Source organism: Salvelinus namaycush, chromosome 38 (genome assembly GCF_016432855.1).
Source record: "Salvelinus namaycush isolate Seneca chromosome 38, SaNama_1.0, whole genome shotgun sequence".
Classification (NCBI taxonomy): Eukaryota; Metazoa; Chordata; class Actinopteri; order Salmoniformes; family Salmonidae; genus Salvelinus; species Salvelinus namaycush.
Genome location: NC_052344.1, coordinates 23,231,544 through 23,303,632, shown reverse-complemented (window position 1 = coordinate 23,303,632; position 72,089 = coordinate 23,231,544). Strand labels below are relative to the sequence as shown.

Below are 72,089 nucleotides of genomic sequence, written 5' to 3'. Positions count from 1 at the left end.
TCCTCCCAATTCCAAGAATCCTGTGTAATGGGCCGCTGCTGCTGCTGTCGCTGCTGCCCGTTACTACGCTGCTTGGTCCGAGTTTGGTGGGTGGTTCTGTAACGGCAGCCTTCCTCCTCTTCGTCTGAAGAGGAGGTGTAGCAGGGATCGGATCAAGACGCAGCGTAGTTTGTGCTCAACATGATTTAATCCAGACGAATAACGTGAACACTTACAAAATACAAAAATAACAAACGTGGCAAACCGAAACAGTCCTCTCTGGTGAAACGAACACAAAGACAGGAAACAACCACCCACAAACCCCAACACAAAACAAGCCACCTAAATATGATTCCCAATCAGAGACAACACAAAACACCTGCCTCTGATTGAGAACCATATTAGGCCAAACATAGAAACAGACAAACTAGACACACAACATAGAATGCCCACCCAGCTCACGTCCTGACCAACACTAAAACAAGAAAAACACACAAGAACTATGGTCAGAACGTGACAATCTCTTTGTTTCTTGGGACCTAGAATTAGCATCTCTGTTTTGTCCGAGTTTAAAGTTTGGACCATGATATTATCCTGATGAAACTGAAATGCATGGGTCTAAATTATGTAGCAGTGAATTGGTTTAGGTCTTATCTGACCAACAGAACACAATTATGTATTGCTGGTGATGTTCTGTCAGAGGCCAAAGAAATATCCTGTGGAGTACCGCAAGGATCAATTTTAGGGCCTCTCTTATATACGTTAATGATATGCCAGGTACAGTAAAGTGCAAACTCTTGCTTTATGCTGATGATTCAGTCATACTGGTATCAGGGAAGGATACAGTTTACTTAGAGGAGAACCTGAGCAAGGAATTGCATTTTGCTAGAGATTGGTTGTCTGAGAACAAATTGTCACCACATTTGGGAAAAACTGAATCGATTTTGTTTGGAACAAAACATAGAATGCTTAGGGCTGACAAGATAACGGTAAACAGTGCAGGCAAGGAGATTGAATCTAAAACAAGTGTATCTTATCTTGGTGTGTCCCTAGATCAATTCCTTTCTGGAGACCTAATTGCTGCTAAAATTCTTTCTATAATGGCAAACAAAGTGAAATGTTTATATCGTAACACTAGATATTTTACCATTAAAGTTAAGCTGCTTGTCTCAACCTTGATTGTGCAATGTTGATTATGCTGCTCTGCTTGGTAGAGTGGGCTATCAAAAAAGCTGAAAAAGATAATGCAGGTCATGCAAGATAATGTAATCAGGTATATGCTGAATGTCCCCCCTAGGACCCACATAGGGGTACAGGAGTTCTGGGAGGTGGGCTTGTTGCCTTTGGAGTCCAGAGTTGACCAACTTAAACTTAATCATATGTTTGACATCTTTAAATGATCGTGCCCAAGGTTACATGAAAAACCACATTGATATGGTCTATAACCAACACAGTCACAATACCAGAGCTAGTGTTATGTCTTGTAAAATCCCAAGAGTAAACAGTACTGCAAGGAGCACATATTTCCATATTGGCATTTTTCTATGGAAAAGCCTTCCCTTGGAGATCAAGCAAATAAATAGCTTTAAAATGCAAAGTTGTTCATTTGGACAAGGTTGTCTAAGTAACGCTTAGAACATATGCACCACACAGAACGCACTGCAACTGCCTCTGCAACGCAATGCTGCAAGGCAAACGCAGCGTTCCATTGGAAATGAATGTACTTCTGGTGTATCGAAACGCAAAGACGCAGTCGGTGTGTTCGAAGCGTAAGGGAAATCACTCCACTGCCCCTTGTGCCCCCTACTGCTGGTCAGGTGTATTTATTTGAATGATCGTTATGATGTGAAATTAATAGATTGTTTTAACGTGAAATTAATATGGTTGATTTTTAAGGTTAGGGAGAAATGCAGTGAATAATGCCACTTTTTAGGATGTCAATATAAATAAATGTATATATGGTTGTTTGTAATTTTGTCTTGTCTTTTAATCATTATATGTGTTATTGTTTTTACCATCGAGGACCAAGCATTTTAATGAATACTTTCAAGTGAAATCCTCTAGGTCCACATTGTGCATTTTGTTGTATATGTCTGTTGCCAAAATCAAAAAATAATAATTAAAAAACAGGATGCATGTTTTGGAATATTTTTATTCTGTACAGGCTTCCTTCTTTTCAATTGGGTTAGTATTGTGGAGTAACTACAAAGTTGTTGATCCATCAGTTTTCTCCAATCACAGCCATTAAACTCTAACTTTTTAAAAGTAACCACTGGCCTCATCGTGAAATTCCTGATCGGTTTCCTTCCTCTCCGGCAACTGAATTAGGAAGGTCGCCTGTATCTTTATAGTGACTGGGTGTATTGATACACTATCCAAAGTGTAATTAATAACTTCATCATGCTTAAAGGAATATTCAATGTCTGCTATCAAATGGTGCTCTTCTTTTCAAGACATTGGAAAACCTCCCTGGTCTTTGTGGATCTGTGTTTGAAATTCACCTCTTAACTGAGGGACCTTACAGATAATTGTATGTGTGGGGTACAGAGCTGAGAGTCATTCAAAATCAAGTTAAACACAATTATTTCACACAGAGTCCATGCGACTTATCGTGACTTTTTAAGCACATTTTTACTCCTTAATTTATTTAGACTTGCCATAAAGGGATTGCATATTTATTGACTGTTTTTAATTTTTAATTAAATCTTAAACATTTTGAAAAACATCATTCCATTTTGACGTTATGGGGTATTATGTGTATGCCAGTGACAAAAAACACACAGTTTTGTACATTTTAAATTCCGTTTGTAACACAACATGTTGGGGGGTGTGAATACTTTATGAAGGCACACAATCATAAAAAATAAAACACATTCTTTAGTAAATAGGTCCTCAATCAGCAGTCTGAATTGTCCTCGAGAAGGGCTCTCCATCCCTGTTCCTGGAGAGTTACCATCCTGTAAGTTTTCATTTCAGACGGATTACTAGGACGCGTACTCAGAGCAAGTGTTTTCACTGGCATTTTCAACCTCTTCCTAACCCAGTATATAATACCGACATGTTTCAAGCAGACCTATGGCAAAGTCCCTGTCCCCAAGTATGCCAAAGTAACCTGCCCAAATGAGATCCGATCGGTAGCACTCACGTCTGTAGCCATGAAGTGCTTTGAAAGGCTGGTCGTGGCTAACATCAACACCATCATCACAGATGATGATGATGATCATCAACCACATCAACACCATCATCCCCTTCCACACCGGGACAAACGGAACACCTACTTGAGAATGCTGTTTATCACTAAGCTAAGGACTCGAGAACTGAAAACCTCCCTCTGCAATTGGATCATGGACTTCATGGCCGCCCCCAGGTGGTAAGGGTAGGCAACAACACATCTGCCACAGTGACCCTCAACACAGGGCCCCCTCAGGGGTGCGTGCTTAGTCCCCTCCTGTACTCCCTGTTCACCCATGACTGCGTGGCCATGCACGACTCCAACACCATCATTAAGTTTGCCGACACAACGGTGATAGGCTTGATCACCGCCAACAATGAGAGCCTATAGAGAGGAGATCAGAGACCTGGCAGTGTGGTGCCAGGACAGCAACCTCTCCCTCAATGTGAACAAGACAAAGGAGATGATCATGAACTACAGGAAAAGGAGGGCCAAGCACACCCTCATTCATATCAGCGGGGCTGTAGTGGAGCAGGTCGAGAGCTTCAAGTTCCATGGTGTCCACATCACTAAGAAATGATTATGGTCCAAACGCACCAAGACAGTCATGAAGAGGGCACGACAATGCTCACCCCTGAGGAGACTGAAAAGATTTGTCATGGGTCCTCAGATCCTCAAAAAGTTCTACAGCTGAACAATCGAGAGCATCCTGACTGGTTGCATCATTGCTTGGTATGGCAACTGCTCAGCATCCAACCGCAAAGCGTTACATAGATGGTGCCGACAGAGATGGTCGCCTCGCCTGGCTTCAAGTCCTTAGAAAACTATGCAGTAATTTTTATTTATTTATCACAAGCATTTCACTACACTCGCATTAACATCTGGTTACCATGTGTATGTGACCAATAAAAGTTGATTTGATTTGAGGGTAGTGCGTATTGCCCAGTACATCACTGGGGCCGAGCTTCCGGGACCTCTATACCAGGCGGTGTCAGAGGAAGGGCCTACAAATTGTCAATGTCTCCAGCCACCGAAGTCATACTGTTCTCTCTGCTACCGCACGGCAAGGGATACCAGAGCGCCAAGTCTAGGATCAAAAGACTTCTTTACAGCTTCTACCCCCAAGCCATAAGACTGCTGAACAGTTAATCAAATGGCCACCCAGACTATTTGGATTGACCCCCTTACTAGATGTAAAAAAAAATTGCACTGACTCGATGTACACTCATTGGACTCTAACCGCACACCCACACATACTACACTGACACACACACACACACATGCATATTGATGCCACACACACATACATTCACATTCCTTCACACTCCTCACTTATGCTGCTGCTTCTCTCTGTCTATCTATGCATAGTTACTTTACCCCTACCTATATGTACATATTACCTACATTTCCTACACTAAACTGTACTCTTATACAATGACTTGGTACCGGTACACCTTGTGTATAGCCTCGTTATTGTTATTTTATTGTCACTACTTTTCCTTTCGTTTATTTAGCTAATCTTTTCTTACTTACTTTAAAAAAAAAACTCTGCATTGTTGGTTAAGGGCTCGTAAGTGATAGGTTTGGATTTCTGAGCTTGAACTATTATTAAGCAGTAGTTATATTATTAATCATCAGGTATAAGAGACACGAGGGGTGCCATAAGTACGCTTGGGAGGGGCTGAGTGCAGGGGAAATGGTCACATGTGGCAGTACTGTGGCAGTAAGTGGAGGAACCGTTAGCTTCCTGCCTAGCAATAAACATGCAATGTTTAGCGATAAAGAGGAGACTCCACCCAAAGTTTACTATAATAAATTAGAACCTAACATAAGTAAGCGTTTCACGGTAAGATCTACACCTGTTGTAATCGGGGCTTGTGACAAATACAATTTGATTTGACCTACCTGACATCAAAGAGGGTCAACCTACTTTCTAGTTCAGATAGAACATCATCAACAGTGGGATAATAGCATAGACAACACTATCGTCCACATACAGGTGAAGTTTAAAAACTTGTTTGTTTACAAAACGATACAGTTAATGTATGCAACAGTTGTTTATTAGACATTCTAATATATACAGTGCCTTCAGAAAGTATTCATACTCCTTGACTTATTCCACATTTTGTTGTTACAGCCTGAATTCAAAATAGATTCAATTAAATAAATCTTGCTGTTTAATGCTTTTCAAGTCTTTCCCGAACAGTGGCACATGATCTAATGCGAAAAGAACTCTGATGGGTCTGACCTGTCCAGCTAAGCCACACACCTTCTGATGGAGGATTCCACAATGGGACAGCTGAACATTCTAGACATACATGCCCCTGGAGACTGGCGTTGCACCCTGGTGGGAGGATACCTTCTATGTGGAGAGCAATAGGACTTTAACGCCCATGAACAAGAAGTAAATGCAGGCAAAACTGAAGGCGACCATCTTGTTGAGTGTCTCCACTGTGTCCTGGCAAAGCCTTTGGGTGGTAACACTTACATGGGTTCAATGCTGTCATTGTTTAAGGTCTAATCACATCTTTCTCTGCTTCCTCTACAGCAGTGGTTCCCAAACTTTTTATAGTCCCGTACCCCTTCAAACATTCAACCTCAAGCTGCGTACCCCCTCTAGCACCAGGGTCAGCGCACTCTCAAATGTTGTTTTTTGCCATCATTATAAGCCTGCCACACACACACTATACAATACATTTATTAAACATACGAATGAGTGTGAGTTTTTGTCACAACCCGGCTCGTGGGAAGTGACAAAGAGCTCTTATAGGACCAGGGCACAAATAATAATATAATAATAATCAATAATTTTGCTCTTTATTTAATTAACCATCTTACATATTCAAAATTTTCGATGAACCAATACGGTTTTATAACTCACCACAGGTTAATGAGAAGGGTGTGCTTGAAAGGATGCACATAACTCTGCAATGTTGGGTTGTATTGGAGAGAGTCTGTCTTAAATCATTTTTCACACACAGTCTGTGCCTGTATTTAGTTTTCATGCTAGTGAGGGCTTAGAATCCACTCTCACATACAGTTGAAGTCGGAAGTTTGCATACACCTTAACGAAAAACATTTGAACTCAGTTTTTCACAAATCCTGACATTTAATCCTAGTAAAAATTCCCTGTCTTATGTCAGTTAGGATCACCAATTTATTGTAAGAATGTGAAATGTCAGAATAATGGTAGAGAGAATGATTTATTTCAGCTTTTATTTTTTTCATCACATTCCCAGTAGGTCGGAAGTTTACATACACTCAATTAGTATTTGGAGTTTGCAGTTGCAAACCGTAGTCTGGCTTTTTTATGACGGTTTTGGAGCAGTGGATTTTTTCTTGCTGAGCGGCCTTTCAGGTTTTGTCGATATAGGACTCGTTTTACTGTGGATATAGATACTTTTGTACCTGTTTCCTCCAGCATCTTCACAAGGTCCTTTGCTGTTGTTCTGGGATTGATTTGCACTTTTCGCACCAAAGTACGTTCATCTCTAGGAGACAGAATGCGTCTCCTTAATGAGCGGTATGACAGCTTCGTGGTTCCATGGTGTTTATACTTGCGTACTATTGTTTGTACAGATGAACGCGGTACCTTCAGGCATTTGGAAATTGCTCCCAAGGATGAACCAGACTTGTGGAGGTCTTCAATTTGTTTTCTGAGTTCTTGGCTGATTTCTTTTGATTTTCCCATGATGTCAAGCAAAGAGGCACTGAGTTTGAAGGTAGGCCTTGAAATACATCCACAGGTACACCTCCAATTGACTCAAATGATGTCAATTAGCCTATCAGAAGCTTCTAAAGCCATGACATAATTTTTTGGAACTTTCCAAGCTGTTTAATTTTTTTATTAAATTTTTTATTTCACCTTTATGTAACCAGGTAGGCTAGTTGAGAACAAGTTCTCATTTGCAACTGCGACCTGGCCAAGATAAAGCATAGCAATTCGACACATACAACAACACAGAGTTATACATGGAATAAACAAAACATACAGTCAAAATTACAGTAGAACAAAAGAAAACCAAACGTCTATATACAGTGAGTGCAAATGAGGTAAGTTAGGGCAATAAATAGGCCATGGTGGCGAAGTAATTACAATATAGCAAATAAACACTGGAATGGTAGATGTGCAGAAGATGAATGTGCAAGTAGAGATACTGGGGTGCAAAGGAGCAAGATAAATAAATAAATACAGTATGGGGATGAGGTAGGTAGATAGATGGGCTGTTTACAGATGGGCTATGTACAGGTGTAGTTATCTGTGAGCTGCTCTGACAGCTAGTGAGGGCACAGTCAACTTAGTATATGTTAACTTCTGACCCACTGGAATTGTGATGGAGTGAATTATAAGTGAAATAATCTGTCTGTAACAATTGCTGGAAATTTACTTGTGTCGTGCACAAAGTAGATGTCCTAACCGACTTGCCAAAACTATAGTTTGTTAACAAGAAATTTGTGGAGTGGTTGAAAAACGAGTTTTAATGACTCCAACCTAAGTGTATGTAAACTTCCGACTTCAACTGTAGGTATGTGGTTGCAAAGGGCATCAGTGTCTTAACAGCGCGATTTGCCAAGGCAGGATACTCTGAGCGCAGTCCAATCCAGAAATCTGTCAGTGGCTTCTGATTAAATTCAATTTTCACAGAACCACTTGCTGCAATTTCGATGAGGCTCTCTTATTCAGATATCGGTAAGTGGACTATAGGCACTGCATGAAAGGGATAACGAATCCAGTTGTTTGTGTCATCCGTTTCGGGAAAGTACCTGCGTAATTGCGCAACCAACTCACTCAGGTGCTTCGCTATATCACATTTGACATTGTCCGTAAGCTTGAGTTCATTTGCACAAAAAAAAATCATACAATGATGGAAAGACCTGTGTGTTGCCATTGTAATGCAGACATAGAAGAGCTCCAACTTCTTAATCATAGCTTAAATTTTGTCCGGCACATTGAATATAGTTGCAGAGAGTCCCTGTAATCCTAGATTCAGATCATTCAGGCGAGAAAAAACATCACCCAGATAGTCCAGTCGTGTGGGAAACTCTTTATCATGCAAGCGGTCAGACAAGTGAAAATTATGGTCAGTGAAGAAAACTTTAGCTCGTCTTTCATTTTTTTTTTAAACGTGTCAATACTTTGCCCCTTGATTACCAGCGGACTTCTGTATGTTATAAAAGCGTTACATGGTCGCTGCCCATATCATTGCATAGAGCAGAAAATACACGAGAGTTCAGGGGCCTTGCTTTAACAAAGTTAACCATTTTCACTGTAGTGTCCAAAAGGTCTTTCAAGCTGTCAGGCAATCCCTTGGCAGCAAGAGACTCTCGGTGGATGCTGCACTGTACCCAAGTGGCGTCGGGAGCAACTGCTTGCACGTGCGTTACCACTCCACTATGTCTCCCTGTCATGGCTTTTGCGCCATCAGTACAGATACCAACATGAGCAGCAGCTACGTTTGGCTACATACGGACCGTTAGTGGAATTCCCGCGAGAGAGAAATGTTTAATGTGATTGGATGTTAATTATTAGACTAGGCTACCGGTATTTGACATTGTGTTGTTATATCGCTGAACACTAGATGGTTTAATTTTATTTTTGCCAGTGAAACGAGGCTACTCAGTAAAGAATGTAGTGAGGGCCAGCCAACGAGAGCATACAGGTCGCAGTGGTGGGTAGTATATGGGGCTTTGGTGACAAAACTGATGGCATTGTGATAGACTGCATCCAGTTTGCTGATTAGAGTGTTGGAGGCTATTTTGTAAATGACATCGCCGAAGTCAAGAATCGGTAGGATAGTCAGTTTTACGAGGGTATGTTTGGCAGCAGGAGTGAAGGAGAATTTGTTGCGAAATAGGAAGCCGATTCTAGATTTAATTTTGGATTGGAGATGCTTAATGTGAGACTGGAAGGAGCGTTTACAGTCTAACCAGATACCTAGGTATTTGTAGTTGTCCACATATTCTAAGTCAGAACGGTCCAGAGTAGTGATGCTAGTCGGGCGGGCAGGTGCGAACAACAATCAGTTGAAGAGCATGCACTTAGTTTTACTAGCATTTAAAAGCAACTGGAGGCCACGGAAGGAGTGTTGTATGGCATTGAAGCTCATTTGGAGGTTTGTTAACACAGTGTCCAAAGAAGGGCCAGATGTATACAGAATGGTGATGTCTGAGTAGAGGTGGATCAGAGAATCACCAGCAGCAAGAGCGACATCATTGATATATACAGAGAGTCGGCCCGGGAATTGAACCCTGTGGCACCCCCATAGAGACTGCCAGAGGTCCGGACAACAGGCCCTCCGATTTGACACACAGAAATCTATCTGAGAATTAATTGGTGAACCAGGCGAGGCAGTCATTTGAGAAGCCAAGGCTATTGAGTCTGCCGATAAGAATGCAGTGATTGACAGTCCAAGGCCTTGGCCAGGTTGATAATGATGGCGGTTATGATATCGTTTAGGATGTTGAGCTTGGCTGAGGTGCACTCATGACCAGCTCGGAAACCAGATTGCATAGTGGAGAAGGTACGGTGGGATTCAAAATGGTCGGTGATCTGTTTATTAACTTGGCTTTCGAAGATTTTAAAAAGGCAGGGCAGGATGGAAATAGGTTTATAACAGTTTGGGGGTAGAGTGTCTCCCCCTTAGAAGAGGGGGATGACTGTGGCAGCTTTCCAATCTTTGGGGATCTCAGACAACACGAAAGAGAGGTTGAACAGGCTAGTAATAGGGTTGCAACAATTTTGGTGGATAATTTTAGGAGAGGGTCCAGATTGTCTAGCTCAGCTGATTTGTAGGGATCCAGATTTTGCAGCTCTTCAGAACATCAGCCATCTGGATTTGGGTGAAGGAGAAGCAGGGGTGGGGGGGTTGGGCAAGTTGCTGCAGGCGGTGCTGAGATGTTGGCCGGGGTAGGGGTAGCCAGGTGGAAAGTATGGCCAGCCGTGGAAAAATGCTTATCGAAATTATCGATTATTGTAGATTTATCGGTGGTGACAGTGTTTCCTAGCCTCAGTGCAGTGGGCAGCTGGGAGGAGGTGCTCTTATTGGACTTTACAGTGTCGCAAAACCTTTTGGAATTAGTGCTACAGGATGCACATTTCTGTTTGAAAAAGCTAGTCTTAGCTATTCGATGCTAATGCAGAACGCCACAGGATGTTTTTGTGCTGGTCAAGGGCAGTCAAGTCTGGGGTGAACCAAGGGCTATATCTGTTCTTAGTTCTACATTTGTTGAATGGGGTATGCTTATTTAAGATGGAGAGGAAAGCACTTTTAAAGAGCAACCCAGCATCCTTTTTTTAAAATTTGGCCTTTATTTAACTAGGCAAGTCAGTTAAGAACAAATTCTTATTTTCAATGACGGCCAAGGAATAGTGGGTTAACTGCCTTGTTCAGGAGCAGAACGACAGATTTTGTACCTTGTCAGCTCGGGGATTCGATCTTGCAACCTTACGGTTACTAGTCCAACATTCTGACCACTAGGCTACGCTGCTGACGGGATAAGGTCAATATCCTTCCAGGATATCCGGGCCAAGTCGATTAGAAAGGCCTGCTCGCAATAGTGTTTTAGGGAGCGTTTGACAGTGATGAGGGGTGGTCGTTTGACCGCGGACCCATTACGGATGCAGGCAATGAGGCAGTGATCGCTGAGATCCTGGTTGAAGACAGCAAAGGTGTATTTAGAGGGGAAGTTGGTCAGGATGATAGAATTGTAGAACGGCCGGGGTGTTAATCCTTTTCTCAATAGGGGGGCGCTATTTTCACTTTGTAAAAAATCGTGCCCAAATTAAACTGCCTCGTACTCAATTCTTGCTCATACAATATGCATATTATTATTACTATTGGATAGAAAACACTCTCTAGTTTCTAAAACCATTTGAATTATATCTGTGAGTAAAACAGAACTCATTTTGCAGCAAACTTCCTGTTAGGAAGTGAAAAATCTGAAATCGAGGCTCTGTTCCAGGGCCTTCCTATTAATTTGCCTGAAATCTATGGATCTACATGCACTGCATACGCCTTCCACTAGATGTCAACAGGCAGTGAGAGGTGGAATGGGGTGTCTAACTTGATCTGAGGCCGAACAAGAGCTTTTGGAATGACGTGACCAGAATTTTCATTGTCTTGGAAGGCGCGAGAAGGGACCCCAGATTGCGTTCTGAAAAGCTTTCGGTATAGACGTTAGATATCTCCGGCTCTGATTTTATTTGATATATGTGTTAAAAACATCATAAAGGAGTTATTTTAAACCGAGTTATATCAGTTTATTGAACGTTTATTGCGATTTTCGGCATTTTCTTTTCTTTGCGTTATGTGAAGTTGGGCACGTTTGCGCCACATGGCTAGCTTTGGTTGCTAATTCGACAGGAGAAGAGGACATTCTACAACCAAACAACGATTATTCTGGACAAAGGACAACTTGTACAACATTCTGATGGAAGCTCATCAAAAGTAGGAACCATTTATGATGTTATTTCGTATTTCTGTTGAAAATGTTTAGTCATATTTTCCGCCCTGATTTTGGGCGCTGTCTCGCTATAACGTAAGCTGTATGTCGTACTAAAGTTATTTAAAAAAATCTAACACAGTGGTTGCATTAAGAACTAGTGTATCTTTCATTTGCTGTACAACATGTATTTTTTAGTAAAGTTTATGATGAGTTATTTGATTAGATTAGGTGACTCTCCAAGATTTCTCCGGACAATTTTGTGCATTTTGACTACGTATTCACATTGTAAAACCACGATTTGTACCGCTAAATATGCACATTTTCGAACAAAACATATATGTATTGTGTAATATGATGTTATAGGACTGTCATCTGATGAAGTTGGTCAAGGTTAGTGAATAAATGTATATCTTTTGCTGTTTTTTTCGCTATCGCTACCTTTGCGGTGAATGAATGCGGTTGTGTGGTTGGCTATTGTAGTAAGCTAATATAATGCTATATTGTGTTTTCGCTGTAAAACACTTAAAAAATCTGAAATATTGGCTGGATTCACAAGATGTTTGTCTTTCATTTGCTGTACACCATGTATTTTTCATAAATGTTTTATGATGAGTATTTAGGTATTTCACGTTGCTCTCTGTAGTTATTCTAGCTGCTTTGGTGATATTTGTGATTGTAGCTGCAATGTAAAACTATGATTTATACCTGAAATATGCACATTTTTTGAACAAAACATATGCTATACAATAAATCTGTTATAAGACTGTCATCTGATGAAGTTGTTTCTTGGTTAGTGACTAATTATATCTTTATTTGGTCGAATTTGTGATAGCTACCTATGCGGTAAAAAAATTGTGAAAATATGCGGTTGAGTCTTTTGCTATTGTGGTTAGCTAATAGAAATACATATTGTGTTTTCGCTGTAAAACATTTTAAAAATCGGAAATGATGGCTGGATTCACAAGATGTGTATCTTTCATTTGGTGTCTTGGACTTGTGATTTCATGATATTTATATGCTAGTATTTACTTGTGGCGCTATGCTAGGCTATGCTAGTCAGCTTTTTTACTGATGAGGATGCTCCCGGATCCGGGATTGTGACCAAGTAGAAGTTTTAAGCATATCCCAGTTCAGGTCATCTAACAGTATAAACTCTGAAGATAGATGGAGGGCAATCAATTCACATATGGTGTCCAGTGCACAGCTGGGGGCTGAGGTCGGTCTATAACAAGCGGCAACGGTGAGAGACTTGTTTCTGGAAAGGCAGATTTTTTAAAGTAGAAGCTCGAATTGTTTGGGCACGTAGAGGTGGATAGTATGACAGAACTCTGCAGGCTATCTCTGCAGTAGATTGCAACTCCGCCCACTTTGGCAGTTCTATCTTGTCGTAAAATGTTGTAGTTGGGGATGAAAATTTCAGGATTTTTGGTGGCCTTCCTAAGCCAGGATTCAGATACGGCTAGGGCATCAGGGTTGGCGGAGTGTGCTAAAGCAGTGAATAAAACAAACTTAGGGAGGAGGCTTCTAATGTTAACATGCATGAGTAACAATGAGAGAGGTTTTGTCTCTAGAGGCACCAGTTAAGCCAGGTGAGGTCACCACATGTGTGGAGAGTGGAACAAAAGAGCTATTGTTGTGTATTGATATTCTAGTTTTGTCCCTATAGGGCACCTGTAACCCCACCTTGCTTACCTACGTTGAAATGCTTGGAATGTTCTTCATGTGAAACGCATTAAACAATGCCCACATTAATTTCTACTCCCGTCTCATGTCCTGTCCTTATATTAGTTGTATAAGTAATACTACGTGCTATACAACAAAACTGTCGACGAGGAAGAAACGTTCTCACATTTGTGCTCATTATCTTCGGCAGAAAGTCTGAGTTAAATTGGTAATTTTGTTTTGCTGTAGAAAGATGCAAACAAAACGTGGAGCTAGCCAGTCGAGTGATGCTAGCTAGCTTTTGATGTCACAGCAACGAGAGCCTCGAGGGATAGGAAGAGTTTTGCTGCGGGAGAAAGGGAAGTCATTGTGAGTTAAAAGAAGAAAAAAAAGGGTCTGGGAGTAAGGGACCGTCTGAAAAGTGTGAGAAATATAGGAACGTTTGATGAATCTGTGGAACAGTGGAGTTCTTACACAGAATATTTTGAGTACTTTGTGTTGGCAAATGGAATTAACTTCTTTGGGCTGCAAGCCCGAAGCCGGGCACAGTATGACAACAGCCACTTCAAGTGCAGGGTGCGAAATTCAAAAGATATTTTTTAGAAATATTTAACTTTCACACATTAACAAGTCCAATACAGCAAATCAAAGATAAACATCTTGTGAATCCAGCCAACATGTCCGATTTTTAAAATGTTTTACAGTGAAAACACCACGTATATTTATGTTAGCTCACCACCAAATACAAAAAAGGACAGACATTTTTCACAGCACAGGTAGCATGTACAAAACCAACCTAACTAACCAAGAACCAACCAAACTAACCAAGAAACAACTTCATCAGATGACAGTCTTATAACATGTTATACAATAAATCTATGTTTTGTTCGAAAAATGTGCATATTTGAGGTATAAATCAGTTTTACATTGCAGCTACCATCACAGCTACCGTCAGAAATAGCACCGAAGCAGAGTAATTACAGACACCAACGTGAAATACCTAAATACTCATCATAAAACATTTCTGAAAAATACATGGTGTACAGCAAATGAAAGACAAGCATCTTGTGAATCCAGCCAATATTTCCGATTTCTTAAGTGTTTTACAGCGAAAACACAATATAGCATTATATTAGCTTACCACAATAGCCAGAAACACAAGCCATTTACCAGCAGCAAAAGTTAGCGATCGTAACAAACCAGCAAAAGATATATAATTTTTGACTAACCTTGATAAGCTTCATCAGATGACAGTCCTATAACATCAGGTTATACATACACTTATGTTTTGTTCGAAAATGTGCATATTTAGAGCTGAAATCAGTGGTTATACATTGTGCTAACGTAGCATCTTTTTCCCACAACGTCCGGATATTTTTCTGACACTCACATATTCTGACCAAATAACTATTCATAAACATTACTAAAAAATACATGTTGTATAGGAAATGATAGATACACTAGTTCTTAATGCAATTGCCGTGTTAGAATTCTAAAAATAACTTCATTACGACATGCAGTTTACGTTATGACGAGAGCGTTCCCAAAATCTGGGCGCAAACTACTAGTTCACATGTTCGACAGATATATGAAATAGCATCATAAAATGGGTCCTACTTTTGATGATCTTCCATCAGAATGTTGTACAAGGGGTCCTTTGTCCAGAACAATCGTTGTTTGGATTTAGAATGTCCTCTTCTCCAGTCAATTAGCACGGAAAGCTAGCAAAGTGGCGCGAAGCTCTCCTTCCTGAACAAACGCAGACAAAGCAACACGCCTAACGTCCCGAAAAAATTTCAATAATCTAATAAAACTATATTCCCGAACGTCCCGAAAAAACATACTTTACGATGATATTGTCACATGTATCAAATAAAATCAAAGCCGGAGATATTAGTCGTCTATAACGACAGCTTTACAGAAGGCAATACCAGGTCCCTTCTCGCGCGTTCCAGAAAACAGGAAATTGGGGTCACGTCATGCCAAGAGCTTTTATTCGACCTCAGATCATGTTATACACTCCATTTCTTCTCTCACTGCCTGTTGACATCTAGTGGAAGGCGTATGAAGTGCATGTATACTAATAAATATCAAGCACATTTATAGGGAGGCCCTAGAACAGAGCATCGATTTCAGATTTTCCACTTCCTGTCAGGAAGTTTGCTGCAAAATGAGTTCTGTTTTACTCACAGATATAATTCAAACGGTTTTAGAAACTAGAGAGTGTTTTCTATCCAATAGTAATAATAATATGCATATTGTACGAGCAAGAATTGAGTACGAGGCCGTTTGAAATGGGCACCTTTTATCCAGGCTACTCAATACTGCCCCTGCAGCCCAAACAGGTTAAAGCAGAAGTCGTTGTGCCAACATTTTTGACTGTTATAGGAGGAAAAACATTAAATCTACTGCGCAGCCTAGTAACGCCTGAAAAACCTGGTGATAAATCATATGATGTAATTGTAGCTACCGTAATTTCCGGACTATAAGCCGCTACTTTTTCCCACGCTTTGAACCTCGCGGCTTATACAATGATGCGGCTAATTTATGGATTTTTCCCGCTTTCACAAGATTCATGCCGCCAAAAAACTGAGCACCGTCACATAATGTGACGTAAATCGAGCGCGCTCAAACTTCCCATCATTCTGATTACGGTAGTCATTTTGTCACCCTCATCATGGCAAAGCCCCCTAGAAATGCATATGATGCACCTTTCAAGTTGAAGGCGATCGATCTGGCTGTTGGAAAAGGAAATAGAGCTGCTGCACGGGAGCTTGGCCTTAATGAGTCGATGACGTTGGAAACAGCAGCGTGAGGAACTGACTCACGCTGCAAAAAGACAACAAAAGCTTTCAGAGGGAAGAAAAGCAGATGGCCCGAACTAGAAAATGAGCTTGAAGACTGATTCCTGGGGGCACAACAAAGTATTTGCAGCCACTCGACATCAGTGTAAATCGTGCATTTAAGGTGGCGCTCCGTGTTCAGTGGGAGGCTTGGATGACAAGTGGGGAGAAATCCTTCACTAAAACGGGCCGCATGCGAAGAGCAACTTATGGTCAAGTCTGCCAGTGGGTCCTGACAGCGTGGAGCATTGTCAAAAAATCCACTATCATCAACGGGTTTCGAAAGGCTGGACTGCTGCGTGTTGAAGAGGGCAGCATGAGCTCAGCGGGGAATTTGCCTCCGGATGAAAGTGACGAGAGCGACAATGAAAACGATCCAACATCGGATGAAGCAATTCTGAGGCTATTCAACTCCGACACCGAAGGAGATGACTTCAGTGGTTTCAGTGCACAGGAGGAGGAAGTTAGTGACCAATGACTTTCTTGGTAGGCTACTGTTTACTGCTATTTTTTTATATTTTTGTTACAAGCCGTGTTTCGTTAAAGCCTATTTATTTTTGTTACAAGCCGTGTTTCGTTTAAAAGCCTATTTATTTTTGTTACAAGCCGTGTTTCGTTTAAAGGCTGTGTAAAGTTCATTTGTTTAATGTACCGGTAGGCACCTGCGGCTTATAGACATGTGCGGCTTATTTATGTACAAAATACTTAAAAAAAAAAAATTCAGTGGGTGCGGCTTATATTCAGGTGCGCTTAATAGTCCAGAAATTACGGTACCTTAAAAGGACATTATTCTCCCAAACTGTCAGGTTTTGGCCAAGACTGTTCGGGTTTTGGTCACTAGATGTCCCCATTGCACCTTTTTTGTACCTTTTGTTTTTCTTGCTCTAATTATTGTTTGCACCTGTAGGTCATTCCCTTGTTAGTATTTAAACCCTGTGTGTTCCTTTGTTCCTTGCTCAGTGTTTGTAAGTTAGCACCCAGCCCCAGCCCAAGCCTTGTTTTATTCAGAGATTTCTCTTGTTGGATTTTCCAGAGGTTCTCTGGTTTAGTTCTTGTGTATTATTTGAGTAGTCTTTTGAGGTTTGTTTTTCCCTGCTGTTTTTTACCACTTTGTGGAGTTTCTTTTGTATTTTGGAGGATTTCCATTTTGTGCCTTTTGGCTTTATTTTTGGACATTGTGGATTTAGTTTCTTTGCCTGAATATTTTGTTCTTTATTAAACCACTATCGCTAGTACTGCTGTGTCTGCCTCATCTTCTGGGTTCTGACGATTATTAGTGACTGTTTCTCGCACCGGGTCCTGACACAAACCACTGATATTCGCAGAGAGATTCAGGTTTCACAAGAGAAATCAAGAGGGGGAATCAATCTCACAGTTTGTGGCTGTATTGAAACAGTTATCTGAACACTGTGAATTTGGGAGATCAATGAGTGACACTATAAGTGATAGGTTAGTGTGTGGCATGCGCAGCCAGGCAATTCATTAACGCCTTTTGACTGAGAGTAACTTAACATTGCAGAAAGCAATAGAAGTGAGTACGTCAATGGAAATGGCAAATAAAGACGCACAACAGCTAAGTGCATCGACCCAAGTGCATTTTTATTTATTTTATTTCACGTTTATTTAACCAGGTAGGCTAGTTGAGAACAAGTTCTCATTTGCAACTGCGACCTGGCCAAGATAAAGCATAGCAATTTGACACATACAACAACACAGAGTTACATATGGAATAGACAAAACATACAGTCGATAATACAGTAGAAAAAAAGTCTATATACAGTTAAAAAAACAAGGCAGGAGGTGGCAAGCCATGCTATCTCTGTGGGAAACCAGGTCACCAAGCAGAGGAGCGTTGGTGCAAAGATTTAGACTGCAGAAGTTGTGGAAAAAAGGGTCACATTGAAAGTGCATGTAAAAACAAAGAGACAATCAAACAAATGTACTGAACAAAGGAAAAGCGACTTCAGGCAGTACAAAAAGAAAGTGCATAAAATGGAGCACACAGAGGATGAACAAAGTGATACCCTGTCTGAAGGGGAAGAATCTTTGTATGTTTTGTCCATTTCAGACAATGGACACGGATACTGGGTGACACCACTACTGGCTGGAAACGCAGTACGGATGCAAGTGGACACTGGAGCAGCCATATCTTCGCTGTCTGAGGCTGTATACAAGGAGAAACTACATCACCTCACACTACAGCCCACAAAGATGACGCTGAAAACATACACTGGTGAGATTGTTCCAGTGAGAGGAAGCGTGATTGTTACAGTGGAGCTCAACAAACAGAAGGTAAAGCTACCACTCTACATTGTGAAAGGTAACCATCCAGCATTGCTAGGAGGCACATGGCTGGAAAATATCAAACTAAACTTGCAGGAAATTCACATGCTTACAAAAGAGGACACAAACCTACGAAGGATATTGAGGAAACACGCGGATGTGTTCAAAGGAGAACTTGGCAGTATGAAGGACATAACAGTTAAACTGACCGGGAAACCAGACAGCAAGCCAAATTGCTTCAAAGCTAGAACTGTCCTATACGCCATAAAACCAAAAGTTGAAATTGAAATAAACAGATGTCGAGAGTGGAGTATTGGATTCAGCGAATGTTAGTGAATGGGCTACACCGATTGTTCCAGTCATAAAAAAAGATGGATCACTCAGACTCTGTGGTGATTTCAAAGTCACCATTAACCCAGTCTTGACTGCTGAAAAATATCCACTACCCCTCATTGACGACCTCTTTTCTGGTTTAGCTGGAGGACAACAATTCAGTAAGATAGGCCTGACATCTATCTACAGATGCATGTGGACCAAGAGTCACAAGAACTGTTGACCATAGTGACTCACAAAGGACTGTACAGGTACTGGAGGCTTCCTTTAGGAATCACCTCAGCTCCGGCCTTGTTTCAGAGAGCTATGGACCAGATACTGAGCGGGCTCACTGAGGTCCAATGTTACCTCGATGATCTACTCATCACCGGCAAAGACAAGCAGGAGCACCTGAGAAACCTGAACGCTACACTACAGAGACTGGAGGAGTACGGTCTGAGGGTCCGGAAGGACAAATGCAAGTTTTTCCGGCCCTCTGTTGAGTACCTTGGCCAAGTCCTCGACAGTTTGGGGCTCCACAAGGCGCCATCGAAGGTGAAGGCCATTGCGGAAGCTCCATCCCCACAGAACATGAGTCAGCTGAGATCATTCTTAGGACTACTTACATACTACGCAAAGTTTGTGCCAAACATAGCTAACATGTTAAAGCCACTGCATTAACTTTTGAACAAAACCAAATAGTGGAAGTGGACAGACAGATGTGAGGAGGCCTTCAAGAAAGTGAAACAGCCTTAGCTCAGTCAGAGGCCCTAACCCACTTCAACCCCAACTTGCCATTACAGTTGGCATGTGATGCATCGCCTTATGGCGTTGGTGCGGTTGTCTCACACATCATGCCATCAGGTAAAGAAAGGCCAATTGCTTTTGCGTGACGGACCTTAAGTAAAGCCGAGAGCAATTATGCACAGATAGAGCGTGAAGCACTCGCCATTGTGTTTAGGGTTAAGTTTCTGTTTGGCCGACGATTCACAGTGCTGACGGACCATAGACCCCCCACCTCCATCTTTGGTCCCCACACCGGCATTCCGTCGCTTGCAGCCAGCCGCATGCAGCGATGGGCATTATTGTTATCTGCTCACCAGTACGATATCAAGTACAGAAGGTCTGAGCAGCACTGCAATGCAGCTATCCTCTCAAGGCTTCCCTTACCTGTCGCACACACTGAGCACTCCCAGGCTGAAATCTTCTACTTCAAGGAAGTTACGAACGCCCCAGTTACATCTGTCCAAGTGAAAAAGTTCACCCACACTGATCCAGTGATGTCTGAGGTTATGGACATTGCCACTCGTGGAAAAGGAGGAGAGCTGTCGGACAGCCTACAACCTTACCTAGTGAGGAGAAACGAGCTCACAGTTCAGTTTGGATGCTTGCTATGGGGTTTTCGAGTCATCATACCGCCGCCACTGAGAAGGCAGGTGCTTGAAGAACTCCATTCAGGGCACTGTGGCATGGGGCGAATGAAGGAGATTGCACGCAGATACTTTTGGTGGCCAGGTTTGGACGCAGCTATCGAAGACAAGGTCATGTTCTGCATGTCAAAAGATGAGGAACATACCTCAGCTAGCGCCACTACACCCATGGGACTTCCCAGAGGAGCCTTGGCAGCGAGTCCACATAGACTATGCAGGCCCACTGGAGGATCGTATGTTCTTAGTCGTAGTTGACGCACACAGCAAATGGCAGGAGGTCATAGTGATGAAGAGCACCTCAGCGGAGAGAACCATCGAAGAGCTGCGGTCAATCTTCAGTCGCTTCGGATTTCCAACGCAACTCGTTAGTGATAACGGCCCCCAACTGGTGTCTGAAGAGTTCCGGTCATTCATGGAAGCAAATGGAATTCAACACATCAAGTCAGCGCCGTATCACCCTGCAACGAACGGCCTCGCTGAAAGGTTTGTCCAAACGATGAAGCAAGCTTTAAAATCATCACAAGGGGACGGCTCCCTCAATAGGCGCCTGAACAAATTCCTGTTAACCTACAGAAACACTCCCCACGCTACAACCAAAGTGGCACCCGCGTCAGCCATGATGAAAAGACAGCTTCGCACACGCCTCGACCTCCTGTCACCTCCAAAGACTAAACAGGTTGTACAGACACAACAGAGAGCACAGGTGGAGAGACGGAGCAAAGCAAAAGACAGAAGCTTCATAGCTGGAGAGAGAGTTCTTGCTCGGAACTACTGCAAAGGTCCAAAGTGGATACCAGCCACAGTGGTTGCACAAACAGGGCCTGTGTCCTACACAGTTCACACACCGGAAAACAGCATCTGGAGGAGACACGTGGGTCAACTGTTGCCAGGAACCAACCTCAGAGATGACTCCTGTCAAGTGACAAACCAAGATCAGCTACTGGAGACCTACCATGACTACGAGCCATCACCTGAACATCCACTGCAGCAACCTACAAATGTGGAAAGTGCTCCAGACTCACCTGAACCAGCCAGAGTGCCTACTCAGGGTAATGTTGCACCCCAGTCTGGGCATACACCATCACCACTCAGACTCCGAGACAGTGTGACTGTAGACTCACCTGTACGTCGTCATTACCCCTGACAGGTCGACTATTTAGTTCAGACTAACCTCCGACATTGGAGCAGAATACACCCCAGGGTTAAGTCTGGGAACTGAGGCAGTCTACCCTCTTTCCCTAGTTTAGAAAAGGTTATTCTGAAAAGTTAATTTATTTACATTAAGAGAACTTATGTTAAAAAGAAAACTATATGCAAAACTGTGAGTATTTCCTTTTTCCTTATGAGTCATCAAAAGGGGGAGGAATATGTTGTGTATTGATATTCTAGTTTTGTCCCTATAGGGCACCTGTACCTTGCTTACCTACGTTGAAATGCTTGGAATGTTCTTCCCGTGAAACGCATCAAACAATGCCCACATTCATCCTTATATTAGTTGGATAAGTAATACAGTGTGCTATACAACAGCTATCTAAGGCATATTGGGCAGGGCTGGGGACTCTACAGTGAAATAAGACAAAAGTCACTATCCAGAAGAGCAATAGACAAGGCATATTGACATTGGGGAGAGGCATGTGTAGCCTAGTGATCATAGGGTCCAATGAGTAGCAATAGACCCGATTCGGTAGTCACTAATACGCTAGGCGAGCTGGAGACACGGCTATTCAGACAGCTAGCGGGCCGGGGCTATAGCAGATGGGCCTCCGGCGACGTTGCAAAGGAAGCGCCTGTTGAAACCACCTTGGACGGTTATGTCGGCAGACCAGTCGTGATGGATTGGCGGGGCTCCGTATCGGCAGTAAAGGGTCCAGGCAAATTGGCAAAGAGGTATTGTAGCCCAATAATTGGCTGGTGGACCTCTTTAGCTAGCCGGGAGATGGGCCTAGCTCGAGGCTAGCTCCAGGCTAACTGGTGCTTTCTTCGGGACAGAGACGTTAGCCAGGAGTAGCCACTCGGATTGCAGCTAGCTAGCTGCAATGATCCGGTGTAAAGGTTCAGAGCTTGCGGTAGGAATCCAGAGATGTGGTAGAGAAAAAGTAATCCGATATGCTCTGGGTTGATATCGCGCTGTGCAGACTGGCAGGTATTGACCAAGCTGAGGCTGGCTGATGTCCGAGTTAACGGTGAAGACTGCTAGCAGTGGCAAACTGACTACTAGCTAGTAGCTCGTTAGTTGGCTGGCTTCTGATGGGGGTTCCGATTCTAAAGTATAAAAATAGCAAATCCGTACCACATTGAGTGAGGCGGGTTGCAAGAGAGTATATTCAGTCCGCAGATGGAAAGGGAGATTAATTAATATATATACTAAATATATACGAGGGAAAACGACTATGTACACGGGACAAGTCAAATACACGTCCGACTGCTATGCCATCTTGGATTCAGCTTCTCTCTGCTAGGGGACATGGATGATATGACCCAGGTCTACCAACACGCCCTGGACATCAGCAGCAATCTGACCTAGAGGAGGTGGAGTTAGGGGAGTTAGGACGATGGGAAGGGAAGTTACATGGGAAGGACAGACACTCACTTGAACCCTAATTTCTGTGTTAGGACTGGCCATGTGTGTTGTGAACTGGGCGTCACAGCCACCTTAATGTACTGAATCTACCCTCTCAGAGACAGTGCTGCTGTAGATGTTTATATGTTCAATAGAGCTAAATAAGTATTGTATTATATGTCAGTCAGAGACACAAACCATGCTGTGGTGAAGCTCATGGAAAACCTCCATTAAGTTTCCTAAAGCATTTTTAGAAGAAGGACTGTTGTCTCTGAATCCACTTACGTAATGGACATGTAGGCCTAATATTCATGTTTTCTCAATGTAATAAACAGTTAGGACTACTGTTCATGTTATCTCAACGTAATGGACAGTTAGGACTACTGTTCATGTTATCTCAATGTAACGGACAGTTAGGACTACTGTTCATGTTATCTCAATGTAACAGACAGTTAGGACTACTGTTCATGTTATCTCAATGTAACAGACAGTTAGGACTACTGTTCATGTTATCTCAATGTAACGGACAGTTAGGACTCCTGTTCATGTTATCTCAATGTAATGGACAGTTAGGATTACTGTTCATGTTATCTCAATGTAATAGACAGTTAGGACCACTGTTCATGTTATCTCAATGTAATGGACAGTTAGGACTACTGTTCATGTTATCTCAATGTAACGGACAGTTAGGACTACTGTTCATGTTATCTCAATGTAATGGACAGTTAGGACTACTATTCATGTTATCTCAATGTAATAGACAGTTAGGACTACTGTTCATGTTATCTCAATGTAATGGACAGTTAGGACTACTGTTCATGTTATCTCAATGTAACAGACAGTTAGGACTACTGTTCATGTTATCTCAATGTAATGGACAGTTAGGACTACTGTTCATGTTATCTCAATGTAATGGACAGTTAGGACTACTGTTCATGTTATCTCAATGTAACAGACAGTTAGGACTCCTGTTCATGTTATCTCAATGTAACGGACAGTTAGGACTACTGTTCATGTTATCTCAATGTAACGTTATCTCAATGTAACGGACAGTTAGGACTACTATTCATGTTATCTCAACGTAACGGACAGTTAGGACTACTATTCATGTTATCTCAATGTAACGGACAGTTAGGACTACTGTTCATGTTATCTCAATGTAATGGACAGTTAGGACTACTGTTCATGTTATCTCAATGTAATGGACAGTTAGGACTACTGTTCATGTTATCTCAATGTAATAGACAGTTAGGACTACTGTTCATGTTATCTCAACGTAACGGACAGTTAGGACTACTATTCATGTTATCTCAACGTAATGTACAGTTAGGACTACTGTTCATGTTATCTCAATGTAATGGACAGTTAGGACTACTATTCATGTTATCTCAACGTAACGGACAGTTAGGACTCCTGTTCATGTTATCTCAATGTAACGGACAGTTAGGACTACTATTCATGTTATCTCAACGTAACGGACAGTTAGGACTACTGTTCATGTTATCTCAATGTAACGGACAGTTAGGACTACTGTTCATGTTATCTCAATGTAACGGACAGTTAGGACTACTATTCATGTTATCTCAACGTAACGGACAGTTAGGACTACTATTCATGTTATCTCAATGTAACGGACAGTTAGGACTACTGTTCATGTTATCTCAATGTAATGGACAGTTAGGACTACTGTTCATGTTATCTCAATGTAATGGACAGTTAGGACTACTGTTCATGTTATCTCAATGTAATAGACAGTTAGGACTACTGTTCATGTTATCTCAACGTAACAGACAGTTAGGACTACTGTTCATGTTATCTCTATGTAATGGACAGTTAGGACTACTGTTCATGTTATCTCAATGTAACGGACAGTTAGGACTACTGTTCATGTTATCTCAATGTAACGGACAGTTAGGACTACTGTTCATGTTATCTCAATGTAACGGACAGTTAGGACTACTGTTCATGTTATCTCAACGTAACGGACAGTTAGGACTACTGTTCATGTTATCTCAATGTAACGGACAGTTAGGACTACTGTTCATGTTATCTCAATGTAACGGACAGTTAGGACTACTATTCATGTTATCTCAATGTAATGGACAGTTAGGACTACTGTTCATGTTATCTCAATGTAATGTACAGTTAGGACTACTGTTCATGTTATCTCAATGTAATGGACAGTTAGGACTACTATTCATGTTATCTCAACGTAACGGACAGTTAGGACTACTATTCATGTTATCTCAACGTAACGGACAGTTAGGACTACTGTTCATGTTATCTCAACGTAACGGACAGTTAGGACTACTATTCATGTTATCTCAACGTAACGGACAGTTAGGACTACTATTCATGTTATCTCAATGTAACGGACAGTTAGGACTACTGTTCATGTTATCTCAATGTAACGGACAGTTAGGACTACTATTCATGTTATCTCAACGTAACGGACAGTTAGGACTACTGTTCATGTTATCTCAATGTAACAGACAGTTAGGACTACTGTTCATGTTATCTCAATGTAATGGACAGTTAGGACTACTGTTCATGTTATCTCAATGTAACAGACAGTTAGGACTACTGTTCATGTTATCTCAATGTAACAGACAGTTAGGACTACTGTTCATGTTATCTCAATGTAACGGACAGTTAGGACTACTGTTCATGTTATCTCAATGTAATGGACAGTTAGGACTACTGTTCATGTTATCTCAATGTAACAGACAGTTAGGACTACTGTTCATGTTATCTCAATGTAACAGACAGTTAGGACTACTGTTCATGTTATCTCAATGTAACGGACAGTTAGGACTACTGTTCATGTTATCTCAACGTAACAGACAGTTAGGACTACTGTTCATGTTATCTCAATGTAATGGACAGTTAGGACTACTGTTCATGTTATCTCAACGTAACAGACAGTTAGGACTACTGTTCATGTTATCTCAACGTAATGGACAGTTAGGACTACTGTTCATGTTATCTCAATGTAATGGACAGTTAGGACTACTGTTCATGTTATCTCAACGTAACAGACAGTTAGGACTACTGTTCATGTTATCTCAATGTAACGGACAGTTAGGACTACTGTTCATGTTATCTCAATGTAAATGGACAGTTAGGACTACTGTTCATGTTATCTCAATGTAACAGACAGTTAGGACTACTGTTCATGTTATCTCAATGTAACGGACAGTTAGGACTACTGTTCATGTTATCTCAATGTAACAGACAGTTAGGACTACTGTTCATGTTATCTCAATGTAACGGACAGTTAGGACTACTGTTCATGTTATCTCAACGTAACGGACAGTTAGGACTACTGTTCATGTTATCTCAACGTAACAGACAGTTAGGACTACTGTTCATGTTATCTCAACGTAACGGACAGTTAGGACCACTGTTCATGTTATCTCAATGTAACGGACAGTTAGGACTACTGTTCATGTTATCTCAATGTAATGTACAGTTAGGACTACTGTTCATGTTATCTCAATGTAATGGACAGTTAGGACTACTGTTCATGTTATCTCAATGTAACAGACAGTTAGGACTACTGTTCATGTTATCTCAATGTAACAGACAGTTAGGACTACTGTTCATGTTATCTCAATGTAATAAACAGTTAGGACTACTGTTCATGTTATCTCAATGTAATAGACAGTTAGGACTACTGTTCATGTTATCTCAATGTAACGGACAGTTAGGACTACTGTTCATGTTATCTCAATGTAACGGACAGTTAGGACTACTGTTCATGTTATCTCAATGTAACGGACAGTTAGGACTACTGTTCATGTTATCTCAATGTAATGGACAGTTAGGACTACTATTCATGTTATCTCAACGTAACGGACAGTTAGGACTCCTGTTCATGTTATCTCAATGTAACGGACAGTTAGGACTACTATTCATGTTATCTCAACGTAACGGACAGTTAGGACTACTGTTCATGTTATCTCAATGTAACGGACAGTTAGGACTACTGTTCATGTTATCTCAACGTAACGGACAGTTAGGACTACTATTCATGTTATCTCAACGTAACGGACAGTTAGGACTACTATTCATGTTATCTCAACGTAACGGACAGTTAGGACTACTGTTCATGTTATCTCAATGTAACGGACAGTTAGGACTACTGTTCATGTTATCTCAATGTAACGGACAGTTAGGACTACTATTCATGTTATCTCAACGTAACGGACAGTTAGGACTACTATTCATGTTATCTCAATGTAACGGACAGTTAGGACTACTGTTCATGTTATCTCAATGTAATGGACAGTTAGGACTACTGTTCATGTTATCTCAATGTAATGGACAGTTAGGACTACTGTTCATGTTATCTCAATGTAATAGACAGTTAGGACTACTGTTCATGTTATCTCAACGTAACAGACAGTTAGGACTACTGTTCATGTTATCTCTATGTAATGGACAGTTAGGACTACTGTTCATGTTATCTCAATGTAACGGACAGTTAGGACTACTGTTCATGTTATCTCAATGTAACGGACAGTTAGGACTACTGTTCATGTTATCTCAATGTAATGGACAGTTAGGACTACTGTTCATGTTATCTCAACGTAACGGACAGTTAGGACTACTGTTCATGTTATCTCAATGTAACGGACAGTTAGGACTACTGTTCATGTTATCTCAATGTAACGGACAGTTAGGACTACTATTCATGTTATCTCAATGTAATGGACAGTTAGGACTACTGTTCATGTTATCTCAATGTAATGTACAGTTAGGACTACTGTTCATGTTATCTCAATGTAATGGACAGTTAGGACTACTATTCATGTTATCTCAACGTAACGGACAGTTAGGACTACTATTCATGTTATCTCAACGTAACGGACAGTTAGGACTACTGTTCATGTTATCTCAACGTAACGGACAGTTAGGACTACTATTCATGTTATCTCAACGTAACGGACAGTTAGGACTACTATTCATGTTATCTCAATGTAACGGACAGTTAGGACTACTGTTCATGTTATCTCAATGTAACGGACAGTTAGGACTACTATTCATGTTATCTCAACGTAACGGACAGTTAGGACTACTGTTCATGTTATCTCAATGTAACGGACAGTTAGGACTACTGTTCATGTTATCTCAATGTAATGGACAGTTAGGACTACTGTTCATGTTATCTCAATGTAACAGACAGTTAGGACTACTGTTCATGTTATCTCAATGTAACAGACAGTTAGGACTACTGTTCATGTTATCTCAATGTAACGGACAGTTAGGACTACTGTTCATGTTATCTCAACGTAACAGACAGTTAGGACTACTGTTCATGTTATCTCAATGTAATGGACAGTTAGGACTACTGTTCATGTTATCTCAACGTAACAGACAGTTAGGACTACTGTTCATGTTATCTCAACGTAATGGACAGTTAGGACTACTGTTCATGTTATCTCAATGTAATGGACAGTTAGGACTACTGTTCATGTTATCTCAACGTAACAGACAGTTAGGACTACTGTTCATGTTATCTCAATGTAACGGACAGTTAGGACTACTGTTCATGTTATCTCAATGTAAATGGACAGTTAGGACTACTGTTCATGTTATCTCAATGTAACAGACAGTTAGGACTACTGTTCATGTTATCTCAATGTAACGGACAGTTAGGACTACTGTTCATGTTATCTCAATGTAACAGACAGTTAGGACTACTGTTCATGTTATCTCAATGTAACGGACAGTTAGGACTACTGTTCATGTTATCTCAACGTAACGGACAGTTAGGACTACTGTTCATGTTATCTCAACGTAACAGACAGTTAGGACTACTGTTCATGTTATCTCAACGTAACGGACAGTTAGGACCACTGTTCATGTTATCTCAATGTAACGGACAGTTAGGACTACTGTTCATGTTATCTCAATGTAATGTACAGTTAGGACTACTGTTCATGTTATCTCAATGTAATGGACAGTTAGGACTACTGTTCATGTTATCTCAATGTAACGGACAGTTAGGACTACTGTTCATGTTATCTCAATGTAACAGACAGTTAGGACTACTGTTCATGTTATCTCAATGTAACAGACAGTTAGGACTACTGTTCATGTTATCTCAATGTAATAAACAGTTAGGACTACTGTTCATGTTATCTCAATGTAATAGACAGTTAGGACTACTGTTCATGTTATCTCAATGTAACGGACAGTTAGGACTACTGTTCATGTTATCTCAATGTAACGGACAGTTAGGACTACTGTTCATGTTATCTCAATGTAACAGACAGTTAGGACTACTGTTCATGTTATCTCAATGTAACGGACAGTTAGGACTACTGTTCATGTTATCTCAATGTAACAGACAGTTAGGACTACTGTTCATGTTATCTCAATGTAATGGACAGTTAGGACTACTGTTCATGTTATCTCAATGTAACAGACAGTTAGGACTACTGTTCATGTTATCTCAATGTAACGGACAGTTAGGACTACTGTTCATGTAATCTCAATGTAAATGGACAGTTAGGACTACTGTTCATGTTATCTCAATGTAACAGACAGTTAGGACTACTGTTCATCTTATCTCAACGTAACAGACAGTTAGGACTACTGTTCATGTTATCTCAATGTAACAGACAGTTAGGACTACTGTTCATGTTATCTCAACGTAATGGACAGTTAGGACTACTGTTCATGTTATCTCAATGTAACAGACAGTTAGGACTACTATTCATGTTATCTCAATGTAATGGACAGTTAGGACTACTGTTCATGTTATCTCAATGTAACGGACAGTTAGGACTACTGTTCATGTTATCTCAATGTAACGTTATCTCAATGTAACGGACAGTTAGGACTACTATTCATGTTATCTCAATGTAACGGACAGTTAGGACTACTGTTCATGTTATCTCAATGTAACGGACAGTTAGGACTACTATTCATGTTATCTCAACGTAACGGACAGTTAGGACTACTGTTCATGTTATCTCAATGTAACAGACAGTTAGGACTACTGTTCATGTTATCTCAATGTAATGGACAGTTAGGACTACTGTTCATGTTATCTCAATGTAACAGACAGTTAGGACTACTGTTCATGTTATCTCAATGTAACAGACAGTTAGGACTACTGTTCATGTTATCTCAATGTAACGGACAGTTAGGACTACTGTTCATGTTATCTCAACGTAACAGACAGTTAGGACTACTGTTCATGTTATCTCAATGTAATGGACAGTTAGGACTACTGTTCATGTTATCTCAACGTAACGGACAGTTAGGACTACTGTTCATGTTATCTCAATGTAACGGACAGTTAGGACTACTGTTCATGTTATCTCAATGTAATGGACAGTTAGGACTACTGTTCATGTTATCTCAATGTAATGGACAGTTAGGACTACTGTTCATGTTATCTCAATGTAATAGACAGTTAGGACTACTGTTCATGTTATCTCAACGTAACGGACAGTTAGGACTACTGTTCATGTTATCTCAATGTAACAGACAGTTAGGACTACTGTTCATGTTATCTCAATGTAATGGACAGTTAGGACTACTATTCATGTTATCTCAACGTAACGGACAGTTAGGACTACTGTTCATGTTATCTCAATGTAACAGACAGTTAGGACTACTGTTCATGTTATCTCAATGTAATGGACAGTTAGGACTACTGTTCATGTTATCTCAATGTAACAGACAGTTAGGACTACTGTTCATGTTATCTCAATGTAACAGACAGTTAGGACTACTGTTCATGTTATCTCAATGTAACGGACAGTTAGGACTACTGTTCATGTTATCTCAACGTAACAGACAGTTAGGACTACTGTTCATGTTATCTCAATGTAATGGACAGTTAGGACTACTGTTCATGTTATCTCAACGTAACAGACAGTTAGGACTACTGTTCATGTTATCTCAACGTAATGGACAGTTAGGACTAATGTTCATGTTATCTCAATGTAATGGACAGTTAGGACTACTGTTCATGTTATCTCAACGTAACAGACAGTTAGGACTACTGTTCATGTTATCTCAATGTAACGGACAGTTAGGACTACTGTTCATGTTATCTCAATGTAAATGGACAGTTAGGACTACTGTTCATGTTATCTCAATGTAACAGACAGTTAGGACTACTGTTCATGTTATCTCAATGTAACGGACAGTTAGGACTACTGTTCATGTTATCTCAATGTAACAGACAGTTAGGACTACTGTTCATGTTATCTCAATGTAACGGACAGTTAGGACTACTGTTCATGTTATCTCAACGTAACGGACAGTTAGGACTACTGTTCATGTTATCTCAACGTAACAGACAGTTAGGACTACTGTTCATGTTATCTCAACGTAACGGACAGTTAGGACCACTGTTCATGTTATCTCAATGTAACGGACAGTTAGGACTACTGTTCATGTTATCTCAATGTAATGTACAGTTAGGACTACTGTTCATGTTATCTCAATGTAATGGACAGTTAGGACTACTGTTCATGTTATCTCAATGTAACAGACAGTTAGGACTACTGTTCATGTTATCTCAATGTAACAGACAGTTAGGACTACTGTTCATGTTATCTCAATGTAATAAACAGTTAGGACTACTGTTCATGTTATCTCAATGTAATAGACAGTTAGGACTACTGTTCATGTTATCTCAATGTAACGGACAGTTAGGACTACTGTTCATGTTATCTCAATGTAACGGACAGTTAGGACTACTGTTCATGTTATCTCAATGTAACAGACAGTTAGGACTACTGTTCATGTTATCTCAATGTAACGGACAGTTAGGACTACTGTTCATGTTATCTCAATGTAACAGACAGTTAGGACTACTGTTCATGTTATCTCAATGTAATGGACAGTTAGGACTACTGTTCATGTTATCTCAATGTAACAGACAGTTAGGACTACTGTTCATGTTATCTCAATGTAACGGACAGTTAGGACTACTGTTCATGTTATCTCAATGTAAATGGACAGTTAGGACTACTGTTCATGTTATCTCAATGTAACAGACAGTTAGGACTACTGTTCATCTTATCTCAACGTAACAGACAGTTAGGACTACTGTTCATGTTATCTCAATGTAACAGACAGTTAGGACTACTGTTCATGTTATCTCAACGTAATGGACAGTTAGGACTACTGTTCATGTTATCTCAATGTAACAGACAGTTAGGACTACTATTCATGTTATCTCAATGTAATGGACAGTTAGGACTACTGTTCATGTTATCTCAATGTAACGGACAGTTAGGACTACTGTTCATGTTATCTCAACGTAACAGACAGTTAGGACCGTGTGTTATCTATTTATATTGTTGAAACAGACACATATTGCCTGTGTGTTTTGGTCATTTCAAGACGTACTGTGGTGTATGTACCCTTCATGGAATGGTACTGTATAATAGTAGTACTCGATTGAATTGACATGAAGCCATACGTGATATTTGTCCAAATCCAGCAGGACATCTATTGTACAGTATCACAGTGGGAAGGTTGAAGAGCAAACCGTGTGTATTGATATAAGTCTACTGTATGGGCCGTCCAAAGGAAGTGCCTTTATTAGTGCTATGTTATCATGTACTGTATTTCCTGAAGGTTTATGGAGGAACAGTTAGATAACGAACCAAACTCACCATATTAGACACAACTATAGGGAGACGATTCTCAGAGCTGTGACCACGCAGTCTCCCGAGTCTAAACAACTAGGACTTGTTCATGTTCGTAACCATTTGGTTTCACAGTAGAACTGTAGTTGTTTTAGAATGGGACTGAAAGACAGAACGACTGAAAGAACAAAAGAAGGGTGGGTAGAGACGTGTAGTCAAAACTTAAGTAGATTCACAGAGTTGTGGCTACAAGCCCTCCAGTCTACATGACTTGGTCACGTGTAGGCTGTATGATATTGTACTGTAGTTGTTTTAGAAAGAGAAATACTGAAAAAAACAAGGGGTAGATAGACGTGAGTTAGTGGGAGGGGTTAATGGGTTGGTTGTAGAGGTCTTGTTTGTGGAGGGAAGTTGGGTACTGGCCAGGGCTGTTACACCTCTTCCTCCCCAGACTGAAGACTCAGAGTGGAGCGAGAAAAGAGGGGTCTGAGAGAGACAGAGAGAGAGAGAGAGAGGAGAGATGATAGACAGAGAGAGCGATAGTAGCTTAGTGTAGCTGGGGAAATAAAGGGGTAGAAGAGAGAGAGAGAGAGAGAGAGAGAGGTTGAGTGAAAAAGGTCAAATGGAAAGAATGTTTGGAAGGGTAAAAGGAATGTTAAGTTTCAGCTGACCAAATAAGTTCAGCTTTAAGTTGGGAAGATACACAGTTCAACACATTGCAGCTGAAAGTCATTACAGTCACTGTAGCTGAACGTCATTACAGTCACTGTAGCTGAACGTCATTACAGTCACTGTAGCTGGTACTATACAACCTTGGTAGAATAGCAGTGTGTTAGCTCACTGTAAGTGTTACATATAGATGGCCTTCTCTCTCTACAGCCTGTGTGCTGCTGGACCAGTTATATGTGCTCTATGAAGTGTGGCTTGGTGAGAGGGCATAACCTTCAGTACCACTCTAGAACAGAAATAACCCAGGCAATTATATGTTTCAGTGTGTTTGGGTTTCTCAAACACCACACGGTTGTTTAAATGTCGGGGATTGTGTCCCAAATGTCTGGGTTTGTGTCTTCAGGTTTCCCTCCAGAGATCTCTCTGGGTCCTCAACTCATCCTACAGGGTCTGCACCGTCATCTGGAGGTGCTGAGGAGGGAGAGAGGGGAGAGAGGGTGGGAAAGTGAAGAATTAAGTCAAGTGTATCATAATTTTGCCAGAGTAATAATGTTTGTTCATCACCCAACCATAACAGAGATAGTTAGGCCAACATTCAGAACAAACCGTGTAGACACTACACAGACAGCCAATCAAGGCCAGAGCAATTCTTTCTCCATCTCGACACAAGCAGTGATCTGACAGACAGGGGACAACAGCAATGGGTTGTGGGTAGGGTTTGGTGGGTAAGGTTGGGTTGGGTGGTATCCAGATGTTCATACCATCATACCGTTTCTGTACCATACCACGGTATATGGTATTACCGGAAGTGCACACAAGGGGCACTATTAAAGAAATAGTCATGTTTTTTAATTTAAATTTAAAAAAATTGCACTAAACAATTTAGGCAACAGGGATCTTGATCCAGGAGGGGGTTGAATGTCTCTGCTGTAACCAAGAAGCTTGATCTTGATCTTGCCATTTAGCTAGCAAGTTAGCAAACCAAATGCTAACTTATGCATGTATTGTAAATTCATAAACCATGCACCATGGAATCGGTACATCGAATATCTCTTGGCACAGCTGTCAATTGTTTGGTCCATAAATGAAGCTGGGGAAATAAAGGGGTAGAAGAGAGAGAGAGAGAGAGAGGTAGAGTGGAAAAAAGGTAAAATGGAAAGAATGTTTGGAAGGGTAAAAGGAATGTTAAGTTTCAGCTGACCAAATAAGTTCAGCTTTAAGTTGGGAAGATACACAGTTCAACACATTGCAGCTGAAAGTCATTACAGTCACTGTAGCTGAACGTCATTACAGTCACTGTAGCTGAACGTCATTACAGTCACTGTAGCTGAACGTCATTACAGTCACTGTAGCTGAAAGTCATTACAGTCACTGTAGCTGGTACTATACAACCTTGGTAGAATAGCAGTGTGTTAGCTCACTGTAAGTGTTACATATAGATGGCCTTCTCTCTCTACAGCCTGTGTGCTGCTGGACCAGTTATATGTGCTCTATGAAGTGTGGCTTGGTGAGAGGGCATAACCTTCAGTACCACTCTAGAACAGAAATAACCCAGGCAATTATATGTTTCAGTGTGTTTGGGTTTCTCAAACACCACACGGTTGTTTAAATGTCTGGGATTGTGTCCCAAATGTCTGGGTTTGTGTCTCCAGGTTTCCCTCCAGAGATCTCTCTGGGTCCTCAACTCATCCTACAGGGTCTGCACCGTCATCTGGAGGTGCTGAGGAGGGAGAGAGGGGAGAGAGGGTGGGAAAGTGAAGAATTAAGTCAAGTGTATCATAATTTTGCCAGAGTAATAATGTTTGTTCATCACCCAACCATAACAGAGATAGTTAGGCCAACATTCAGAACAAACCGTGTAGACACTACACAGACAGCCAATCAAGGCCAGAGCAATTCTTTCTCCATCTCGACACAAGCAGTGATCTGACAGACAGGGGACAACAGCAATGGGTTGTGGGTAGGGTTTGGTGGGTAAGGTTGGGTTGGGTGGTATCCAGATGTTCATACCATCATACCGTTTCTGTACCATACCACGGTATATGGTATTACCGGAAGTGCACACAAGGGGCACTATTAAAGAAATAGTCATGTTTTTTAATTTAAATTTAAAAAAATTGCACTAAACAATTTAGGCAACAGGGATCTTGATCCAGGAGGGGGTTGAATGTCTCTGCTGTAACCAAGAAGCTTGATCTTGATCTTGCCATTTAGCTAGCAAGTTAGCAAACCAAATGCTAACTTATGCATGTATTGTAAATTCATAAACCATGCACCATGGAATCGGTACATCGAATATCTCTTGGCACAGCTGTCAATTGTTTGGTCCATAAATGAAGCTGGGGAAATAAAGGGGTAGAAGAGAGAGAGAGAGAGAGAGGTAGAGTGGAAAAAAGGTAAAATGGAAAGAATGTTTGGAAGGGTAAAAGGAATGTTAAGTTTCAGCTGACCAAATAAGTTCAGCTTTAAGTTGGGAAGATACACAGTTCAACACATTGCAGCTGAAAGTCATTACAGTCACTGTAGCTGAACGTCATTACAGTCACTGTAGCTGAACGTCATTACAGTCACTGTAGCTGAACGTCATTACAGTCACTGTAGCTGAAAGTCATTACAGTCACTGTAGCTGGTACTATACAACCTTGGTAGAATAGCAGTGTGTTAGCTCACTGTAAGTGTTACATATAGATGGCCTTCTCTCTCTACAGCCTGTGTGCTGCTGGACCAGTTATATGTGCTCTATGAAGTGTGGCTTGGTGAGAGGGCATAACCTTCAGTACCACTCTAGAACAGAAATAACCCAGGCAATTATATGTTTCAGTGTGTTTGGGTTTCTCAAACACCACACGGTTGTTTAAATGTCTGGGATTGTGTCCCAAATGTCTGGGTTTGTGTCTCCAGGTTTCCCTCCAGAGATCTCTCTGGGTCCTCAACTCATCCTACAGGGTCTGCACCGTCATCTGGAGGTGCTGAGGAGGGAGAGAGGGGAGAGAGGGTGGGAAAGTGAAGAATTAAGTCAAGTGTATCATAATTTTGCCAGAGTAATAATGTTTGTTCATCACCCAACCATAACAGAGATAGTTAGGCCAACATTCAGAACAAACCGTGTAGACACTACACAGACAGCCAATCAAGGCCAGAGCAATTCTTTCTCCATCTCGACACAAGCAGTGATCTGACAGACAGGGGACAACAGCAATGGGTTGTGGGTAGGGTTTGGTGGGTAAGGTTGGGTTGGGTGGTATCCAGATGTTCATACCATCATACCGTTTCTGTACCATACCACGGTATATGGTATTACCGGAAGTGCACACAAGGGGCACTATTAAAGAAATAGTCATGTTTTTTAATTTTAATTTTAAAAAATTGCACTAAACAATTTAGGCAACAGGGATCTTGATCCAGGAGGGGGTTGAATGTCTCTGCTGTAACCAAGAAGCTTGATCTTGATCTTGCCATTTAGCTAGCAAGTTAGCAAACCAAATGCTAACTTATGCATGTATTGTAAATTCATAAACCATGCACCATGGAATCGGTACATCGAATATCTCTTGGCACAGCTGTCAATTGTTTGGTCCATAAATGAAGCTGGGGAAATAAAGGGGTAGAAGAGAGAGAGAGAGAGAGAGGTAGAGTGGAAAAAAGGTAAAATGGAAAGAATGTTTGGAAGGGTAAAAGGAATGTTAAGTTTCAGCTGACCAAATAAGTTCAGCTTTAAGTTGGGAAGATACACAGTTCAACACATTGCAGCTGAAAGTCATTACAGTCACTGTAGCTGAACGTCATTACAGTCACTGTAGCTGAACGTCATTACAGTCACTGTAGCTGAACGTCATTACAGTCACTGTAGCTGAAAGTCATTACAGTCACTGTAGCTGGTACTATACAACCTTGGTAGAATAGCAGTGTGTTAGCTCACTGTAAGTGTTACATATAGATGGCCTTCTCTCTCTACAGCCTGTGTGCTGCTGGACCAGTTATATGTGCTCTATGAAGTGTGGCTTGGTGAGAGGGCATAACCTTCAGTACCACTCTAGAACAGAAATAACCCAGGCAATTATATGTTTCAGTGTGTTTGGGTTTCTCAAACACCACACGGTTGTTTAAATGTCTGGGATTGTGTCCCAAATGTCTGGGTTTGTGTCTCCAGGTTTCCCTCCAGAGATCTCTCTGGGTCCTCAACTCATCCTACAGGGTCTGCACCGTCATCTGGAGGTGCTGAGGAGGGAGAGAGGGGAGAGAGGGTGGGAAAGTGAAGAATTAAGTCAAGTGTATCATAATTTTGCCAGAGTAATAATGTTTGTTCATCACCCAACCATAACAGAGATAGTTAGGCCAACATTCAGAACAAACCGTGTAGACACTACACAGACAGCCAATCAAGGCCAGAGCAATTCTTTCTCCATCTCGACACAAGCAGTGATCTGACAGACAGGGGACAACAGCAATGGGTTGTGGGTAGGGTTTGGTGGGTAAGGTTGGGTTGGGTGGTATCCAGATGTTCATACCATCATACCGTTTCTGTACCATACCACGGTATATGGTATTACCGGAAGTGCACACAAGGGGCACTATTAAAGAAATAGTCATGTTTTTTAATTTTAATTTTAAAAAATTGCACTAAACAATTTAGGCAACAGGGATCTTGATCCAGGAGGGGGTTGAATGTCTCTGCTGTAACCAAGAAGCTTGATCTTGATCTTGCCATTTAGCTAGCAAGTTAGCAAACCAAATGCTAACTTATGCATGTATTGTAAATTCATAAACCATGCACCATGGAATCGGTACATCGAATATCTCTTGGCACAGCTGTCAATTGTTTGGTCCATAAATGAAACTGGCATACATTTTTATTTATCACAATTTTCTTTAACCATTTTTGGTCTTTATAGCAGGGCCGACAGACAACTTCTGTCCTTTTTCCCCCTTCCACGTGCCTCTTCCATTTTTGCGGTAATGCTGCAATTAGTTGGTTATAATTTTGGGTAGAGCAGACATTTCCATATATTTGTGTTAGCTGCATGTGTTTATAACTCCACCAGTCCTATTTATGATATAATTTACAAAGTTTAAACATTTACATTTTGTTATGGAGATTGATATGTTTAAGCTAATGGTAAGATAATGACTAAATGATTAATACGTTCCAATTAATGTTAAGGCCATAACTAACAGTATTCCACCCTGTCACTGTATAATGGAGTAAAATGTGTTTGAATCATAAGACTAGAATTCTTGATTGTATGTGCATAAAAAGAGGAACTGTTACCAGACAAGGAACTGTGGCAGACAACTTGTGACCACTGTGAAACTGATAACAGGGAAGGAGGTCTCCCTGTTATTAGTTTCACAGTGGTCACAAGTTGTCTGCCACAGTTCCTTGTCTGGTAACAGTTCCTCTTTTTATGCACATACAATCAAGAATTCTAGTTAGGCTTGCAGTAGGCTTGCAGTAGGCTTGCAGTTAGGCTTGCAGTAGGCTTGCAGTAGGCTTGCAGTTAGGCTTGCAGTAGATTATGTAACATGTTGCAGCATATGATAAGCAATGTATGTGTTGGAGTAGACTTGTAAAATGCATTGACAGTGTTAGAGAAGAGGGGCATTTATAAGGGGTATGGTAAGACCAAATGTGAGGTATAAAAGGCTATGTATGATTTTCAGAACGTTCTCTGAATAAACTTTTGACCTATTGCAGACTGGGACTTTGTCTAATTCTTCATTAACCAGGGATTTACAACGACTGGGAATTATTCAAAGCTTAAGTGATAGTTGAGTTCACAACATTGGGATAGAAATTCTCGTGACACATTTTTTCACAATATTTGTTGTATTATTTGGTCTGTCTTTTCTGGTGGATTAAACTGTAATTGCAACCAACTTTCTATGGCTTGTTTAAAAAAGTAACTATATTTTGGAGAGTATTTTGTTTTCAAATAACCGAAAGTGAGTGGTTGTAATCTGAATAAAGGGAAAAAGGCCATTCTAGGATGTTAGTCAATAGGACAGCGACAATACCAGTATTGTGATATTTTTTCCATGACAAAAAAGAAAACATGAAACTATTTTGGTCCTTTAAAAACCTGCTGTATGTAAAATATTGTGTTCAAAATGTATGGGCTAGATATTTGAACTCTGTATGGCAAGCGTGATTGTCTGACTGAACAAATTTATGAGGCTGCTTTGACCCCCTGGAAAGACGGTTGTTTAATGTGAGGCTCAGCTATGTTAGGATTTTTTTTAAAGTCTTGTAGTATATTCCCAGCATGTGTCACAATGCTGACCAGGAAACAAGCCACATAAAGGAAAAGCCTAGGCTCATACAGAGCTTTTCCTCCCTGGTCTGCTACGCAGATAGTGTTTACAGAAAGGCCACGCCCACTAGAGTGTATACGCCATGCCCATAGACCACGCCCAGTAGAGTCAATGATTACACCTCTTCCTTTGAAACTGAGTTGTGTGAGAGGTGTGTGACTTTTTATTTGAGCTGTGAGGTGCTGGTGAGACACATAGCTCTGTTGTTCAGTGGTGTGCAACTCCTGCTCCTTAGCTGTGGTGTTGATAGATACTAATACCACAAAGAGAATACCACATACAGGGTTCTCCCAATTCTTTTTTATTAAACAAGGTGGTGCTACTGAGTGCAATGGGATGGAGGACATTTAATGCAATCTAAAGCAAAGAAATACTCTATTAGGGTGTGGTGCCAGGTCTTAAATGATTAAAAATAAAGTTTTACAAAATTACAGTGGCGCAGCCAGTCCACAAGATGGCACAGCGCCACTCTTACATTCTTTGAGGAGAACCCTGACATAGAAAGATAATACCGACCAATCATGACTTCTGTTCGGTTGTCCAGGTCTCAGAGATTCTTCAAGAACTTATCTCTGATCCTACTGAGTGCATTCGTCTCTCTGCTCCTGTGGGCCGCTCTCAGGTGCCCGCCGGGCTCTGACAGGAGTCGTCTCCTCGCTCTGGACCTCCTGCCCCTGGACTACGCTGCCGACCTGCCGGCCTGCTCAGCCATCATCCAGGGAGACCTGGAGGGTCTGGAGAGGAAGCAGCTCAGCCTCCTGCTGAAGACTATGAAGAAACAGCAGCTGCTGTCAGAGGCGTTCTACCACAACGTGACTCAGGACTGTCAGAGGTACGTTACAGAAAGAGCGTTCATCACCGTTCCTCTCAGTCAGGAGGAGAAGGAGTTCCCCATCGCCTACTCCATGGTCATCCACGACCAGATCGAGATGTTTGAGCGGCTCCTGCGTGCCGTGTACACTCCTCAGAACGTGTACTGCGTCCACATCGACCAGAAGTCATCCGAGGACTTCAGGACGGCAGTGAGGGCTATCGTGTCCTGTCTGCCTAATGTGTTTGTGGCCAGTAAGTTAGAGAGTGTGGTATACGCCTCCTGGTCCAGAGTGCAGGCTGATCTGAACTGTATGGAGGATCTCCTGAAGTCACCTGTCCAGTGGAGGTACCTGATCAACACCTGTGGAACAGACTTCCCCATTAAGACCAACGCTGAGATGGTTCAGGCCCTCAAGCTGCAGAACGGGAGGAACAGCCTGGAGTCAGAGACCACCGAGGACTATAAAAACAGCAGATGGCAGTTTCACCACAAAATCACCAGCAACATGGTGGTCAAGACGAACGTTAGGAAGAGCCCTCCTCCAATCAGCACCCCCATGTTCTCTGGCAACGCCTACTTCCTGGTGTCCAGGGCCTTCGTCCGTCACGTGATGGAGTCTCAGGAGGTCCGGGTGCTGTTGGAGTGGGAGAAGGACACCTACAGTCCTGATGAACACCTGTGGGCCACCCTGCAGCGCATGCCCTCTGTGCCAGGGTCTAACCCTCCGCACATCAAGTACCATGAATCAGACATGAAGGCCATTGCTCGCATCGTGAAGTGGCATTCCCTGGAAGGAGATGTGAGGAACGGAGCCCCATATCCACCCTGCTCGGGTGTCTACAGGAGGTCCGTTTGTGTCTACGGGGCTGGAGATCTCAGGTGGCTCCTACAACATCACCACCTCATCGCTAACAAGTTTGACCCTGAGGTGGATAATGTGGCTATCAGGTGTCTGGAGTCGTACCTGCACTTCAAAGCTACATACCGTGTTTCACCAAGGACAGTGGAATCTGAGAGGATCTTACAAAAACTATGAAATGTTAAAAGTTGTAAATACGGTAATGTGCATTTATTTGAAATATGTTTTTAAATGTTGTATATTTCTGATTGTACTGTAAAGAGAAATGTAGGTTTTATTTAAAATATACTCTGAGTGTACAAAACATGAGGAACACTTTCCTCATGTTGAGTTGCACACCCTTTTGCCCTCAGAACAGCCTCAATTCCTCAGGGCATGGTCTGTACAAGGTGTCGAAAGCATTCCACAGGGATGCTGGCCCATGTCGACTCCAATGCTTCCCACAGTTGTGTCAGGTTGGCTCGATGTACTTTGGGTGGTGGATCATTATTGATACACACAGGAAGCTGTTGAGCGGGGAAAACACAGCAGCATTGCAGTTCTTGACACACTCAAACCGGTGCGCCTGGCACCTACTACCATACCCCGTTCAAAGGCACTTAAATATTCTGTCTTGCCCTCTGTCTTGCCCCTCACCCTCTGAATGGCACACACAATCCATGTCTCAATTGTCTCAAGGATTAAAAATCCTCCTCCCCTTCATATACAATGATTGAAGTGGATTTAACAGGTGACATACGAGATCATAGCTTCTTTCACCTGGATTCAACTGGTCAGTCCTGGTCATGGAATTAGCATGTTTTGTCCATGTTTTTTTATTTCTGATTTGCACTGTACAGTTCTGATTGGACTGTATATTCCAGACACATGTATTTCTTCCTGTGCTCTGTATTTATTACAGCAGCAGTACCATCTAGTGGAATGACTAGTCTAACTGGACACAGCATTTTGTTATACACAAGGTTAGTTATAACTTATTATAAACTTGGCCATATACCACAACCCCTCGGCCGTAATACTTAAATAACTAATACTACAGAAGCAGTGTATCTTTGCTCAGTGTTTTAATCAAAGCATGTTTAGTGTTTCTGTATCAATATGGGCTTTAAAATTCTACCTATAGTAATTTGATAAAACTGACCTTTATTCGAATATAAGTTTCTCTGGAGAAATAATTACAAGTTATCCAGGGTGGAGGAGGAATATGTTCCCAAAACAAACAAAAAATGGATTCTACAATGTTTCTTTTAGGGTGTAAAAAACATTCACCTGATGTTACAAGAACGTTCCCAGAACACATTTCGTCTGTTCTTTAAAGGGTCCCAGAATGTTTAATTAGGTATTGGGAACATTGTGTGGACATGACTGCATTCCACACCACCCTATCCCACCTGGACAAGAGGAATACTACAACTACTGTTTGTTGACTACAAGTCAGCCTTCAACACCATAGTATACTAGTATACCCTCCAAGCTCGTCACTAAGCTCAGGGCCCTGGGTCTGAACTCCTCCATGTGCAACTGGATCCTGGACTTCGTGACTGGCCAACCCCAGGTGGTAGGCAACAACACCTCCGCCACGCAAATTCTCAACACGGGGGCCCTACAGGGGTGTGTGCTCAGCCCCTCCTGTACTACCTGTTCATCCACGACTGGGTAACTAAATCAGTAAATAACTTTCTATGCCATGTATTTGATGGAAGATTGGAACTGAACAAAGGTTTGCTGACGACACAACAGTGGTAGGCCTGATCATCAACAACGAAGAGACAGCCTACAGGGAGGAGGTTAGAGCCCTGGTGGAGTGGTGAAAGGACCATAACCTCCCCCTCAACGTCTACAATCCAAGGAGCTGATTGTGGACTACAGGAGACAAAAGGAAGAGCACGCCCACATCTATATCGACAGGGCTGCAGTGGGAAGGGTCAAAAGCTTCATGTTTCTCGGCGTATACATCTCCGAGGACCTGACATTGTCCCATCACATTGTAGTGAAGGAGGCAAATTCACAATGGCCCCTAAGACTCTCACAAACTTCTACAGATGCACCATTGAGAGCATTCTGTCGGGTTGTATCACCACCTGGTACGGCAACTGCATCGCCTTTCCGATTTTGGGGAGGGACTCGGTTGGGGTCTCAAATTATGGTTGAGAGTTAGAAGAGTAGAATGGACAAGGTGCATTTTTTAAACTTAGTTGTGCATCAGCAGTTTCTCTATATATGTTTTACTCTATATATCACTCACTGACAGTCACTAAATTAGCCCATGTCAGTTAAATTAATGTAGATTGGTAAATTAGCCTAGTTAGTCTAGCCAGCTATCTAAACTTGTAGTAATCATAGCCGAATTACCGACCGGGCACGCAGTGCACAAGCCCAAAGGCCCTGATCTCCAGGGGGCCCCCATTGATTTTCTTAGTCACTCTCACTCAGATATCATATTAACATGGCATAATGTGTAGAATTGCAGGAAATTAGCTTAAAAACTGCTAATTGGCCAGCAGGAACATAATCAAACTCTAATGTCCTCTTTTAAATGACTGTAATGTTCTCTTTTAAACCAGTTAGCATTAAAACTGCTAAATAAATACTTCTGTAAAGCAAACTCATTTGATTACATTTTGCTAATAAAGTGTAGATCCCTCTGTATGTATTAAATGATAGCTTTTAATCCTGGTGCTGAGTTAATGTGTAGCGGCTAATTGTATAGCTAATAGGCTGTATGTTTGTAGATGGACTCTGGTGAATGAAGCTACAGCAGTCAAGGTGATCATGGCTGGGGTCATTTTCAGTGGTGTAAAGTACTTAAGTAAAAATACTTTAAAGTACTACTTCAGTAGTTTTTTTTGTATCTGTACTTTACTATTTTTATTGAAACCAACTTTTACTTTTACTTCACTACATTCCTAAAGAAAATAATGTACTTTTTACTCCATAATTTCCCCTGACACCCAAAAGTACTTGTTATTTTGAATGCTTAGCAGAACAGGAAAATGGTCCAATTCACACACCTATCAAGAGAACATCCATACTACCTAAACTGGCTGATTCACTAAACACAAATGCTTAGTTTGTAAATTATGTCTGAGTGTTGGAGTGTGCCCCTGGCTATCCATCTTTCTTTTTTTTTTTACATACATGTGTGCTGTCTGGTTTGCTTAATATAAGGAATTTGAAATTATTTATACTTTTACTTTTGATACTTAAGTACATTTTATCAATAGCATTTATTTTGATATTTAAGTACATTTAAAACCAAATACTTTTAGACTTGTACTCAAGTAGTATTTTACCGGGTTACTCACTTTTACTTGAGTAATTTTCTATTAAGGTATCTTTACTTTTATTCAAGTATGACAATTGGGTACTTTTTCCACCACTGATCACCTTGTTTTTTCTGTTCTCCAAATAGCATTTTAGAGTTTTAAATTGTATAGAAATGCAGTGTGTGTATGTGGCTGCGTCCATGCCTGATTCTATGTGTCTGTGGGGTGTTGTTCGTGTATGTGGCTGCGTCCATGCCTGATTCTATGTGTCTGTGGGGTGTTGTTCGTGTATGTGGCTGCGTCCATGCCTGATTCTATGTGTCTGTGGGGTGTTGTTCGTGTATGTGGCTGCGTCCATGCCTGATTCTATGTGTCTGTGGGGTGTTGTTCGTGTATGTGGCTGCGTCCATGCCTGATTCTATGTGTCTGTGGGGTGTTGTTCGTGTATGTGGCTGCGTCCATGCCTGATTCTATGTGTCTGTGGGGTGTTGTTCGTGTATGTGGCTGCGTCCATGCCTGATTCTATGTGTCTGTGGGGTGTTGTTCGTGTATGTGGCTGCGTCCATGCCTGATTCTATGTGTCTGTGGGGTGTTGTTCGTGTATGTGGCTGCGTCCATGCCTGATTCTATGTGTCTGTGGGGTGTTGTTCGTGTATGTGGCTGCGTCCATGCCTGATTCTATGTGTCTGTGGGGTGTTGTTCGTCTGTCTGAGCTCTCAGGATAGTTACTCAGTATCAGTTGGTAATCCTCCTTTCCTACAAACAGAGGTGTTCTTTCAATGTGGCCCCCTTAGAGACATCTTGAAGACCCCTCCACTGAGGGAGAGAGGTGCCCCGTGACTGTGGAATCACATGCGTAGAGGAACCGAACAGGTCATTCTGGTCATTCTACACTTTTAGGTATAGTTTCATTACATGGTCTAGGAGAAAAATACTTCTCCTCCACTTTGACCTAACGCACCCTCACCCATTACTCACACACACATCTACCCTGTTATACCTTTTACCATTGTACCATGACCTGGGACTTAGCTGTTATACCTGTTACGATGACATGGGACTTGGCTGAGGGATGTGTTTTCATGAAATATGACTTGGCTGAGGAATGTGTTACCATGAAATAGGACTTTGCTGAGGAATGTGTTACCATGAAATAGGACTTTGCTGAGGAATGTGTTACCATGAAATAGGACGTGGCTGAGGAATGTGTTACCATGAAATAGGACGTGGCTGAGGTATGTGTTACCATGACCTGGGATTTAGCTGAGGTATGTGTTATCATGACCTGGGACTTAGCTGAGGTATATGTTACCATGACCTGGGACTTAGCTGAGGTACAGTATGTGCATGTCTTTCTGATGGAGTGTTTAAAAAAAAAAAAAACTGACATTGAGATAGTTTAATCAGTTGAACATTTACATATGAACCCACAACATTGAAGTATTTGCACAAATATTATGCTGTACTTTAAGAGCAGGAGTAATCTACCTGACATAGCAACCCTTCTCTCTCTGTTCTAATTAGTGAAGAGCAGGAGTTACCTACCTGACATAGCAACAGTGGTGGAAAAAGTATCCATTAGTCATACTTGAGTAGAAGTAAATGACTCAAGTAAAAGTGAAAGTCACCCAGTAAAATACTCCTTGAGTAAAAGTCAAAGAATATTTGGTTTTAAATGTAGTTCAAATATCTAAATAATGTAATTGCTAAATTCTATATATTAAGCAAACCATACACCATCATTTTCTTGTTTTTTAATTAACGGATAGCCAGGGACACACTCCAACACTCAGACATCATTTACAAACGGAGCATATGTTTAGTGAGTCCACCAGATCAACGGCAGTAGGGATGACCAGGGATGTTCTCTTGATAAGTGCGTGAATTGGACCATTTCTTTGTCCTGATTAAGCATTCAAAATGTAATGAGTACTTTTGGGTGTCAGGAAAAATGTATGAGGTAAAAAGTATATAGTTTTCTTTAGGAATGTAGTGAAGTAAAAGTAAAACTTGTCAAACATATAAATAGTCAAATGAAGTACAGATACCCCCAAAAAAACTACTTAAGAAGTATTTTAAAGTATTTTACACCACTGATTATGGTGGAGTAACTACAATGTTGTTGAAATCTTTGAGTGGTTTCCTTCCGACAACTGAATCGACTGTATCTTTGTAGTGACTGGGTGTATTGATACACCATCCAAAGTGTAATTAATAACTTCACTCTGCTCAAAGAGATATTCAATGTCTGATTATTTTTATTTTACCCATCTACCAATAGGTGCCCTTCTTTGCAAGGCATTGGAAAACATCCCTGGTCTTTGTGGTTGAATCTGTGTTTGAAATTCACTGCTCGGCTGAGGGACTTTACAGATAATTATATGTTCGGGGTACTGAGATGAGATAGTGTTTACCATGATTTTTGAATGACTATCATTGCACAAAGAGTGAATCCATGAAACGTATTGTGACTTGTAAAGCACGTTTTTACTCCTGAACTTATTTAGGCTTTGTCACGCCCTGACCTTAGTTTTCTATGTTTTCTGTATTATTTTGGTCAGGGTGTGACGAGGGTGGGTATGTGTGTTTTGTCCTGTCTAGGGTTTTTGTTTATCTATGGGGATTTGGTATGTCTAGGTAATGTAGGTCTATGGTGGCCTGAATTGGTTCCCAATCAAAGGCAGCTGTTTATCGTTGTCTCTGATTGGGGATCCTATTTAGGTTGCCATTTTCCATTTAGGTTTTGTGGGTTATTGTCTATGTGTAGTTGCATGTCAGCACTCATTGTAATTAGCGTCACTGTTAGTTTGTTTAGTGTTCTTTGTTTATTAAAGAAGAATGTACTCATATCACGCTGCACCTTGGTCTCCTCACTATGACGACCGTGACAGGCTTGCCATAACAAAGGGGTTGAATACTTATTGAATTATGACATTTCAGCTTATTAATTTGTAAACATTTTGATAATATAATTGCACTTTGACATTATGGGGTATTGTGTGTAAACCAGTAACAAAACATCTAAATGTAATCCATTTGTAATTCAGGCTGTAACAACAAAATGTGGAAAAAGTCAAGGGGTGTGAATACTTTCTGAAGGAGCTGTAGAAGGTTAGGTGTTAGAAACAGTCTAAATGTCAGACAGTGATTCAGAGGTCACGGTCACCTTACTAATGGATAACAACTAAGGTTACAGTATGCCTACTCTATTGCTATTATCTGAAAGCTACCAGAATACTCAGCCCTAAAACAAACACACCTGTTTTGCCCTAAAAGTTGCCAAAAATGTAGTAACAGCTCAGGTGGAATGCCATCCGGGCCAGGTGATTTCCCCTTTTTAGCACCTTTCAGTGCTGACTCCAGTTCCTCTAATGAGATGGGTCGGCCCAGATCCGCAGATTGCTTCTCCTCCAATACGGGCAAATCAAGATTATCTAAACTGTATTTGTCGGGTTCAAACTGGATATAAGATTTAAAAACTCCTGGTAAAAAGACTGAAATGTTGCATTCATTTCCTGTGGGTCAGAAAGTAAGCCTTTAACCGGGGATTAAATAGATTCTATAGAAGTACAAGATTCACCTTGTTTCAATTTTAAGGCTAGAATCCTGCTTGGTTTGCTCCTATTAAAATGATAGTTCTGCCTCACTCTATGCATGTGTCATTTGTTAGTTGTGCAGAGTTGAGAACGGAGTCAGGCGCAGGACACAGAACACAGGGATCACAAACCCTAACACACCAGACTAACACAGAACCGGGAACAATCACGCACAAAACATAATGAGAACCAGAGGGTTAAATAGGGAAATAATAATAACGTAATGGGAACCAGGTGTGTACAATCAAGACATTACAAATGGAAAAAGAAACGTGGATCGGTGGCAGCTGGAAAGCCGGTGAAGACGAACGCCGCCCGATCAAGGAGAGGCACCGAGAGGCACCAACTTCGGCGGAAGTCGTGACAGCATGATGAACTCAGCTCTCCTCAATAAATCATTAAATTCCAGTTTAATCACCCTTACATCATTGCTGACATTATTTGAGTAATTCCTTTTCAGGTTTTGTTGAAGTGATTAAAATTTTTCCTCCAATAACTTGATTCTGTGATTCCTGGCTTTATTGAGGTCAGATGCAAAATAAGATGTAAAGTCTGTGATAAACCCTTTAGTAGCCATCCATGTAAACCTGGGGTCCTCTACAGAGTCCTTGTTTTTTGCTAAGAATGCAAATTGAAATTCATCCACGAACAATTCGTTTTGAAGAAGGGTCATATTACAACGGCAACGTTTTGTTTTATTTACCTTAAAGCTCACATCCACTTGTGTAACCAGGGGATTATGATCTGAAAGCGTCGCAGGCAATATTTGTATTGGCGTGACGCACATACTTAGAGTGCGTGAGAATAGAGAACAATCAATTCTAGAGTATGATTTGTGATATGCAGAAAAACAGGTATAATCTTTGATGGCCGGATTCTGAACTCGCCACACAGAGATATTGAGACGTTCCGTCATTCCATTCAATTGATGCTGATTGTTGGGCTTGTGAAAACATTTGTGTGGATCTATCAAGGTTGAGATTGAAAGCTGCATTCATATCTGCCCTTATGACCAATTCATACTCTGAAAGTGATAACAATTCTTTGGTAAGGCCATCGAAAAAGCTGTCCTCAAAAACAGCGGGTGCATAGATAGACACAAATGCTACTTTCTTACCATAGATGTGTAAATGTAAGCTAAGTGGCCTGAAGTATCCTTGCTAGTCTTTTCGATAACTAAAGTTATATTCCTTTTAATCAAAATAACCACGCCTTTGAACTTAGAGGCTCCACTAGTCGAAGCAGCAACTTTATACACCTTATCCTGTAAGCGATGGATATCCCCTACTCGCAAATGAGATTCCTGGATAAATACAATATCAATATTTTTATGAGGTATGAAGTCTAAACATTGAATTTTCTTAAATTTGGCTTTCAACCAACGCACATTAATGCATAAAAGAGACAGCTTAACCATTGTCAAAACAATCCTGGTAATTACGAGTTGAACTGAAAGTGGTTCAGATTTACCTTCGATAAGTAGTGACAAGTACCCTCCCCTCACCCGCCGCCAGACCGCCCCCCACCCGCCACCAGACCCCCCCTCTGTTTCTGAGAAGCGTGACATCCACACAACGCAGCTCTGTTGGTCTCTCGAAGCCTATTCCTCCTAAATAAAATATATTCCAATCAGGTTATCAAAAAATATAAAAGTTGAAAGTAGACAAATTCATTGCGATATAACCAAGCAAAATGACACTTGTGAAGCTGTGTAGCCAAACATGAAAACAAAACCTGGCTACAGTGGCCATTTCTCTCTCTTCTCAACCCTTCATCTCTCTCTCCAACCACGTCTCCATCTATCTCCTCTCATCCCTCCGTTCTCTCTTGCCAGGAAGTGATTGTAAGTTCTTCACTGATTAAATAACTTGCCTGTGTCACGCCTGGTCCTGCTCTCCCTCTCTGGTGCTTGAGGGAGCCAGACTGCCTTCATTACGCACACCTGTCACCATCGTTACACGCAGCTGCGCTTCATCACCAGTCACCATCACACGCAGCAGCGCATCATTGGACTCCCCTGGACTCCTTTAATTTGTTGATTGCCTTCCCTATTTCTGTCTACTTCCCAGTGTGTTCCCTGTATCAGCCTTGATGTCGTTTCCCCTGGCTAGACGCTGTCCGTATTCTGTTCCTGTTCTGTTTCATGTCCGCTATTCATTAAATGTAAACTCCCTGTACCTGCTTCTCGTCCCCGCCGTCGATCCTTACAGCCTGATTAAATAGCTCCTCTATTAGTAAGGAGAGACAGGGGGAAACTGTCTGATTAAATAGCTCCTCTATTAGTAAGGAGAGACAGAGAGAAACTGTCTGATTAAATAGCTTCTCTATTAGTAAGGAGAGACAGGGGGAAACTGTCTGATTAAATAGCTCCTCTATTAGTAAGGAGAGACAGGGGGAAACTGTCTGATTAAATAGCTCCTCTATTAGTAAGGGGAGACAGGGAGAAACTGTCTGATTAAATAGCTCCTCTATTAGTAAGGAGAGACAGGGAGAAACTGTCTGATTAAATAGCTCCTCTATTAGTAAGGAGAGACAGGGGGAAACTGTCTGATTAAATAGCTCCTCTATTAGTAAGGAGAGACAGGGGGAAACTGTCTGATTAAATAGCTCCTCTATTAGTAAGGAGAGACAGGGGGAAACTGTCTGATTAAATAGCTCCTCTATTAGTAAGGAGAGACAGGGGGAAACTGTCTGGTTAAATAGCTCCTCTATTAGTAAGGAGAGACAGGGGGAAACTGTCTGGTTAAATAGCTCCTCTATTAGTAAGGAGAGACAAGGGGAAACTGTCTGATTAAATAGCTCCTCTATTAGTAAGGAGAGACAGGGGGAAACTGTCTGATGAAATAGCTCCTCTATTAGTAAGGAGAGACAGGGGGAAACTGTCTGATTAAATAGCTTCTCTATTAGTAAGGAGAGACAGGGGGAAACTGTCTGATTAAATAGCTCCTCTATTAGTAAGGGGAGACAGGGGGAAACTGTCTGATTAAATAGCTCCTCTATTAGTAAGGAGAGACAGGGGGAAACTGTCTGGTTCAATAGCTCCTCTGTTAGTAAGGGGAGACAGGGGGAAACTGTCTGGTTAAATAGCTCCTCTATTAGTAAGGAGAGACAGGGGGAAACTGTCTGATGAAATAGCTCCTCTATTAGTAAGGAGAGACAGAGAGAAACTGTCTGGTTAAATAGCTCCTCTATTAGTAAGGAGAGACAGGGGGAAACTGTCTGATTAAATAGCTCCTCTATTAGTAAGGAGAGACAGGGGGAAACTGTCTGATTAAATAGCTCCTCTATTAGTAAGGAGAGACAGGGGGAAACTGTCTGATTAAATAGCTCCTCTATTAGTAAGGAGAGACAGGGGGAAACTGTCTGATTAAATAGCTCCTCTATTAGTAAGGAGAGACAGGGGGAAACTGTCTGGTTAAATAGCTCCTCTATTAGTAAGGAGAGACAGGGGGAAACTGTCTGGTTAAATAGCTCCTCTATTAGTAAGGAGAGACAGGGGGAAACTGTCTGATTAAATAGCTCCTCTATTAGTAAGGAGAGACAGGGGGAAACTGTCTGGTTAAATAGCTCCTCTATTAGTAAGGAGAGACAGGGGGAAACTGTCTGGTTAAATAGCTCCTCTATTAGTAAGGAGAGACAGGGGGAAACTGTCTGATTAAATAGCTCCTCTATTAGTAAGGAGAGACAGGGGGAAACTGTCTGATTAAATAGCTCCTCTATTAGTAAGGAGAGACAGGGGGAAACTGTCTGATTAAATAGCTCCTCTATTAGTAAGGAGAGACAGGGGGAAACTGTCTGGTTAAATAGCTCCTCTATTAGTAAGGAGAGACAGGGGGAAACTGTCTGATTAAATAGCTCCTCTATTAGTAAGGAGAGACAGGGGGAAACTGTCTGATTAAATAGCTCCTCTATTAGTAAGGAGAGACAGGGGGAAACTGTCTGGTTAAATAGCTCCTCTATTAGTAAGGAGAGACAGGGGGAAACTGTCTGATTAAATAGCTCCTCTATTAGTAAGGAGAGACAGGGGGAAACTGTCTGATGAAATAGCTCCTCTATTAGTAAGGAGAGACAGGGGGAAACTGTCTGATTAAATAGCTTCTCTATTAGTAAGGAGAGACAGGGGGAAACTGTCTGATTAAATAGCTCCTCTATTAGTAAGGGGAGACAGGGGGAAACTGTCTGATTAAATAGCTCCTCTATTAGTAAGGAGAGACAGGGGGAAACTGTCTGGTTAAATAGCTCCTCTGTTAGTAAGGGGAGACAGGGGGAAACTGTCTGGTTAAATAGCTCCTCTATTAGTAAGGAGAGACAGGGGGAAACTGTCTGATGAAATAGCTCCTCTATTAGTAAGGAGAGACAGAGAGAAACTGTCTGGTTAAATAGCTCCTCTATTAGTAAGGAGAGACAGGGGGAAACTGTCTGATTAAATAGCTCCTCTATTAGTAAGGAGAGACAGGGGGAAACTGTCTGATTAAATAGCTCCTCTATTAGTAAGGAGAGACAGGGGGAAACTGTCTGATTAAATAGCTCCTCTATTAGTAAGGAGAGACAGGGGGAAACTGTCTGATTAAATAGCTCCTCTATTAGTAAGGAGAGACAGGGGGAAACTGTCTGGTTAAATAGCTCCTCTATTAGTAAGGAGAGACAGGGGGAAACTGTCTGGTTAAATAGCTCCTCTATTAGTAAGGAGAGACAGGGGGAAACTGTCTGATTAAATAGCTCCTCTATTAGTAAGGAGAGACAGGGGGAAACTGTCTGGTTAAATAGCTCCTCTATTAGTAAGGAGAGACAGGGGGAAACTGTCTGGTTAAATAGCTCCTCTATTAGTAAGGAGAGACAGGGGGAAACTGTCTGATTAAATAGCTCCTCTATTAGTAAGGAGAGACAGGGGGAAACTGTCTGATTAAATAGCTCCTCTATTAGTAAGGAGAGACAGGGGGAAACTGTCTGATTAAATAGCTCCTCTATTAGTAAGGAGAGACAGGGGGAAACTGTCTGGTTAAATAGCTCCTCTATTAGTAAGGAGAGACAGGGGGAAACTGTCTGATTAAATAGCTCCTCTATTAGTAAGGAGAGACAGGGGGAAACTGTCTGATTAAATAGCTCCTCTATTAGTAAGGAGAGACAGGGGGAAACTGTCTGGTTAAATAGCTCCTCTATTAGTAAGGAGAGACAGGGGGAAACTGTCTGATTAAATAGCTCCTCTATTAGTAAGGAGAGACAGGGGGAAACTGTCTGATTAAATAGCTCCTCTATTAGTAAGGGGAGACAGGGGGAAACTGTCTGATTAAATAGCTCCTCTATTAGTAAGGAGAGACAGGGGGAAACTGTCTGATTAAATAGCTCCTCTATTAGTAAGGAGAGACAGGGGGAAACTGTCTGGGTAAATAGCTCCTCTATTAGTAAGGAGAGACAGGGGGAAACTGTCTGGTTAAATAGCTCCTCTATTAGTAAGGAGAGACAGGGGGAAACTGTCTGATTAAATAGCTCCTCTATTAGTAAGGAGAGACAGGGGGAAACTGTCTGGTTAAATAGCTCCTCTGTTAGTAAGGGGAGACAGGGGGAAACTGTCTGGTTAAATAGCTCCTCTATTAGTAAGGGGAGACAGGGGGAAACTGTCTGGTTAAATAGCTCCTCTATTAGTAAGGAGAGACAGGGGGAAACTGTCTGGTTAAATAGCTCCTCTATTAGTAAGGAGAGACAGGGGGAAACTGTCTGGTTAAATAGCTCCTCTGTTAGTAAGGGGAGACAGTTTTGGTTAAGTGATCATTTATAAAGTGGCTCTCTATTTTCCCTCTGCTTGTATACTAGACTACCACTGCAGAAAACTACTGACATTGTTCTGAGTTCATTTGCATGCCATTGCCAGTCACTGAATATTTACGGCCAAGGTGAGAAGGGAGGTGCCAGCAGTCAAATCCTGGAGAATTTGGGATTCAATTTCAATTGAGTAACATGTCTCTGACTTCCCTAAGCCCAAAATGGGAAACTATATTAAATATATATTTACATGTATATGATTTCCTTCAATCATCCTGTGTTTTCCTTGATTCTTTTCATGTTATGTTTTTGCAACATACGGTACTAATCAAATCAAACTTCTTTGTCACATGCGCCGAATACAACAAGTGTAGATCTTACCGTGAAATGCTTACTTACGAGCCCTTAACCAACAGTGCAGTTCAAGAAGAGTTAAGAAAATATTTACCAAATAAACTAAAGTTAAAAATAATAAATTAACAAAATAAAATAACAATAACGAGGCTATATACAGGGGGCACAGGAGTCAATGTGCGGGGGTACAGGTTAGTCGAGGTAATATGTACATGTACTGTAGGTAGGGGTTAAGTGACTATGCATAGATAATAAACAGCGAGTAGCAGCAGTGTACAAAACAAATGGGGGGGGTGTCAATGGAAATAATCTGGTGGCAATTTGATTAATTGTTCAGCAGTCTTATGGCTTGGGGTAGAAGCTGTTAAGGAGCCTTTTGGTCCTAGATTTGGCGCTCCGGTACCGCTTGCCGTGCGGTAGCAGAGAGAACAGTCTATGACTTGGGTAACTGGAGTCATTGACAATTTTTTGGCCTTTCCTCTTTCCTCTAGTATATAGGTCCTGGATGGCAGGAATCTTGGTCCCATTTATGTACTGGGCCATACGCACTACCCTCTGTAGTACCCTACGTTCAGATGCCGAGCAGTTGCCATACCAGGCGGTGATGCAACCGGTCACGATGCTCTCGATGGTGCAGCTGTAGAAGTTTTTGAGGATCTGGGGACCCATGCTAAATCTTTTCAGTCTGCTGAGGGGGAAAAGGTGTTGTCGTGCCCTCTTCACGACTGTCTTGGTGTGTTTGGACCATGATAGTTAGTTGGTGATGTGGACACCAATGAACTTTAAACTCTCGACCCGCTCCACTACAGCCCCGTCGATGTTAATGGGGGCCTGTTTGGCCGCCTTTTCCTGTAGTCCACGATCAGCTCATTCTTAGAATACTTCCATAACCACCTTATGGACACTTAAAAAGATTTAAAATAAAATTAAAACGAATCTCACACCTCCATTTCATCCCTCCATCTCTCCCTTCTACAGGTAATGATGCACCAGATGTTGACTGTCTGAACCTGGCTGGGCTGAGTGCAGTACCCCGGGACGCTCCAGTGGTGGCGATCAACGCTGCTAAATACTCCTGCCACAGTGCTGCAGGCCTGGGGGCCGTGAGGGAGTTTTCTGAACACATCCTGCTGCTCAAGAAGAAGGCCAAGTCTCAGATGGAACAGGACCGCATCCACAGAAATACATTCTAAATGCTAGAATGTGTTCTAAAGTCACAGAGATCCATTCTAAACTCTAGAATGTGTTCTAAAGTCACAGAGATCCATTCTAAACTCTAGAATGTGTTCTAAAGTCAGAGAACCATTCTAAACTCTAGAATGTGTTCTAAAGCAGGCATGGGCAAACGTTTTGGCTTGAGGGCCAAACAGATTTTTGGGGGGATTGATTTGTTTGTCGAAATCATTTTCTGGGCCAGAAAAAGGGCAGTTATTTTAAAATATATAGGTCCATTATAATTTCTATCTAGTTTTTGACATTCATGACCTGGAGTGTTTTCTTACACAGAATAATAATTTCCTGCCAAGAAACATTCTCATTCTAAACTTCACATGTAAACTGGAAGAGTTGCATTCTCAATTGCATACTCCTCGCACCCACTCTCCCCGTCTCCTTCTCTTCCCTCTGACCTTCTCCAATGGTTTTTGAGAAGGAGACGAGGAGAGAGGACTTGAGGAATATGCAATTGAGAACATCCCCCTGTCATTCATTGTCATGTAAAAAAAGGAGTTGACAAGAAAGCAGTAGCAGACTGACACTCAGGATATTGCATTCTAATCTGCATTCTATCAATCAGACAAACACGCTGCCTAATGTTCTGTCCAGGCATGAGTTCAAAGTGACAATAAATCTTATTATCATCTCTCTACTTTCTCTGGGGTTCTAGAAAGAAGTATATTTACTCACTTTCATGCACTTGGCTCAGGCTGAAATGGTTTTTACAGGTTGTCAGGTCAGTGTAGTTTGGGTTTTATATCACTACACGTTGTGTTGACAAATACAGTATGTACTTTTTAAATTGTCTTTGTTTTAATTAAATGAAGTATATACACTGAGGGTACAAAACATTATGAACACCTGCTCTCTCTGACATACCGTCGTGGCCAAAAGTTCTGAGAATGACACAAATATACATTTTCACAAAGTTTGCTGCTTCAGTGTCTTTGGATATTTTTGTCAGATATTACTATGGAATACTGAAGTATAATTACAAGCATTTCATAAGTGTCAAAGGCTTTTATTGACAATTACATGAAGTTGATGCAAAGAGTCAATATTTGCAGTGTTGGCCCTTCTTTTTCAAGACCTCTGCAATCCGCCCTGGCATGCTGTCAATTAACTTCTGGGCCACATCCTGACTGATGGCAGCCCATTCTTGCATATTCAATGCTTGGAGTTAGTCAGAATTTGTGGGTTTTTGTTTGTCCACCCACCTCTTGAGGATTGACCACAAGTTCTCAATGGGATTAAGGTCTGGGGAGTTTCCTAGCCATGGACCCAACATATCAATGTTTTGTTCCCCAAGCCACTTAGTTATCACTTTTGCCTTATGGCAAGGTGCTCCATCATGCTGGAAAAGGCATTGTTCGTCACCAAACTGTTCCTGGATGGTTGGGAGAAGTTGCTCTCGGAGGATGTGTTGGTACCATTCTTTATTCATGGCAATGTTCTTAGGCAAAATTGCGAGTGAGCTCACTCTCTTGGCTGAGAAGCAACCCCACACATGAATGGTCTCAGGATGCTTTACTGTTGGCATGACACAGGACTGATGGTAGCGCTCACCTTGTCTTTTCCGGACAAGCTTTTTTCCGGATGCCCCAAACAATCGGAAAGGGGATTCATCAGAGAAAATGACTTTACCCCAGTCCTCAGCAGTCCAATCCCTGTACCGTTTGCAGAATATCAGTCTGTCCCTGATGTATTTCCTGGAGAGAAGTGGCTTCTTTGCTCCCCTTCTTGACACCAGGCCATCCTCCAAAAGTATTCTCCTTACTGTGCGTGCAGATGCACTCACACCTGCCTGCTGCCATTCCTGAGCAAGCTCTGTACTGGTGGTGCCCCGATCCCGCAGCTGAATCAACTTTAGGAGACGGTCCTGGCGCTTGCTGGACTTTCTTGGGCACCCTGAAGCCTTCTTCACAACAATTGAACCGCTCTCCTTGAAGTTCTTGATGATCAGATAAATGGTTGATTTAGGTGCAATCTTACTGGCAGCAATATCCTTGCCTGTGAAGCTCTTTTTGTGTAAAGAAATGATGACGTCACGTGTTTATTTCCATGTAACCATGGTTGACAGGAAGAACAATGATTCCTAACACCACCCTCCTTTTGAAGCTTCCAGTCTGTTATTCAAACTCAATCAGCATGACACAGTGATCTCTAGCCTTGTCCTCGTCAACACTCACACCTGTGTTAAAGAGGGAAGCACTGACATGTCAGCTGGTACTTTTGTGGCAGGGATGAAAAGCAGTGGAAATGTTTTTGGGGGATTCAGTTCATTTGCATGGCAAAGAGGGACTTTGCAATTAATTGCAATTCGTCTGATCAATCTTCATAACATTCTGGAGTATATGCAAATTGACATCATACAAACTGAGGCAGCAGACTTTGTGAAAATGTATATTTGTGTCATTCTGTTTGTGTGTGTGCCTTTCAGAGGGTGAATGGGTAAGATCAAAATGTAAGTGCCCTCGAACAGCCTCTGGTAGTAGCTGCCAGAAGTACCGGTTGGTACTAAGAACTGCAACGCTGCTGGATTTTTCACACTCAACCGTTTCCTGTGTGGAACAAGAATGGTCCATGAACACAACTGTGGGAAGCATTGGAGTCAAAATGGGCCAGCATCCCTGTAGAACGCATTTGACTCCTTGTAGAGTACATGTCCTGACGGATTGATGGTACGGGGGGGGGGAACATCTCTATATTATGAAGGTGTTATTAATGTTTTATATACTCAGTGTATATGTGTATATATATGAGGCCTTTAATCAGATTTTGATTGTTTTTTAATGTATGTTCTTTATATGTCTTAGAATGTAGTGGGACATTGGTTTCAGTTGCTTTGACATTCTTGTTGGTTTTATTGTTTACTATTGTACTGTATTTTCCTGCAGTTTGTTTGTTAGATGTTATATGATGTTCTCATAAATGAAAAGAAAACTAGATAAATATATTGTATCATGGAGTCATTATCTAATGGGACAGTTGACATACACCTTTTCACCACCAGAGGGTAGCCTAACGTCTCAGTTGAAGGAAACCCATTGGACAGCCTTACGTGCTCAGTTGAAGGAAACCCACTGGACAGCCTAACGTCTCAGTTGAAGTAAACCCATTGGACAGCCTAACGTCTCAGTTGAAGAAAACCCATTGGACAGCCTAACGTCTCAGTCGAAGGAAACCCATTGGACAGCCTAACGTCTCAGTTGAAGGAAACCCATTGGACAGCCTAACGTCTCAGTTGAAGTAAACCCATTGGACAGCCTAACGTCTCAGTTGAAGGAAACCCATTGGACAGCCTAATGTCTCAGTTGAAGGAAACCCACTGGACAGCCTAACGTCTCAGTTGAAGGAAACCCATTGGACAGCCTAACGTCTCAGTTGAAGGAAACCCATTGGACAGCCTAACGTCTCAGTTGAAGGAAACCCATTGGACAGCCTAACGTCTCAGTTGAAGGAAACCCATTGGACAGCCTAACGTCTCAGTTGAAGGAAACCCATTGGACAGCCTAATGCCTCAGTTGAAGGAAACCCATTGGACAGCCTAACGTCTCAGTTGAAGGAAACCCATTGGACAGCCTAACGTCTCAGTTGAAGGAAACCCATTGGACAGCCTAATGCCTCAGTTGAAGGAAACCCATTGGACAGCCTAACGTCTCAGTTGAAGGAAACCCATTGGACAGCCTAACGCCTCAGTTAACCTTTCTAGCTCAGGGGTTCCGCTAGCGGAACACCCACAACATTCCGCTGAAAAGGCAGCGCGCAAAATTCTAAAATATTTTTTTGAAATATTTAACTTTCACACATTAACAAGTCCAATACAGCAAATGAAAGATAAACATCTTGTTAATCTACCCATGGTGTCCGATTTCAAAAATGATTTACAGTGAAAGCACAACATATGATTATGTTAGGTCAGAGCCAAGTCACAAACACACACAGACATTTTTTCAGCCAACGATAGGAGTTAGAAAAAGCAGAAATATAGATAAAATTAATCACTAACCTTTGATTATCTTCATCAGATGACAGTCATATGACATCATGTTATACATGTATTGTGTGTTTTGTTCAATAATGTGCATATATATATAAAAAGATCTCAGTTTACATTGTCACGTTACGTGCAGTAATGTTTTGATTCCAAAACATCCAGTGATTTTGCAGAAATACTCATAATAAACATTGATAAAAGATGCAAGTGTTATTCACAGAATTAAAGATAAACTTATCCTCTATGCAACCGCTGTGTCAGATTTCAAAAAAACTTTACGGAAAAAGAATAATCTGAGAACGGCACTCAGAACCCAAAATAGCCAAAGAAATAGCCGCCATTTTGGCGTCAACAGAAGCTACAAAAACATAAATATTCACTTACCTTCGAATAACTTCATCAGAAGGCACTCCCAGGAATCCCAGTTCGACAATAAATGACTGATTTGTTCCATAAAGCCCATCATTTAGCCACTTGTTGTTAGCATGTTCAGCCCAGTAATCCATCTTCATGACGCACGAGCAATCCCTCCAGACAAAAACTCAAAAAGTTCCGTTACAGGTCGTAGAAACAAGTCAAAAGATGTATTCAATCCATATTTAGGATGTTTTTAACATTAATCATCAATAAGGTTCCAACCGGAGAATTTCATTGTCTGAAGAAAAGCATTGGAACGAGAGCATACTCTCTCGTGACCGCGCATAATGAGACCGAGGCTTTCTGCAGACCACTCAGTAAAATAGCTCTTATGAGCCCCTCCTTTATAGTAGAATCCTACAACCAGTATCTAAAGACGGTGACATCTAGTGGAAGCCCTAGGAAGTGTATGCACATCCATAACTAACAGGGAAATCAATTGGCACTGTTTTGAAAATCGAGTTCTCACTTCCTGTTTGGATTTCTTCTCAGGTTTTTGTCTGCCAAATGAGTTCTGTTATACTCACAGACATAATTCAAACAGTTTTAGAAACTTCAGAGTGTTTTCTATCCAATAGTAATAATAATAAGCATGTATTACCATCTGGGACATAGTAGAAGGAAGTTCAGTTTGGGCACGCAATTCATCCAAAGTGAAAATGCTGCCCCCTATCCCAAACAGGTTTAAAGGACAGACAGGGATTTCAATTGTATACTCCTCGCTTCCTCTCCTCTTCTTACCAAAACCCATTGGATGAGAAAGCCAGAAATCCCACCCCCTCTAACCTTCTCCTCCAATGGGTTTTGAGAAGGAGTATGCAATTGAGATCTTCCCAGGGATGACAAATTGCCCCTGGTCATTAGTGAGTTCAAGTCATAACTGGTATAAATAAATATCCACAGTATGGGCCCATGGGGCTCTGGATAAAAGTAGTGCACTATGTAGGGAATAAGGTGCCATTTGGGCTCCTGAGTGGCGCAGTGGTCCAAGACACTGCATCTTAGTGGGAGAGGTGTACCTGATTCAAATCCAGGCTGCATCATATCTGGCCATGATTGGCGAGTCCCATAGGGCGGCGCACAATTGACCGGGGTAGGCAGTCATTGTAAATAAGAATTTGTTCTTGACTGACTTGCTTCGTTAAATGAAAAAAAGTATTAATCTTATGAATGCACTGGTAATTGTCCAGGAACTGACAGTAGAGGGCGGTAGAGAGAACAAAGTAAAGTTAGACTGAGGAGGAGAAAGGCGAGAGGGAGAGAGACAGGTTAGGACAACTTTACCCATACTCTGAGAAGAACTCAGTCGTACATGATAGAGAGAGCTGAGTCATACATGATAGAGAGCTGAGTCATACATGAGAGAGAGAGCTGAGTCATATATGATAGAGAGCTGAGTCATACATGAGAGAAAGAGCTGAGTCATACATGATAGAGAGCTGAGTCATACATGCTAGAGAAAGCTGAGTCATACATGCTAGAGAGAGCTGAGTCATACATGATAGAGAGAGCTGAGTCATACATTATAGAGAGAGCTGAGTCATACATGATAGAGAGCTGAGTCATACATGATAGAGAGAGCTGAGTCATACATGATAGAGAGCTGAGTCATACATGATAGAGAGAGCTGAGTCATACATGATAGAGAGAGCTGAGTCATACATGATAGAGAGAGCTGAGTCATACATGAGAGAGAGCTGAGTCATACATGAGAGAGAGCTGAGTCATACATGAGAGAGAGCTGAGTCATACATGATAGAGCTGAGTCCGACATGATAGAGAGAGCTGAGTCATACATGATAGAGAGAGCTGAGTCATACATGACAGAGAGAGATGAGTCACATGATAGAGAGAGATGAGTCACATGATAGAGAGAACTGAGTCACATGATAGAGAGAGCTGAGTCATACATAATAGAGAGAGCTGAGTCACATGATAGCGAGAGCTGAGTCAGACATGATAGAGAGAGCTGAGTCACACATGATAGAGAGAGCTGAGCCATACATGATAGAGAGAGATAGGTCATACATGATAGAGAGAGCTGAGTCACATGATAGAGAGAGCTGAGTCAGACATGATAAAGAGAGCTGAGTCACATATGATAGAAAGAGCTGAGCCATACATGATAGAGAGAGCTGGGTCATACATGACAGAGAGAGCAGGGTCGTACATGACAGAGAGAGCTGGGTCAGACATGATAGAGAGAGCTGAGTCAGACATGATAGAGAAAGCTGAGTCAGACATGATAGAGAGAGCTGAGTCAGACATGATAGAGAGCTGGGTCATACATGATAGAGTGAGCTGAGTCAGACATGATAGAGAGAGCTGTGTCATACATGATAGAGAGAGCTGAGCCATACATGATAGAGAGAGATAGGTCATACATGACAGAGAGAGCTGGGTCATACATGACAGAGAAAGCTGGGTCAGACATGATAGAGAGAGCTGAGTCAGACATGATAGAGAGCTCGGTCATACATGATAGAGAGAGCTGCGTCATACATGATAGAGCTGAGTCCGACATGATAGAGAGAGCTGAGTCACATGATAACGAGAGCTGAGTCATACATGATAGACCTGAATCCGACATGATAGAGAGAGCTGAGTCAGACATGATAGAGAGAGCTGAGTCACACATGATAGAGAGAGCTGAGCCATACGTGATAGAGAGAGCTGAGTCAGACATGATAGAGAGCTGGGTCATACATTATAGAGTGAGCTGAGTCAGACATGATAGAGAGAGCTGTGTCATACATGATAGAGAGAGCTGAGCCATACATGATAGAGAGAGATAGGTCATACATGACAGAGAGAGCTGGGTCATACATGACAGAGAAAGCTGGGTCAGACATGATAGAGAGAGCTGAGTCAGACATGATAGAGAGCTCGGTCATACATGATAGAGAGAGCTGCGTCATACATGATAGAGCTGAGTCCGACATGATAGAGAGAGCTGAGTCACATGATAACGAGAGCTGAGTCATACATGATAGAGAGGGCTGAGTCACATGATAGAGAGAGCTGAGTCACATGATAGAGAGAGCTGAGTCACATGATAGAGAGAGCTGAGTCACATGATAGAGAGAGCTGAGCCATACATGAGCGAGAGAGCTGGGTCATACATGACAGAGAGAGCTGAGTCACATGATAACGAGAGCTGAGTCATACATGATAGAGAGGGCTGAGTCACATGATAGAGAGAGCTGAGTCACATGATAGAGAGAGCTGAGCCATACATGAGCGAGAGAGCTGGGTCATACATGACAGAGAGAGCTGGGTCATACATGATAGAGAGAGCTGCGTCATACATGATAGAGAGAGCTGAGTCACATGATAGCGAGAGCTGAGTCATACATGATAGAGAGGGCTGAGTCACATGATAGAGAGAGCTGAGTCACATGATAGAGAGAGCTGAGCCATACATGAGCGAGAGAGCTGGGTCATACATGACAAAGAGAGCTGGGTCATACATGACAGAGAGAGCTGCGTCATACATGATAGACCTGAATCCGACATGATAGAGAGAGCTGAGTCAGACATGATAGAGAGAGCTGAGTCACACATGATAGAGAGAGCTGAGCCATACATGATAGAGAGAGATAGGTCATACATGACAGAGAGAGCTGGGTCATACATGACAGAGAAAGCTGGGTCAGACATGATAGAGAGAGCTGAGTCAGACATGATAGAGAGCTCGGTCATACATGATAGAGAGAGCTGCGTCATACATGATAGAGCTGAGTCCGACATGATAGAGAGAGCTGAGTCACATGATAACGAGAGCTGAGTCATACATGATAGAGAGGGCTGAGTCACATGATAGAGAGAGCTGAGTCACATGATAGAGAGAGCTGAGTCACATGATAGAGAGAGCTGAGTCACATGATAGAGAGAGCTGAGCCATACATGAGCGAGAGAGCTGGGTCATACATGACAGAGAGAGCTGAGTCACATGATAACGAGAGCTGAGTCATACATGATAGAGAGCTGAGTCACATGATAGAGAGAGCTGAGTCACATGATAGAGAGAGCTGAGCCATACATGAGCGAGAGAGCTGGGTCATACATGACAGAGAGAGCTGGGTCATACATGATAGAGAGAGCTGCGTCATACATGATAGAGAGAGCTGAGTCACATGATAGCGAGAGCTGAGTCATACATGATAGAGAGGGCTGAGTCACATGATAGAGAGAGCTGAGTCACATGATAGAGAGAGCTGAGCCATACATGAGCGAGAGAGCTGGGTCATACATGACAAAGAGAGCTGGGTCATACATGACAGAGAGAGCTGAGTCAGATATGATAGAGAGAGCTGAGTCAGACATGATAGAGAGAGCTGAGTCAGACATGATAGAGAGAGCTGAGTCACACATGATAGAGAGAGCTGAGTCATACATGATAGAGAGAGCTGAGTCAGACATGATAGAGAGAGCTGAGTCACACATGATAGAGAGAGCTGAGCCATACATGATAGAGAGAGCTGGGTCATACATGACAGAGAGAGCTGGGTCATACGTGACAGAGAGAGCTGAGTCACATGATAGCGAGAGCTGAGTCATACATGATAGAGAGGGCTGAGTCACATGATAGAGAGAGCTGAGTCACATGATAGAGAGAGCTGAGCCATACATGAGCGAGAGAGCTGGGTCATACATGACAAAGAGAGCTGGGTCATACATGACAGAGAGAGCTGAGTCAGATATGATAGAGAGAGCTGAGTCAGACATGATAGAGAGAGCTGAGTCAGACATGATAGAGAGAGCTGAGTCACACATGATAGAGAGAGCTGAGTCATACATGATAGAGAGAGCTGAGTCAGACATGATAGAGAGAGCTGAGTCACACATGATAGAGAGAGCTGAGCCATACATGATAGAGAGAGCTGGGTCATACATGACAGAGAGAGCTGGGTCATACATGACAGAGAGAGCTGGGTCATACGTGACAGAGAGAGCTGGGTCAGACATGATAGAGAGAGCTGAGTCAGATATGATAGAGAGAGCTGAGTCAGACATGATAGAGAGAGCTGAGTCAGACATGATAGAGAGGGCTGAGTGATCCATGATAGAGAGGGCTGAGTGATCCATGATAGAGAGGGCTGAGTGATTCATGATAGAGAGGGCTGAGTGATTCATGATAGAGAGGGCTGAGTGATCCATGATAGAGAGGGCTGAGTGATACATGATAGAGATGGCTGGGTGATACATGATAGAGAGAGCTGAGTGATACATGATAGAGAGGGCTGAGAGATCCATGATAGAGAGGGCTGAGTGATCCATGATAGAGAGGGCTGAGTGATTCATGATAGAGAGGGCTGAGTGATACATGATAGAGAGGGCTGAGTGATACATGATAGAGAGGGCTGAGTGATACATGATAGAGATGGCTGAGTGATACATGATAGAAAGGGCTGAGTGATTCATGATAGAGAGGGCTGAGTGATACATGATAGAGCGGGCTGAGTGATACATGATAGAGAGGGTTGAGTGATACATGATAGAGAGAGCTGAGTCACATGATAGCGAGAGCTGAGTCATACATGATAGAGAGAGCTGAGTCACATGATAGCGAGAGCTGAGACACACATGATAGAGAGGGCTGAGTGATACATGATAGAGATGGCTGAGTGATCCATGATAGAGAGGGCTGAGTGATCCATGATAGAGAGGGCTGAGTGATCCATGATAGAGAGGGCTGAGTGATACATGATAGAGAGGGCTGAGTGATTCATGATAGAGAGGGCTGAGTGATACAGGATAGAGAGGGCTGAGTGATACATGATAGAGAGGGCTGAGTGATACATGATAGAGAGGGCTGAGTGATACATGATAGAGAGGGCTGAGTGATACATGATAGAGAGCTCCTGGAGGCAGTGGATCATCTGGATATATTATTGAGGTTGTTGACTAATCCATTCCAGTGTTTCTGCAACTACCTCCCCCTAACAAGATACGTTTGAATATGTTCTTATCACGGAGTGAGTCATACATCACATTTACATTATTAAGTGTTCTGTAAGGATGGAAAATTAATACTGCACATAAAGTCGTTATTTTCCATGTAAGTTGATCAAGAAAAATATTCAATTTTATGTGGATGTTTCGTGTCTTTGCCCATAACTTGGCACCTTTTGATGTAAATGTTTGCGGGCAGGGTTTTTTTTTTCTTCTGGGTTCCATTGATTAGAATGGCAATCGCAGAGAAAAGGGACAGGGCAACAACTCTTACCATTCCAATTTTGGAATACTCTAAAATACTGTTCTCAATTATACAACTACCTTTTTTTACCCAATTTGGAGATGCTGAAAAATAATTGTTTTTCTACAGAGGACAATATCGGTCCACTAACCCTAGTAAAGACCCAGTGCACTACTTTAGGGAAGAAAATCTGAATATTCTTTTTTTATTCCGATTTTTCAGAAGGTGCTGCAACACCCTCAACACCCTATTTCCCACGGCTATGTCTATAGATATAAAGTGCACCAAAATGACTATATATACAGTATATATGTATATGTATGTTTTGATGCATTGTTCTCTCTTTAGTTAACCCTCCCGCCACCCACCCGCCCTTCATCCACACAGCATGTATTGACCCTAAACCCAAATGCCCCATGGATATAACCTCAGCAACTGTAGAATATGAGTCAACCTGCGCATCACTAATATTCATGTATTTCAGTCTATATGCATTTTTTGACAATAGCCTACATGACAGTAATGATTGGTTACTCAAAACAAAACCCGCAAACAAGGTATGTTAACCCTGAATATAAAATGTACACACCACATTACGATACAATACAACAATCTACTAGCTGTAGATGTTGCACTGATAAGCCATATAGGGGTTTTACATAAGTTCTGCCAGTTCACGATGTGGTCCATCAACCACACCATCATAGCAAAGCCCTGTGTGTGAAAGGGTGACACGTTAATGACATGTTTTGTTGAAGGAATGTTATTGTAGAATCAGTTGTAAGAGCATATAATTAATTATCTCGTAAACAGATTTCAAATAGCATATATTCCAAAAATCCTTCTCCCAAAGAATGTTCCTATGTATTTTATTTTAGAACCCCCTCCACCAAAACAAAATAGGCCTATATAAATATTTTAAGGCCACATTCACCTTATATGTTCTGTTCTATGAAGACCATTTCAAGCAAATATTATGTACAAGGCCTATTAAGTTAATACCCACAAATGTTTTATTCATTACTGATAAAATAATTTATATGTTGAAAGATAATGATTAAATAATTCCACTCTGAAACCTTATAATTGTATGAAATTGATTAGAATCATAAAATTATAATCTGATGATGTGTGTAGTTTTAGTCAGAATTAGGTTAAACAATGTATCTGTATAGTGGAAAAACACAGACTGTCTGAGCAAGGCGTAGCTTAGGATTTGAACTTGTGTGTGTGTGCCTAAGAACATACCGAAGAACAAGTAAACTGTGTTTGAACCGACCTGGCTAGGCCTCTGAGAAATTTATGATAGGACAGGGAGTACTTCTCAAGGTTTCTCTAATCTCGGGGGAATGGAACTGTCGTCTGGGTAGTGATACACAGTGGTGAGAACTATGGAGAAGGATAAAACTCACCTACTGTTTGTGTATGTATGTGCGTAGGATACCTACTGTTTGTGTGGAAGTATGTGCGCAGCTATAAAAATGGATGTCTTTGTATAATGGACTTCAGAGCATTCTCGTGAATAAACTGTACTATCTTTTTGCATAAGCTGAGTCTTTGACTAATTATTATTAAACCCATTACAGATCTCGGGAATTGGTCACAGCTATTGATTGTCAGTTATTATCATTGGGATTGAAAATTCTCGTGACAATTACTCCCTTTGTTTACAAAGCCATACTAGACAAGCTTCCAACTTACTTAACTTTATTGCTAACGTATAAAATACATGAGATACCAAACCCGTTCACAGGGTTAGTTAAAACCTCTACCGCTTCTCTCTCCCGGATCCGGGATCCTCCTCATCAAAAAAGCTGACTAGCATAGCCTAGCCTAACGCGACAGGGATATCATATAATATAATTTTCATGAAATCACAAGTCCAATACAGCAAATGAAAGATAAACATCTTGTGAATCCAGCCATCATTTCCGATTTTTAAAATGTTTTACAGCGAAAACACAATATGTATTTCTATTAGCTAACCACAATAGCCAAACACACAACCGCATATTTTCACCATGTTTCCACCGCATAGGTAGCTTTCACAAAACCGACAAAATAGAGATAAAATTAGTCACTAACCAAGAAACAACTTCATCAGATAACAGTCTTATAACATGTTATACAATACATTTATGTTTTGTTCGAAAATGTGCATATTTGAGGTATAAATCATAGTTTCACATTGCAGCCACCATCAAAAATAGCACCAAAGCAGCCAGAATAATTACAGAGAGCAACGTGAAAAACATAAATACTCATCATAAAACATTTATGAAAAATACATGGTGTACAGCAAATGAAAGATAAACATCTTGTGAATCCAGCCAATATTTCCGATTTTTTAAGTGTTTTACAGCGAAAACACAATATAGAATTATATTAGCTTACCACAATAGCCAAACACACAAACGCATTTATTCACCGCAAAGGTAGCTTTCGCAAAAAACAGCAAAAGATATAAAATTAATCACTAACCTTTGGACAACTTCATCAGATGACAGTCTTATAACATCATGTTATACAATACATTTATGTTTTGTTCGAAAATGTGCATATTTATAGCTACAAATCCTGGTTATACATTGTGAATACGTAGCAACGATTCACCAGAATCTCCGGAGATATTTTGGACACTCACCTAATCTGACCAAAGAACTCATCATAAACTTTACATAAAAATACTTGTTGTATGGCAAATGAAAGATACACTGGTTCTTAATGCAACCGCTGTGTTAGATTTAAAAAAATAACTTTACCATAACATACAGCTTGCGTTATTGTGAGACAGCACTCACCAACACGGCGGAGAATAGGAGTCAACATTTTACACAGAAATACGAAATAACATCATAAATGTTTTCTTACTTTTGCTGAGCTTCCATCAGAATGTTGTACAAGGAGTCCTTGGTCCAGAATAAATCGTTGATTGGTTTTAGAATGTCCATTTCTTCTGTCGAATTCTCGCCACAATGCTAGCCAAGGTTGCTAACATTCCCATCCTCTCTTGGCGCAAAGAACGGAAAACTCCAAAAGTCCCAATAAACGTTGAATAAACTGATAAAACTCGGTTGAAAAAACCTACCTTATGATGTTATTATCATATGTATCAAATAAAATCAGAGCCGGAGATATTCGCCGTGTATACCGAACGCTTTTCAGAAGACAATGTCGAGCTCCCCCGCGCACCTTCGAGGACAAAGAAAATACCGGACCTGTCACTCCAAAAGCTCTTATTCGACCTCAGATCAAGCTAGACACCCCATTCCACCTTCCACTGCCTGTTGACATCTAGTGGAAGGCGTATGAAGTGCATGCATATCGATAAATAAAAGCCAGTTGAATAGGCAGGCCCTGAAACAGAGCCTCGTTTTCAGATTTTTCACTTCCTATATGGAAGTTTGCTGCCAAATGAGTTCTGTTTTACTCACAGATATAATTCAAACAGTTTTAGAAACTTCACAGTGTTTTCTATCCAATAGTAATAATAATATGCATATTGTATGATCTAGAATAGAGTACGAGGCCGTTTCATTTGGGCACGATTTTTTCCAAAGTGAAAACAGCGCCCCCGTATTGACAAGAAGTTATTAACTCTTCCAATTCCTTGGTTCTCCACGGAATTAGATAAATCCGCATTTAGTTTTCACACTCCACATTTTTGGAATCACTTACAAAATAAATTACATTTGGATTGCCTGGTGCCACTAGGGCAGTTTAAAACCCTGATGATAAACGTGTTCACCGAGGTGTGCAATTGTTTTGATTGATTGACTTAAATAACTTGTTTGTGATGTTTGTGATATTCTAATGCAATGTACTTGTTATTGTATCTTGTAGTTTTATTTTGTATTTTATGTCCTCAGGGCACCATTGGAAATGAAACCCTGGTCTCAATTGGGCTGCCCTGATTAAATAAAAGTGAATAAAATAAACATCAGAGAAAGGAACAAGGGCGGATAAACAATTTGTTATGCATAAAGAAGAATTGTGTTTTTGGTTAATGATTCATTTGTACAAGTCCTTACTTTGCTTACTAAGTTCATAGTAGAATATAGATTTTATGTATGTACAGTATGTCACAGTTTAGTGTGAACACTTTTTTTCTTCACACAACACAGGATTTAATATTCTCCAGCACACAACCCCAACACAGAAGGCCAGGAATGGTAAGTATGCTTAGGGCTGCTATGGTCAGTGGTACCCAAAAGTACCCAATTGTCATACTTGAGTAAAAGTTAAGATACCTTAACAGAAAATGACTCAAGTAAAAGTGAAAGTCACCCAGTAAAATACTACTTGAGTAAAAGTCTAAAAGTATTTGATTTGAAATATACTTAAGTATCAAAAGTAAAAGTATAAATAATTTCAAATTCCATATATTAGGCAAACCAGAGGGCAATTTTTTATTTTTTTTATTTATTTACGGATAGCCAGGGGTACACTCCAACACTCAGACATAATTTACAGATTAAGCATATGTGTTTAGTGAGTCCGCCAAATCAGAGGCAGTAGGGATGAGCAGGGACGTTCTTGTCACGTTCTGACCTTAGTTCCTTTGTTATGTCTTTATTTTAGTTTGGTCAGGGCGTGAGTTGGGGTGGGCATTCTATGTTGTTTTTCTATGTTTTGTTCTGTATGTTATATTTCTATGTGTTTGGCCTAGTATGGTTCTCAATCAGAGGCAGGTGTCAGTCGTTGTCTCTGATTGGGAGCCATATTTAGGTAGCCTGTTTGTCATTGTGTGTTGTGGGTGATTATTTTCTGTTCTGTGTTTTTGTTTCACAGTACAGGAGTGTTCGTTTGTCGTTTTCTTGTTTTTGTTCAGTGTTCATTATTTCATATTAAAACAATATGGACACTTATCACGCTGCACATTGGTCCTCCTCTTCTTCCAACCACGACAAGCGTTACAACAGCGTTAAATTGATAGTTATACAAAGTCAAATATTTCTTAAAAGTATAAACATTCTCTGTGATTAAATAGTTCTTACCATAAGGCAAAAAAATGCTTGAGGGTTACTACAATACAACATTAAAAACAGAAAAATAACAAGAAAGTTGGATCAACACATTTAGATTTTAAATAGTGCACTTTGCTTTGGCATTAGCCATATACAGTGGTGGAAAAAGTACCCAATTGTCATACTTGAGGTAAAGTAAAGATACCTTCATAGAAATGACTCAAGTAAAAGTGAAAGTCACCCAGTAAAATACTACTTGAGTAAAAGTATTTGGTTTTAAAATACATATCAAAAGTAAATGTAATGACTAAAATGTACTTAAGTATCAAAAGTATCAAGTAAAATTTCTATTTACTTGCTCTGGCTGGGCCACTCAAGGACATTCAGAGACTTGTCCCAAAGCCACTCCTGCATTGTCTTGGCTTCATGTTTAGGGTCGTGGTCCTGTTGGAAGGTGAACCTTCGCCCCATTCTGAGGTCCTGAAACAGCATGATGCTCCCCACAGCATGATGCTGCCACCATCATGCTTCACCATAGGGAGGAAGAGTCTTGGTGAATCCAAACTTCTTCCATTTAAGAATGATGGAGGCCACTGTCTTTTTGGGGACCTTCAATGCTGCAGTATATTTTGGTACCCTTCTCCAGATCTGTGCCTCAACACAATCCTGTCTCTGCACCCTACGGACAATTCCTTCGACCTCGTGGCTTGGTTTTAGCTCTACCATGCACTGTTAACTGTGGGATATTATATAGACAAGTGTGTGCCTTTCCAAATCATGTCCAATCAATTGAATTTACCACAGGTGGACTCCAATCAAGTTGTAGAAACATCTCAAGAACCATTCACTGGAATTTTCTACAAGAAATCTGCCTCCAGAAATAAAAGCTTCTCCCAAGAGAGTGTAACACCTACTCCCGTTGCCTGCTGCACTGTTGCTTGGATTCCACCTGGCGATCTGTTCACCGTCTGCCCTGGCCTGTCTCCCCCTGTCTGGTACAGGTACCCCCACCACACTCACCCCTCTCTCCCGAGATTTCACTCGCCTCCAGCACACACACACTTTTGGGGCAGGTGACTCTGAACTTACAATGGCTAGCCCCAAGTCGTTATATATTTTACAGAATTTTGCTATTTTGCTATTTGCTTCATGACTTTGACTACAAACTTTCTTTACCCAACCGTGGGACAGACTGTTTGTTCCCACACTCGGGACTCTGAATCTCTATTGGTTACACTGACTTTTGGCCTCCCATCCTATTCTAACCACCTCTCGCCGGCTTTGTATTCATGTTACCTGATGAAATTGAGGTACAATATGATCTTGTTATCATCTGATGCACATTCAGATGTCAT

General features: G+C 41.4%; 1 protein-coding gene across 1 annotated transcript; it reads left to right on the top strand.

Annotated features, from left to right (window-relative positions):
* The first annotated feature begins 39,811 nt into the window (after positions 1-39,811).
* Positions 39,812-55,132, top strand: LOC120032109 (beta-1,3-galactosyl-O-glycosyl-glycoprotein beta-1,6-N-acetylglucosaminyltransferase 3-like). The gene is made up of 2 exons (XM_038978050.1): positions 39,812-41,090; positions 54,918-55,132. Exons 1-2 carry the CDS (start codon positions 39,812-39,814, stop codon positions 55,130-55,132), a joined length of 1,494 nt encoding a protein of 497 aa, XP_038833978.1.
* The last annotated feature ends 16,957 nt before the right edge of the window (positions 55,133-72,089 follow it).

Excerpts from the sequence above, each read along its gene's own strand:
- LOC120032109 (XM_038978050.1), top strand. The coding sequence starts at position 39,812 with ATGACTTCTGTTCGGTTGTCCAGGTCTCAGAGATTCTTCAAGAACTTA. Across the intron at positions 41,091-54,917 it reads GCACTTCAAAGCTACATACC|GTAATGATGCACCAGATGTT; the intron begins GTGTTTCACCAA and ends TCCCTTCTACAG.